Source organism: Zingiber officinale, chromosome 2B (genome assembly GCF_018446385.1).
Source record: "Zingiber officinale cultivar Zhangliang chromosome 2B, Zo_v1.1, whole genome shotgun sequence".
Lineage (NCBI taxonomy): Eukaryota > Viridiplantae > Streptophyta > Magnoliopsida > Zingiberales > Zingiberaceae > Zingiber > Zingiber officinale.
The window spans coordinates 50508998-50581086 of NC_055989.1; the positions used below are offsets into that span (position 1 = coordinate 50508998).

The 72089-nt window shown below is 40.9% G+C and overlaps 2 protein-coding genes and 1 long non-coding RNA gene across 3 annotated transcripts; 1 reads left to right on the forward strand and 2 right to left on the reverse strand.

The window, feature by feature from the left end:
• The first annotated feature begins 31523 nt into the window (after positions 1–31523).
• LOC122048274 (uncharacterized mitochondrial protein AtMg00810-like) lies at positions 31524–32225 on the forward strand. The gene has a single exon (XM_042609865.1). It carries the CDS (start codon positions 31524–31526, stop codon positions 32223–32225), a length of 702 nt encoding a protein of 233 aa, XP_042465799.1.
• Positions 32226–34673: 2448 nt separating this feature from the next.
• LOC122045642 (ACT domain-containing protein ACR9-like) lies at positions 34674–37566 on the reverse strand. The gene is made up of 6 exons (XM_042605955.1): positions 37211–37566; positions 36698–36913; positions 36516–36621; positions 35654–35990; positions 34978–35262; positions 34674–34907 (listed from the first exon to the last, which is right to left on the reverse strand). The coding sequence occupies exons 1-6, from the start codon at positions 37362–37364 to the stop codon at positions 34761–34763; spliced, it is 1245 nt and encodes a 414-aa protein (XP_042461889.1). The 5' UTR covers positions 37365–37566; the 3' UTR covers positions 34674–34760.
• Positions 37567–49077: 11511 nt separating this feature from the next.
• Positions 49078–49875, reverse strand: LOC122049110. Its single transcript, XR_006130831.1, has 3 exons — positions 49591–49875; positions 49408–49502; positions 49078–49315 (listed from the first exon to the last, which is right to left on the reverse strand). It is a non-coding gene; the product is annotated as an uncharacterized LOC122049110 (long non-coding RNA).
• Between the last annotated feature and the right edge of the window lie 22214 nt (positions 49876–72089).

Genomic DNA, 72089 nt, shown 5'->3' on the forward strand with positions numbered 1-72089 from the left:
TCTGTTGTTTTATCTTGGTATATAAAATTTCTGTATTTTGATTTGTGTTCTGGATTTGTTTCCGGGTGTTATGTTGTTGGTTGTGTAAGCCTAGCCGGCTAGCAGTTTTGTATTTGGTTTCTGTCAGTTTTTGTTGTGTTTTGGTTTTGGTACAGCCGAGTGGGCTGCTTTACTTTTAACTGCGTGGTTGTGTCAGCCAGAGGCTGAATTTGATATTAACTGCGTGGTGTTTGTTTTCTTTTATTGTTATGATTCCAGCCGCATGTGGCTGAGGTATATTATGTCTGTAGAAATGCTTCAGATTATCACCGGTACAGGGGAGGTGCTGCCGAAATTTCTTCGGATAGGGACTCCTCTGGGGCGTGACAAGTGTAATGGAGTAGGGTGGATTTCGAGTCAGTGTAGTATTGTGATTACTATTATTAACTGCGTGGTTGTGACAGCCAGAGGCTGAATATCTATATAAACTGCGTGGTGATTGTTTTTATTTATTGTTATTATTGTAACACCCCTAGAAAGCCTAACACCCCTAGAAAGCCTAGATAAGAAAGTAAGGATAATGAGAGTACAATGTAGTGAAAAGAAGGTGTAGATATTCTAAATTAATATTAAAGATGGGAAGGATTTAGATGATTATGAAAGAAAATAAAGTTGAGAATATAAATCATCTATGCATGATTTATAATGTATGGAATTAATGTAGACAAAAGGAAGAAATATGAATACATGTATGAAATATTTATGCATAATGCATAATAGGGTAATATATGAATTATTATGTACAAAAGAAAATAAAACGTTAGAAGAGAGATTGAACCTTGGATCTCTTGTAAGGAACATGTATAGGATACCAAAGGGGATAGGAGAATTATTGATAAGGAGAGAGAGGACTAAGTAGTTAAGAATAAGAAAGGATTCTTTTTACTAAAAAGGAAAAGGGAGTAAAAAGAAGTAAAAATATACATAACCAAGTTTTGATCCTTGGTTCTCTTGTGGATACATGCATGTGTTAACCAAGTGGGATAGGAGAGGATATTGTAAGAGGAGAGATAGGAATTTTAATTAAAGGAAAGAAAAGAGAGAAATTAAGGGAGAACTCAAGAAGCATCTTCTCTAGAATATTCTTAACATTAAGAGGAGAAGTAAATAAGGAGGATGAATCAAGACAAGTTTCCTCCCCTCATTTTAGTATAAATAGGCATGGAGGGGTGACTTCAACTTCATCCTCACTCACTTTCCTCCTCTCCTCCCTTGGGTGCCGAAAACCCTCTCCCTTCCTCCTTTCTTCTTCTTGTTGCCGAGCAACACAAGAGGAAGAAACCTCTTCTTCCTCCTCACTCCCTCCCTCTTTTCTTTCTTGTTGTTGTCGAGCAACACAAGAGGAAGAGGTCTCTTCTTCCTCCTCCTCTCCACCAAAAGACCTAGCCACTCTTCTCCTCCATTGGTGCCGAGCAAGCAAGCAAGGAAGAAAGGTCCCCAAGCAAGTTCTCAAACCTAGGAAACTTAAGCGAAGAAGGTAAGCTTCCCCTCACCTGTGGTACAAGGCTTTTATGTGATTTTCGGATTTATAAGGATTAGAAAACCTAGGAAAGAATTTAAGAAAATTCGGCTAAAGAAAAGGTTTTCAAATCTAGGATGATTTAAACAAGACCTCATTTCATGATAAGATTTTCTATGCTATGTAGAAGGATTCCTTTCCATGATTTTATATTGATATGATGTATGATCAGAGGAGTATCTAACCTTAGGATTTCAACCAAAAATATTTTAAAGAGGTGAGTAAGATTATTGTCTAACCGAACTAGTGCAAGGTTCCTTCTATGAAATGCTAAGAAAATGAAATTATGTTATGTAATACGCCATGATATGTGATAGCATAGGAAATGCTAAACATAATGAGGAGAAAATGAAATTATGTTATATGCCATGATATGTGATAGCATAGGAAATGCTATACATAATGTTATGTAATATGCCATGATATGTGATAGCATAAGGAAATGCTATACAAAATGAAGAAATGAAATTATGTTATGTAATATGCCATGATATGTGATAGCATAGGAAATGCTAAACATAATGAGGAGAAAATGAAATTATGTTATATGCCATGATATGTGATAGCATAGGAAATGCTAAACATAATGAGGAGAAAATGAAATTATGTTATATGCCATGATATGTGATAGCATAGGAAATGCTATACATAATGTTATGTAATATGCCATGATATGTGATAGCATAGGAAATGCTAAACATAATGAGGAGAAAATGAAATTATGTTATATGTCATGATATGTGATAGCATAGGAAATGCTATACATAATGTTATGTAATATGCCATGATATGTGATAGCATAGGAAATGCTAAACATAATGAAAGGAAATGAAGTTATGTTATGATATGTGATAGCATAGAAAATGTTATACATAATGAAAAGAAATGAAGTTATGTTATGATATGTGATAGCATAGAAAATGCTATACATAATGAAAAGAAATGGAAAGAATAAATGCATGAAAGATTGTTAAGGACATGATATGATAGTTATGCATGATAAATTATTTTTATGGTTTGTACCAAGGGTGGGCTCCGTAAACGCCCCGGGGTCGATGGAGTAAGACTCGGGCCTCGTCAGTAATGGGCCTCTGAATGCCCTAGGTCGATGGAGTAAGACTCGGGCCTAGTATGTATGCATGATAGGGTTCAAGACTTGCTACCTTGGACCTACCTATGAAGCGCGCGCATTATGTATGTGGTACAAACCGGGATCCCCTTAATGATGATATTAATTTCAAGTACTTATTAGTATAAGTTTTCAAATTCATGATGCATTGCCTACATATGTACTTGAATTATCTGATGATTAGATATAATGTCATGTGATAATATGATATGAATATGATACCCTTGTATGTTGTATGCTTATGATATTACGCATGATATTGATATACGATGATTTTCGGTTTCAGTGAGTAGGAAAGGAACTTACTGAGCCATGAGTGATCATAGCTTACTTTCCTTGTACCGCAGATATGGGGGACGGATATTCGGAACGACGGAGCAGCAGGAGGAGCAGATAGTGATGTGTGTGGTGGTGGCTCGGCAAAGAACGATTCGGACAAATTAATATGATTAGTTATAGAATCAATATATGCACAATTAATCTGTGATATCATGCTTATTTAAATAAAATGAATGGTTTAAAAGTTTTTCTTCTGCCGCTATAGTATAACCAAAGCATGTACGTAAGTAGTATAAAGAACGTAGCGCCGCCCTTGGGTAAGAAGGGTGGGCGTTACAATTATTCCAGCCGCCTGTGGCTGAGGTATATGGGTTATGTAGAAGTTTCAGATTGTCCGCCGTACACTCCTTGCCCACTCCTTTTGTCTCTTTCCTCTCATCTTCTTTCCTCTCATTTTTCTTTTCCTCTACTTCTTTTTTCTCAATTTTTTTTCTCTCTTCTTTTCATTTGCTTTTTGTAATCTCAACTGGTCCTCCATAACTTGTCTTGGAGTTAATGGTACAAGAATAATAGGTTGTCCCTTCATAGTAAAAGTATACCTATTTGTGAGGCCATCATGTGTTACCTTTCGATCGAATTTCCAAGGTCTCCCCAACAATAGATGGCATGCATGCATGGGAACCACGTCACACAACAGCTCATCTTCATATTTGCCGATGGAAATTGCTACCAAGACTTATTTTATTACCTTCATTTCTCCACAATCGTTTAGCCACTGGAGGCGATAAGGTCGCGGATGTTTCCGAGTTGGTAGTGACAATTTCTCCACCAAATCAGTACTTGCCACATTGGTGCAACTCCCCCCATCAATAATAACACAACAAACCTTGTTATTGACAAAGCAACGGGTATGAAACAAGTTTTCCCTTTGATTACCTTCCTCCTCCTTAGCTTGTAAATTGAGAACTCGTTGGGCCACCAATAAGTCTCCGATAACAGCATGTTGTTCATCATCACTGTCCTCTTTTTGTGACACTTCTGCAACTATTTCATCCTCATCTTCCGACTCAAGTTCACCTTGGGCGTTTATTACCATCACCCTTTTGTTCACACATTGACTAGCTATATGACCATGCCCTTGACATTTAAAACACTTGATATTACGAGTTTTGGAGGAAATGGGCTCGCGATTACCTTGAGCAGTAGATGGTGTAGGTTTGGGCTTCTTGAAGGGTTCAAACTTTGGCTTATTTTGAGGTTGTTCCTCCTTTCTTGGAGCTGTCCGTCATGTGGTGTGAGTAGTTATTGGTTGTCCCTTCCTAGCCAATCCTATCCTCTTGAGTTGTTCTTCCACTTTTTGAGCTTGGTGGACCATGTCCGACAGCTCAACATAATGCAGCAATTCAACAATATCAGCAATTTCTGGGTTTGAACCATGTAAAAACCTGGCCATAGTGGCTTCCCGATCTTCATTGACATTAGCTCGGATCATGGACAACTCCATGTCCTTGAAATATTCATCCACACTTTTGGAGCATTGAGATAACCTTTGAAGCCGCTGATATAAGCTTCTTTAATAATGGCTGGGTACAAACCTCCTTCTCATGAGTACTTTCATCTCCTCCCAAGTGGATACAGATTGCTCTCTATTCCTTCTCCGAGTCATCACCACTTGATCCCACCAAAGAATAGCGTAATCAGTGAATTCAATAGCAGCTAACTTTGTAACGCCCCCCCCTGCTTAGTGGAGGGGCACCTTCTATTATACATAACGTACGTACATAATAGTTTTTTATGATTTTTAAATCAGCGGAAGTAATTGTGCATTTAAATCACAACTAATCATACCAATATGCTCAGCATAGTTATAAACTTAAAAAGTCATAATTATCCATTCCTAACATAAGCGTAAGTAAAAGTGATCATGCAAGTCATCAACATAAAATAAGCAGGTCTTTCTTTCTTGCCAAGCCACCACCACACACATCTACTGCCCCTCCTGCTGCTCCTTTAGTTTATCCATCCTTTTCCTTTATCTGTGGTACAAGGAAAGTAAGCTATGAGCACACAAGGCTCAGTAAGATCCTTTCCTACTCACAAAAACCGTACACCTCATATAAGAGTAATCATATTACATATCATAGTATGAATGAAACTCATATCATAGCATAAATGAAAATCTTATCATGGCATAAAATAAGCATCATATCATGGCATAAATGACAATCAGATCATAGCATAAAATGGCATCATATCATGGCATAAATGTATCATATCATAGCATGAAGTAATCATCATATAATGGCATAAACTTATCATGGCATAAATGACAATCATATCATAACGTAACGTAAACATCATAACCTATCATAACATGAATATAAGCATCATGACATATCATATTATAGCATAAAGAACATCCTATCATAACATGTGAGTGAGTATCATCTCCTGTCATTCCATATCATAAACATATATGCAAAATGTCCTTTAAAATCATGTGTAATGTCATGTGCAAGATGCTTTTCAAAACATGCTTCATATCATGTGCTAATGTCTTGAAAACAATATCATATAGTACTTAAAAATAATCTCAACATGAGGGGGCCCGGCTTAGTATCACATACATAAATGCGCGCATCCTAAGTAGACCCAAGGTAGCTAGTCTTGAACCTACTAGGAAACTAGGTCCGTAGCTCGACCTAGGGGCACATAAGGAGCCCACCCTTTACTAGGCCAGTTTCTTAGTCCATCGACCTAGGGGCGCATAAGGAGCCCACCCTTTTGGTACAAGCCATACAAAGTAAAATACATGTCAAGTACATAACTTATCATAGCATATCATGTTCATATCATTCATAGCATATCATGTTCATGTCATTCATAGTATATCATGTTCATGTCATTCATAGCATATCATGTTCATGTCATTCATAGCATATCATGTTCATGTCATTTATAGCATATCATGTTCATGTCATTCATATCATATCATGTTCATGTCATTCATAACTTATCATAGCATGAAGAGTGCTCTTGGTCCCACTTGATAGGGAAGCAACTCTTAGGCCTTTCACTTAGCATATCATAAAGAGTGCTCTTAGTCCCCACAAATAGGGAAGCATCTCTTAGGCCTTTACTTGTCCTTTCATAAAGCATACATACTTGAGCATATAGCATATCATAGGAGACATTATCAGAAAATATTCATAAGCATACATAAACGAGCATATAACATTTATCATGGGAAACATAATCATGTATGGAATATAAGTTAACATCTCCTAATTAATATCATGACAAAGTGAAGCACATAATGAGTTGTAATTGGGTCTCAATCATCAACTACTATGGGTGGCCGAAATATGCAAGGGGTCACCTAGGTTGCAAGCAATCATAAAACATGTGAACCATAGATCCATTTCATAACATTTATCATAAGGAACCTCATAAGCATGTTTAATTTAGGTTCTAAGCTTCCTAGGCCTAAAATTCATGATGTGGCCGAAACATGCAAGTTCTAGATCTAGGTTTAAATAGCATATAAACATGTGAACCCTAAACAATTGTCATAACATCTATTATAAGGAACAACATGAGCATATAGAGTTTAGGTTCTAGGCTTCCTCGGTCTAAAACCCATGATGTGGCCGAAAGTCATGAAGTGTGGGACTAAACTCTAACCAAACACAACACATAATTATATCATGATAACTTCATCTCATATCATAGGGAAGAACATTAGCAAGTTAGGGTTGAGTTTAAGCTTGCCTAAGCCTCTAATCCTATCTTGGCCGAATGTTCAAAACATGAAAGCCTAGTTTTAAACAACATGATAAGTACTTCAAGTTATCTTCATATCATATCATAAGAAAGATCCTAAGCAAGTTGGATTTGAGTTTAAGCTTCCATAGATTTTCAATCTTCTCATAGCCGAAACACTAAGGTGAGGTTCACCTAATTCCAAGCAACATACTTAGCATGTAACAACATGAAAATATTCATATCATGTCATGGGAAAGATCATAAGCATGTTAGTTTTGAGTTTGAGCTTTCCTAGGGTTTTAAATCTCTTCATGGCCGAAACCCTAAGTAAGATTCACCTAATTCCAAGCAACATACAAACATGGAAACACCAAGGAATATTCATATCACATCCTAAGAAAGATCATAAGCATGTTGATTTGAATTTAAGCTTTCCCTATGCCTTAAAACTTGTCATGGCCAAAAGTTTCAAGAGTATGAAATCAAGCTATAAACAACATACAAGCATAAAAACATCATAAGGGAAATTATGAACATGTTAGGGTTGTGTTCAAGCTTTCCTAGGCCTTGTAACTCATCATGGCCTAAAGTTTCAAGGGAAAACCCTAGGTTTTTAAGCCATCTAAACTTAAAGGAAAATCACATAACCACTTGTACCACAGGTGAGGGGATGCTTACCTCCTCTTGCTTGGTCTTTTCTTAAGATAAAGATACCCTTGTGAAGAAGAAGAAGAGAGCTCCTCCTTCTAGTATTTCCTTTGATTCTCTTGCTTGTAGGAAGTAGATATTAAGGACTTCTTCTTGAGGTTTAGTTTTCCTTAGGAAGAAAACTTAGTTGGATTTCGGAAGTTTGGGAGAGGGATACATTAGGTTCGGCAATGGTGAGGAAAGGAAGAAGGAAAATGAAATCCTATTCCCTTTTTCTCTCTTATGCTAAGTGTGAGGAAGAAGCAAAGATAAGTTTTGCTTTCCCTTCCTTATTAACTCATTTCTTTTTTTTTTCTTAATGGAGAATATCTCCATTCATCCCCCTTAGCTCCCCTAATCCCTCTCCTTCTTTATTCCCATGAAAATGGAAGGAAGAAAAGAGAAGAAGACAATTTGTCTTTTTCTTGTTATTCTCTTAATCAAGAGAAGGAGGAAGAAAGCTACTTGATGTTTTCTTGCTTCCTTCTCTTAATCATACTTTTACCTTTATCTACAAATTTCCATTCTCTAGTCAACAATACTTATGATGGTGTAACCAATTAGAAAACACAGCCGCAGCTATATAAAGCATTTCCAGAAAGATCTAAACAGGATATTCCAGCAGTACAGAAGAGCACCAATTCTAATAATCCAAAACCAAACTTTTTAGCACTGTCTAAACAATTCCTTGCCATACGATGAAAACAATTTCAGCCGAATGTAAGCTAGCAGTAGCAAATAAAACAATTCCAGAAATTCTAGACATCTTTTCCACAATACCGTGCAAACAATTCAAGCAAGCAAATCCAGCATTCCAAAATAGTGTATGAAATCTATAAACCTCACTAGCAGATTAAAGAAATCAATCTATCTAACTTTCCTTTAAACACTTAAAGGAAGGATTTAAATAACTTCTTAGCAAACTTTTGATCTCCCCATAGTCCAGCCATCTCACACCTTCATCACCACCACCTTATCGCCTTCCTTTCATATTTTAGCTTTTCCTTTATCTGCAGTAGGAGGAAAAATAGATCTATAAGCGAAAACGCTTAGTAAGTACTAATCTATCTCACAAAAACTCGAAGTACATAAAAATAATGCAACAATACTAAAACTGAAATGCTAGAAGAAAAGCTACATGTACTCATCTAATAGCAAAGTTCTCATGGTATACAGGAATAAAACTGGATACTGGAAATAATACTAAACATGCTCACTAAACTGATAAGAAAGTAATGAAACAAATGATGTATGCTTAGAAATAAAGAAACTAAACTTCTGTTGTTTCTAACATAGGTGATACTTGTTTCATTTTCTTATAGCTTTATACTAGAAATTAATCTTTTAATTTCACTTTTACTTTCTTCTTCTTTTTCTTTTACTCTTTCTTTCTTCTTTTTTCTTTGGGCCCAGGCTTAGTACCATCTTTTATGCGCGCTCTCTAATAGTGACTGAGGTAGCGAGCCTCTAGTCCTATGAGGTAAAGACCTTGGTCTTACCAGGGCCAAGACCTTGGAATTGGTCATCTGGATTTGTTTAACGACAACCTTGGAAGTCGGGTACTAGCCTCTTACTTTAAATTACTTGTTATCTTTTCTAACTAGACCTTGGTCTTTTCTTTACTTCTAACTTCTAATCAATTCCTAAAAGGATTTGATAGAATACATAAACTTCTGCACTAAAATTCTGCTCATGATAATCTAATAGCAAAGAGGTCTAGTCATGCTCAACTAATAAATAAAAGCTGTACATGCTCATTTAATAACAATGAATGCTACTAGTGCTCAACTAATCGCAATAAAAGCTGTACATGTCCAACTAATAGCAAATAAAAGCTACTGTTAAGGAACTACATACTGGAATTCTGCATTCAATGGAAAAACTAAAAACTGTACTTAAAAAGAATGCATTGTTCTAAGCTCCAATGGAACTGTTTGTTGTTCCCATAAAAATCTGCATTTACTAAGGTAAAAACACATCTAATTCTGCACCCATTTCATGGCACAAACCCAAATCCGAACAGCAAGCTTAAGGATTTGTTTATGCCCATATTTCCTAACATCTAAATGGTTGGCACAGCAAGATTACAAACCCAGATTACTCCACAATGAGGTGATCTCTTATTCAACCTAGAATATTCGGAATTTATAGTCATGGCAGCAACTAACACCATACAACCCGAAATCTCAAATCATGCTTCATTAGATTGGCAAGAAAACAATCAAAACCTTGGATCTATTCTAGAATCCCTATCAGAATTCACTACAGGTACAATTCCGAAAACACAACTGAAGCAAATTCTTCCCGGAATGGTGGCACGGCAGAAAAACTTGAACACATCCTTGTTCCTTCTTTGAAGGTCACGGCAGATTCAAAACAAGGAGAAACAAAACCGAAAACAAATCCTACCACAGGTGAGTAGTACTTACCCTTGCTTTTAGGACTTACAACCGGAAGGAGGCAGCTAGGGCTTCGCGGAGATGAGGACTTCGGATTCTCCTTCGTGCTCACGCGTTCTCTTCGACGAGAGGAGCTCGGATCCGCAAGGTTCGCCGGAAGAAGACCTTCGTCGGCCGCCAGAGACGAAGCTAGGGCTTCGTATTTCTTCGCTCGGTAGAAACGGCGCCGTCGCATGCGAGAAGCAGAGGAGAAGAAAGGGTTTCGAGAGAAAAAATCCCCTAATCCCTCTTAACTTATCCTTTTATAACTAGGTCTAACTTTGTCCTTTACTATAACTTATATATATCTCGCTTCATAGTTATTAACAAAACCACGCGTAGCCCAGTTGGTTGGCTGTGTCCGGTTGGGTCAGGTTCGGCCGGAGGTCTTGGGTTCGAGTCTCACTGTCAACAATTTTTGGTCAAAACTTCTTTCTTTTTGTAACCATACTAAACGACCTCCAAAATTTGCATAAAAATACTCTAAAAATTTTTAAAAATCTCTAGAATATTTTAAAAGTGTTTCCAAATATTTTTATGGACTTTTAGAACTTGAAATAGGGAAAATTGGGTCGTTACAATCCCCCATACCTTATAAAAAGTTCGTCCTCGAACTTAGAATAACTCTGGATACTCTGTCTCATACTGTCCTCCCGCTCCCAAGTGACTTTCTCATGCTTCTGGTTCTGCCAGATGACCTTCACTAGTGGTACTTCTTTATTTCTTAGTCTCTTGACTGCTCTGTCCACTATCTGTGTAGGTCTGCTCTCATAACTAAGATCCTCTTGGATCTGCACTGACTGAGGCTGAATCACTTGGCTCGGGTCGTGGAGACACTTCTTTAGCATGGAGACATGAAATCCTTTGTGTATTGCTGACATGTCTTGCGGTGAATCCAGCTTGTAAGCTACCTTCCCAATCCTCTCTATGATCAGGTAAGGTCCTACGTAGCGAGGACTTAACTTGCCTTTCTTGTCAAATCTCATCACTCCCTTCATAGGAGCGACTTTTAGAAAAACTGAATCCCCTATTTGGAATTCCAATGGCCTACGGTGTGTGTCAGCATAACTCTTTTGTCTGCTCTGGGTAGTCTCAATTCTCTGTCTGATTTTCTGGATCGCCTGAGTAGTCTCATCTATCAACTCTGTCTGAATGCCCAGCTCTACTTCCATTTATTTTGTGATCTGCACTTCCTGCCATACAATGCCTCATAAGGTGCCATCTTGATAGTGGCCTGATAGCTATTGTTGTAGGTAAATTCAGCTAAGCACAGATATTTGCACCAACTTCCCTTGAAATCTAGTGCACAAGCTCTGAGCATATCTTCTAATATCTGATTTACTCGCTCTGTCTGTCCATCAGTCTGAGGATGGAAAGCTATGCTGAACTTGAGTTTGGTGCCTAGTGCATTCTGAACACACTCCCAAAAGTGAGGTGAAACGTCCATCTCTATCAGAAACGATAGATTTAGGAACTCCGTGAAGTCTGATTACCTCCTTAACTTATAGCTGTGCCAACTACTCTATAGAGTGGGGCACCTTGATGGCTAGAAAATGAGCAGACTTGGTTAATCGGTCTACTATTACCCATATCAGATCATATCCATTTGTAGTTCTTGGGAGACCTGTTATAAAGTCCATGGATATGTCTTCCCACTTCCACTCTGGTATTGGAAGAGACTGTAGAACCCCTCCTGGTCTCTGGTGTTCTGTTTTGACCCTCTGACATGTCAGGAAATGCCACCCTGTGGGAGAACGCCACGTGTCACCGGCGCAGGCACCACACGTCCGAGGTGACATTTAGCTATTTGAATTCAATGACCGGATGTACGCTCCGAGTCTCATGGCCTAGATTGGAGGGTCACGGTCGGTCGCGCCCATCTTTATAAAGCCTTAGCGTCGCTGTTTCTTCCTCTGCGTTCTCTTTCTGCTCTTCGACAGTTTGCTCCGACGATTTTGCTTGCTTCCAACGTTCTGACGACTCTCGGCTTCCTCCTTGAGCGGCCTTTCTCTTTGTAAGCCTTTCGACCTTTCGCAATCTCTCCATTTGTGTGTAGTTTTCATAGCTTTCCTATTTCCCGTGTCCGCCTGGTTTTTCTCGATCATCTTCTCCGTCGAACCTTCTGCCTTTTCATTTCTCAGCAATGGAGAGCTCCTCGCAGCCGTCCAACCCCCGCTCTCGGTCTCTGGTACACTACCATGGAGACTCGGTTTGACTCGGGTGACTCTGCGAGTCTCATAAATGTCTACGACATCCCGTTCGACCATGAAATAATTTTAGCCTCCTTGTCCGACCGGCCCAACGACCCACCGGTCGGCACAGTTTGTTTTTACTGAGACCAATTAGTGGTCGGCCTTCAGTTTCCCATCCAGCCCTTCATAATTGAGGTTTGGTTTGCAACTACTTTCGTGTCCCGCTCGCCTAGCTCGTCCCCAATTCCTTCCGCCTACTGTGCGGCGTGGTGGTGTTGTTCCGAGTGCACAATATCCCACTGACCCCTCGGGTCCTTCACTATTTTTACTACCCCAAACAGTCCGAGCTAGGCACGTACCTTTTCCAATCTCGGATCGGTCTAGTCTTCTTAGACAAAATGCCCACCTCTAACAAGCAATAGAAGTAGTACTTCTTCTATTTGAGACTCCCCGAGCGGCCAAGCTTCTGGACTAAATGGCCGGTCGGGTTCCCTACTCAACTTGATCTGAAGAAGTACAAGACTCAACCCAATTGCCTCCATGCTGCTAACATGTTGGCCGGGCTGAAGTTCGACATTCATAAGTTATTGCTAGAGGTTGTGATGTACATGTTTGGGCTGAGTTCGATCTGAGTGAAACTCCCGAGCAACCTAGGTATGATATTTCTCAACTTTCTTCCTTTGAATCTAACTAATTCTGTTCTTCTTTTGCAGCCGACATCAAGATGCGCGCTCGAGCAGCCGGCATTATGAAGGCCAAGCAAGCTGAAATTGAAGCAGCTGTGGCCAAGGAAATGGAGCGGCTCGGCCAGACCCCTGTTGGCTCACAAGAGGGCACAGCTGGGGAAACTACAACTGCGGGCGACGGGACCGCCGAGCGGACGCCTAGCGCAGGAGGGGCGACTGACCCAGGATCAGTTCGAGACGCGCCACCCATCATCCCTGCTGAGGGTTAGGGGTCCTCAGGCGATGAAGTACCGCTCTCCCACAAGAGACGCCAAACGGACGCGCCTTCCCGTTCTGCTACCTCGTCGTCCAAGCCTCTGCAAGAGGCACCCAGTCTCTAGCCGCTCCCACAATGGTGGAGGCCACTTTCTCCGAGCGAACTCAGTCCATGGCTGAGCTGTAAGAGCCGCTCCTCGTTTAGCCGATCACCTCCCTTCCTCCGGCTAGGCAGAGGATAAACCGATCCGCCATTCTTCCAATCCCCCCTGCTCTAGCCTTCGGCCCATCTGCCTCCGCTCAATCGGCGTCGGGCGGGAAACGATCCATCACTACCACCCTTTGCATGCCGACTGAGGATCTTCTCGTGCTAAGGACCAACCCAGCTCTCCTCAACATCAAGTCTACATCTGAGGTCGGCTCACCCGCATCTGGGAGGACGCGAGGGTGCTAACATCCATGAACCCCCGGGCGCGCTGGCAGACATCCATCTGGAGATGTCCATTGGGGTTAGTATTTGCAAATATCAGTTCATAAGTTACCTCTGCTCGGCACTAAGTTTTGCTTGCAGTATTGGGTGGAGAACATCGCCATGTGCCAGCAGATGGCCCAAGTGGAGGATGAGCTGAAGAGGCTGAAAATTTTTGGAGAAGCTTCCTCCTCCCAAGGACCGCCAGTGCCCGTCTGAAGGCTGAGCTAGAGAAGGCTCAACAACTCCTCGCCAATGAGCAACAGAAGTCAGCCGAACAGGCCAGTAGGATGGGCTAGATCAAGGCATAATTGAAGACATATTATCATAAACTCGAGCTGGCTTCTAAAAGAAAACAACGGGCCATCGTCGACCTGGAATAGAAAACCAGGATGCTCGACAGTTGGCCGAGAAGCTGAAGAACACGGAGGGCCTACTGACTGCCAAGCGAAAGAGTCGCTCAGCTAAAGAGGCTGACCTCAAAGACCAAGTCAAGCTCCTCGAGGATGAGATAGCAGCCTCCCGTGCTGCTCTGACTGCCTATCAGGAGGCCGAGCCGGGTCGCTTCACGAACCTGAAGCAACAATACCTATGCTGAGACCAATTTCTGGAGAAGGCGACCAACCGGATTGTCCACTTGTTTGAGCTAGCAATCGATGCTACGCTCCTCCAGCTTAGGAAGAACAGCCATATTTCTGAAGCTTTGTCCGACAAGGATGTCGACCGAGTCCAGCTTCTTGAGTCCATCCCCGATGAGGCCTTCAACTATATTGAGTGAGAGAGGGGTCGGTAGAGAGTATTTTTGTAAGCCTTGACTGTACTCCTGCCGTTCTGCAACATTTATTAATGAAATCTTTTTTTGCCTTCTTCATATGCCATCTGTTTGCTAAGTATTTGGCTATATAGTTCCGATCGGCTGTTACGACCGTACTTTCGTTATTGAAATATTCGCTAGAAGTTTACCCGGGGGTTTATAGTCACCGCTCGACTCTAGGTTTTAATGTCTCCGCTAGACGATCTTCTAAGGCAGGAGTTTAAGGTCGCTGCTCGATCATTGATGGAGACATGGGTTTAATGTCGTCGCTCGACAATTTGGTGAAGACCGGGGTTTAAGGTCGCCGCTTGACCGTTGGTGGAGATATGGGTTTAACGTCGCCGCTCGACGATTTGGTGAAGACCGGGGTTTAAGGTCGCTGCTTGACCGCTGGTGGAGACATGGGTTTAACGTCGCCGCTCGACGATTTGGTGAAGACCGGGGTTTAAGGTTGCCGCTCAATCGTCGGTTGAGACATGGGTTTAACATTGCCGCTCGATGATTTGGTGAAGACCGGGGTTTAAGGTCGTCGCTCGACCGTCGGTGGAGACATGGGTTTAACGTCGCCGCTCGACGATTTCATGAAGACCGGGGTTTAAGGTCGCCGCTCGACCGCCGGTGGAGAGATGGGTTTAACATCGCTGCTCGACGAGTTACATGGGTAACCTTTCATTTTTCATTTCAATCCTACAATCATAGGGCACAGGAAAAACGAAAGGTACACTTTAATTACATTGGCGCACCTTTCATCCACCTCGGTACGGCTGGAAGTGGTTCGCACTCCAAGGATGTTCTAGTTGTCGTCCGTCCTCATCTTCTAGGTAGTAGGCGCCCGAGCGAAGCTTCTCCATGACTTTGAATGGTCCGGCCCACGGAGCTTCTAGTTTAGTGACATCACCCACCGGCTTCACTTTTTTCCGCACGAGGTCGCCAACCTGGAATCACCTCGGGATCACTCATCGATTGTAGCTTTGGCTCATCCTTTGCCTATAGGCCATCAGCCGAACGACTACTTTATTGCGCGTCTCATCCACCAAGTCCAGCTCCAGAAGCCTCCGCTCGTCGTTGTCTTCACCGTAGTGCTGTATTCGATTGGACTCGACTCCGACCTCGACCGGGATGACCGCTTCACTGCCGTACACCAGGTGGAACGGGGTTACACCCGTGCCTTCCTTAGGTGTCGTGCGGATTGCCCGTCCAAATATGCCAGGGAGCTCATCCACCCAGCTCCCTCAAATATGGCCGAGCCGAACTCGCAGAACTCGCAAGATCTCCCGATTAGTGACCTCAGCCTGTCCGTTGCCTTGAAGGTATGCTACGGACGTGAAGGCATGTTGGATGCCATATCCCTCGCACCATTCTTTGATTTTTTGTCCAACGAATTGTCTGCCATTGTCGAAGATGAGCTGATGCGGAATGCCAAACCGACAGATGATATGCTCCCAAATGAACTTTTGGACCATCTGCTCGGTTATTTTGGCCAGCGGCTATCGCCATAGGGAAGGGTCCCACAATATCCATGCCCTACTTAAAACATGTCACATGATTTTTATTTTTATAAATTGAAATTGTTATACCTTCTTTATGTTAGTTAGAGCTCTAGAGTCAATCATATGATGATTGTTGTATGGACTCGATGTATCATATTCCTATATACTAATAAAGGTATTTCTTTATGGTTATTATACTTACTTGTATTGGTGTCAAATAACTAAGTATAATAACGTCCTTGAGTAGAAGGTTCTTATCTATATCAATCGATTGGATGAATCGACAATGAGATGATATAGAGAACACTATTCTTAATCATTCCTAGTTAAGTATTAACATTCAGGGACAATGTTAATACGATGAGACTAGCATGTAGGTCAACTTGATGACTTAGTCTCACAAGTCATGCATATAGAGATATCAAGTTGACACATGGGTATGCATTGGAGAATGTATACTGAATGACCCGCCATGAGAAAGTATCATGGATCGTTATATGAGTGTCATATACTTTCTCATGTGACTATTAGTATGACTATGAGTCCTTGGACCTGAAGTCACCATGGTTCCCTACATAAGGAGTTGCATACTTTGGCTTCGTCAAACGTCACCCGTAAGTGGGTGGACTATAAAGGCGAATCCTGGGTATGTAACAAATTATGCGGAGGGATGTGAGTGATGTAGATGGGATCTATCCCTCCTATATGACGGGAGTGACATCATGATTCTTGATAGAGTGAGACCACTAAGTGCATGGTCATGCCCAAATGAGTCAATATGAGATATTGAGCTCATTTGATTATAGTGAGTCAACTTGGAGTTCAAGATATAGATTGATTAGAGGATGACACGGTCTATGCCTTAATTGATCAATCTAGATGTCTATGATAAAAGGACATTGTCACATATTGTGAGAGTCACAATTAGTAGTCACAAAGGTGATGTTGGATCTCAACATTCTTGTAACTTGGGTAGTAATGATGTGTTGCTAGATACCGCTCATTACTTATGTTTCTAAATGGGTTTAGGAGCATTGCCAACGTTACAAGAACTTATAGGGTCACACACAAAGGGCAATTAGATGGAAATTGGGTCCATATGATGGACCAAGAGGATTAGGTTCATATGATGAACCAAATTGGATTAAGAGTAATCCAAATTAGACTAATTGAGTTGGACTCAATTTGATTCATGTGTCTAATGAGTCTAATTTAGATTATGATTCATTGAGTCAATTTAAATTAATGAATAGAGATTTATTGAATTAAGTTGACTTGAATCAAAGGTTGGATTTGATCAACCATGGGAGATAAGAGGTCAAGTTTGACTTGACTTGAGAGGGAAGATGAAGGGTCAAGTTTGACTTGACCAAATGCCACATCATTTGTGACTTGGCATGGGGCCGGCCAATGATGATGGTCCACATCATCAAGGCTACATCAAGTGTGTGCCACCTTATGAGGGAGACCAAGAGTCATGACTCTTGGTCTTACATGGAGGTTTAAAACCTCTCAAGAGTGGTCGACCACACATTGATTGGAATTCAAGTTGGAATTCAAGTCTTCTTCTTCCTCCTCTCTTCTTCCCTCTTCCTCATCCTCTATTGCCGAAACCCCTTGAGAGTGCTAGCACACTCTAAGTGATTTTTCTCCATCTCTTGTCCATGTTGATACGTATAGAGGAGTGTTCACTTGACACTCTACGAGATCCGGCAACTTTTGGACGAGCGGGATAAGCGAAGGGCTTCGCTACAAAGGTATAATCTGATACAAGCCCTACCAATAAATGTGATGGAACCCGAAAAAAAGGTGGATAGAACCCCAAGAACTAAACGACAAGAGTGTGAGCCTTGACCCGTAACCAAGAATGGCACGAACCAAGCCTACGAAGGAAAGAAACACCACACCTAGGGGTGATAAGTTTCAATGGGTTAAACGCCACGAGAGTAGACTCGATAAGTTCAGCAAGTTCTTTCAAGAACTAAGAGAGCATACAATCTCACCAAAAACTAAGTTGCTTCATACTAAGATGTCCCTCCCTTATATAATGGGAGTGAACAAGGAAAAATACAAGATAAGTACATGCACAATTAGAGTCCCAATGTTGCATGCCTCATGCAAGCTATCTAGAAACTCAAAACAAAATAAATGCATGCACAATTAGAGTCCCAAGTCGCATGCTTCATTAATGCTTCTAAAATACTTAAGTCTTCATGCATAAACGAGTTCCCATGCTTCACATGCTTATTAGCGTTCTTCCGTTAAGCGCGGCCAGTCATGGATGGTTATGCCCGATTACGTGAATTAGGCCACGACTAGCAGTTGCGATTATCTTGGTTTCTCCTTGCTCATAGTCGTCCCAATGTTTTTTGATTAGCCCATTTAGTGCTTCCTTGAAACGCTTTGCCCGTAGTCTTGTAATTGGGCCTTCCGGAAGTGTTAACTGATCTCTCCTATCTTCAGCCCTTGGGCATACATCATTCTCCCCTTCTTGAAAAGGATTTGTCCTCAAATCATCACCTGCATCAAACAGGGATAAGTCAGCAACATTAAAAGTGGAATGTACGCCATACTCACCTGGTAGTTCAAGTTTGTAGGCATTATCATTGATGCGCTCTAATACTTGAAATGGGTCGTCCCCTCGAGGTAGAAGTTTAGAACGACATTTTTTTGGAAATCGCTCCTTTCGGAAGTGCAACCAAACCCATTCTCCTGGTTCAAACACAATTTTCTTGCGCCCCTTGTTAGCTTGTTGCATGTATTGATGAGTTCTTTTCTCAATAATCAGTCGTGCTTGTTCATGAATCTTCTTTACGAATTCGGCCTTCTACTTACCATCTAAGTTTATATGCTCATTTATTGCTAAAGGAATCAAATCTAATGGTGACAAGGGATTGAAACCATAAACAATTTCAAATGAAGAAAATTTAGTCGCAGAATGTATGCTCCTATTGTAAGCAAATTCAACATGAGGTAGACAATCTTCCCATATTCTCAAATTCTTGTTAATTATCGCACGAATTAAAAAGGACAAGGTTCGATTGACCACTTCAGTTTGCCCATCAGTTTGGGGGTGACAAGTAGTAGAGAACAACAATTTAGTTCCTAATTTTCCCCACAAAGTCTTCCAAAAATAACTCAAAAATTTTGCATCCCTATCAGAGACAATGGTCCTAGGCATGCCATGCAACCTAATAACCTCTTTAAAGAATAATTCAGCTATATGCCATGCATCATCGGTTTTTTGACATGGAATGAAATGCGCCATTTTAGAGAATCTGTCTACCACAACAAAAATCGAATCTCTCCCCCTCTTAGTCCGGGGTAATCCCAAAACAAAGTCCATTGAAATATCAGTCCAAGGTTCACTAAGTATAGGCAAGGGAGTATACAAGCCATGGGGTTTCAATTAAGATTTAGCTTGTTTGCAATTGATGCACTTCTCACAAATTCTTTCCATGTCACGTTTCATATGAGGCCAAAAGAAATGATCCTGTAAAACCCCTAAAGTTTTAGTAACGCCAAAATGATCCATCAATCCACCACCATGGGCTTCCCTAGTGAATAACTTAACAAAATATTTTTCAAAAGCTTTTCAAAATTTAGCTAAGACTTTCAAAGTATTTTCACTTACCTGAAGTATGCTTCAATATGTTTTTCAAATTTTCCAACATATTTTTCCTAGAGTTCAACTAAGTTTCATAAATTGGCTAACATTATTTTTCAAAGTCAACGTTTTATTAGCCTTTTTAAACTCAGTTGAACGAAAAATATCTCTTATTGACTTACATTATCTTTAAACCCTTATTTCACTTAGCTAAGATTCTACAATTAATTTCAAAAAGCTAAGTGTTATCAAAGTATCTTTCTCCCTCCTTAAAGTCTAATGTTTATTTAATTCTCTATTTTTTTAACTATAAAATCTGTTTGAAAAGTTAGAATTATTCAAACTTGTTTATTTTTGATAAATGGCAAAGGGGGAGAGTAGGGAAATTCAAATTCAAAAGTTTATATAGAGAGCCTTTATTAAGGGGGAGCCTTACAAAGTTTAAGATAATTTTAGCTTAACTATGCTTGCATTTAAATATTTATGCACCTATTTTACTTAACTTTGAATTTCAGTTGCCATAATAAAAAAGGGGGAGATTGTTGGTGCAGGAGCATCCAACGATCGAACCCAAGTTTTGATAATGGCAAAGGGATTCAAAGTTAGGATTCCTTGTTATCTAACGTGCTTAAATGAGGTTTCAGGAAAGTCCTAACCGCGGTTAGGCAGGTGAAGATCCTAAGGGGTGGTAACCTTAGGTCCTAGGGGGATGTAACCCTAGGGGAAGGAAAAATCCTAAGGGGGGGGGGGGGGGGGAACCTTAGGTCCTAGGGGTGGTAACCCTAGGTAGAGAAAAACCCTAAGGGGCGGCAACCTTAGGTCCTAGGGGGTGGTAACCCTAGGTGGAGGAAAATCCTAAGGGGGGGAGGGGGGGGGGGTAACCTTAGGTCTTAGGGGGTGGTAACCCTAGGTGGAGAATAACCCTAGGGGGCGGTAACCCTAGGTCCTATGGGGTGGTAACCCTAGGCGGAAAGTCCAGTCAGTCTGGAGGACCGGACTAGCACAAGGTAATCTCTCCTGAGGCTAGTAGGTGAGGACGTGTTCCCCGGAAGAGGGAACAGTAGGCGTCGGTTCGACCTAGGGTTTCCGGTAGGAAATCCGAAGTCAGAACCGAACAGTCCGGAGACTGTCAAAATATTCTCTTCATATTATTGTTTTGTGCTAACTTTGTTTTGCAAGGTATTTTTGGGATTAACATACTTTGCAGGTACAAAAGCACCTTAAGCCTCGGATGAACAGTGTCCGACACGCCTCCATAGAGCTTGGAGGCGCCTCGGGTGCAGAATGTGAGCTGGCCGCGAAGCAGTGTTGGAGGCGCCTTGGATGGAGCTGAAGGCGCCTTGGACCAAGGCTTGGAGGTGTAACGCCCTGCCCCTCCTGCTAAGGCGACGGGGGTTACTTGCGACACATACATACTTAACACAGCGGAAGTCTTGCTTAGAGAATATAAAAGAAAACCTTTTCTTACTTAAAAATCACCATAGACATAAAACAACCACATAGCATACCTATCATAATTTTTTTTTGAGTCTTAATACCCAACACATACTTAAGGTCATGGAGTCATAAAGTAAAAACATCAACACAACAAATTTCTTATTAAACAAAAGCAGGTCTTTTCTTTTAGCCAGTCCACTACCGCACACATCCTTCTAGCCCCTCCTGCTGCTCCCCTAGTACATCCATTCCTTGCCTTTATCTGTGGTACAAGAAAGTAAGCTGTGAGCACTCATGGCTCAGTAAGTTCCTTTCCTACTCACAAAAACCGTAAAGCATATTAAAATCACAAGTCATAAGGCATAAAGACAAATGTATCATGTCAAGAGCATATCATGGCATATCGTAACATAACATAAAGTATCATGGCATATCATAACATGATCATCAAACGTATCTTGTCATTGCATAACATCATCATAACTATCATGGCATAATCATAAAGTATAAGCATGGTAAACTCCTAACATATCTCATGCAACATATGCAACATGTCTTTTGAAAACTTATACAATACATACTTAAACATAATCTCAACATGATTAGGGCCCCGGCTTGTACCACATGCATAAATGTGCGCGTCCTATGTAGGTCCAAGGTAGCAAGTCTTGAACCCTACAAGGCATACATACTAGGCCCATTTCTTAGTCCATCGACCTAGGGGCACTTAGGAGCCCATCCCTAACGAGGTCCGTTTCTTAGTCCATTGACCCCGGGGCACTTATGGAGCCCACCCTTGGTACAAGCCATACATAAAGTAAAGTAGCATGTTATACATATCATAGTTCTTATTCTTTCATGCATATCATGTTTCTTGACATATCATAAAACATGCATTTTTTTGGGCACACAGCACATGCATGAATCATAGCATACAACATGAACATATCACTTATCATATCATAAAGCATGCATATTTGGGCACACAGCACATGCATGAATCATAAGCTTGCATAATGAACATATCATTTTATCATATCCTAAAGCATGCATGATTGAACACATAGCACATACATGGATCATAAGCATACATAAAAGAGCATATCACTTATCATAAAAAAGACATAACCATTCATGGAATCATTTAAATAACATCTCTTGATTCATTCATAGCATGTGAGGTACATCTAGGTCACTAAACCCATATGGCCGAAAGTCATGAGTAGAGGCATGATCTCTAGACAACATACACATAAAAATCTCATGCTATCTTCACATACTAGCATAAGAAAGGTCATAAGCATGTTAACCTAAATTTTTAAGCCCTCCTAGGTTTCCAATTCTTTCATGGCCAAAACCTTTCATGAAGAGAAATCAAGTTCTAAGCAACATGCAAACATGTAAACCCTAAACCCATATCATATCATATTTCATAAGAAACTACTTAAGCATATTTAGTTTGGGTTCTAAGTTCCTTAAGCTCCTAATCTTATCATGGCCGAACCCTAGCATGTCTCATTCTAGGTTACAAGTAGCATGGAAGTGTTGAACCTTAAGCCAATATCTTATACATTTTCATGAGGAACAACATAAGTACATTTGTTTTAAATTTCAAACTTCCTAGACCCATTAACTTGTAGTGGCCGAACCATATCTATCATGGAACTAGGTTTTTAGTGGCATAAGAGCATGGAAAACACAACTACATTTCATAGCATACATCACAAGACATCATAAGCATATATAAGTTGGGTTCTAAATTTTCTCTAGGCCTTTAAACTTTTAGTGGCCGAAACACATCAAGCATGGGACTAAGTTTCTAGTGGCATAAGAGCATGGAAACCACAACTACATTTCATAGTACTTATCACAAGAAACATCATGAACATATGTAAGTTGGTTTCAAAATTTCTCTAGGCCTTTACACTAGTATTGGCCGAAACCTATCAAGCATGAAACTAAGTTTCTAGTGGCATAAGAGCATGGAAACCACAACTACATTTCATAGTACTTATCACAAGAAACATCATGAACATATATAAGTTGGGTTCTAAGTTTTCCTAGGCCTTTATTCCAAAGGTGGCCGAAACATGTGAGCTTGGTTTTGTTTTTCATATGGCCTAAAAACATGGAAACCCTACACAATTTTCATGGCATCATAACAAGGAACAACATGAGTAAACTTAGTTAAAAATCTACACATCCTAGCTTTAAAACTTAGTGTGGCCGAAAGTTACATGTAACCAAAATTCTGTGTAACAAGCAACCATAAAAACATCAACTAGTTTCATATCATTTATCAAGAAGGTCATGAGCCTCCTAGCCTTGGTTTAAACTTTCCTAGACTTCAAATCTCATCATAACCGAATCTTCATAAGCATGAAATACGATTCATAACTAACATACAATCATGACATAACATTTTAGCTTCATGTCTTGTCTTAGGAGAAATCTTAGCATGCTTAGTTTTAGGTTTAAAACTCTCCTAGGCCTTTACTTCTTCCATGGCCGAATATTCATGAGCATGGAAATGGAGTTTCAAACAACATACAAGTAAGAGAAAAAGTTAACAACCTCATTATCATAGGGTACATAACACAAGAATAAGGAAACATGCTTAGTTTGAGTCTTAAACTTACCTAGTCTTCTTGTTCATGCTTGGCCGAAAGTCTAAGGCTTATGGATCTAAGTTTTCATTATTTATTCTAGCGTGGAAACCTTAGATTAACCTCTTACATAAAAATACATGTCACAAGAGAAATAATGAGCATATCTAGTTACAAATTTCTTAGGCTCTTCTTCTTGTTTTGGCCGAATCTTTCCTAAAGCAAGTCCTAGGTTTTTAAGCGATCTATCTTCATGGAAAACCATATAAACTATTGTACCACAGGTGAGGGGAAGCTTACCTAGTGTTCACTTGTTAATCTTTAAAGAATTGGTACCCTTGGTGAAGAGGAAGAAGGGAGCTTCTTCTTCTAGCACTCCTTTTGATTTCTCTTGCTTAGAAGGGTACACCTTGAAGGCTCCTTCTTGTAGTTTAGTTTTCTCTTAGGGAGAAACCAAAACTTGGCTTGTGGAAATGAGGGAGGAGGCTTCTAGTTTTGGCAAGGGTGAGGGAGAAGGAAAAAAAATGAAATCCTTTAGTTCCTTTCCTTTTTATGCTAAGTGGGTGGAAGTTATAAAGATGAACTTTGCTTCCTTTCCTCCTTAATTCATGCATGTATTTTTCTAATGAGAATATGTCCTCATTCCTTCCCCTTAACTCTTCTCTTCATTGTTCTCTTAAACTCCACGAAAATAGAGAAGAAAAAAGGAAGAAAGACAACTTGTCTTTTGCCACTCCTTTTCTTAACCAAGAGGTAAACAAGAGGAAGGAAGCTACTTGATTTTCTCTTGTTCCCTCACTTAATTATATCTTTACTTTTAACTACAATTCCCATCATTTCCTATTCACATGTTATTCATTATCCTAGTGGTTATCATACATAATTTTATTTCCATCCTTTGTGAGAGGTTCAAGGTTCAAACCTTCACCTCTTCTTTTATTTCTCTTATTTCTTTTTCTTTTTGATTCTTCTAACCTTTATGCTCTAAAGCAACTAACACTCATATACTTATCTCATAATTTTGTGGGTGTTACAGTACCCCATACCTCATAGAAAGTTCGTCCTCGAACTTAAAATAGCTTCGTCAGGTAGTGCCGGACTTCCTGCTGAGTGCATTGGCTACCTTGTTTGCTTTACCAGGGTGATAAAAGATCTCGCAATCATAGTCCTTGACTAGCTCGAGCCATCTGCGTTGTCTCATACTTAGGTCTTTCTGCGTGAAGAAATAATTTAGACTCTGGTGGTCTGTATAAATCCTGCACTGAGCCCCATATAAGTAGTGCCTCCATGTCTTTAGAGCGAAGACCACCGTTGCTAGCTCTAAATCATGAACGGGGTAATTCCTTTCATGTTCTTTGAGTTGTCTAGAGGCATAGGCAATGACTTTGCCATCTTGCATGAGTACAGCTCCGAGTCCTAAGAAGGAAGCATCGCTATACATATCAAAGTCCTTGTTGCTTTCCGGAAGAGTAAGAATCGGAGCACTGGTCAGTCTCCGTTTCAGTTCCGTAAAACTTTTCTCACAGTCGTTCATCCATTCATACTTTTTATTCTTCTTGGTGAGAACGGTCATCGGGGCTGCTATCTTGGAGAAGTCCTCTACAAACTTCTGACTTCACTGGCATTCTTTCATTGGCGTTTTTTGGCCTATTCCAGTTGCTTACAGCTTCAATCTTATTCGGATCCACCATTACTCCGTCCTTGGAGATAATATGACCCAAGAATGATATTCGATCAAGCCAGGACTCACATTTGAAGAATTTTGCATATAGTCATTTTTTCGAAGGATCTGTAATACCGTATTCAAGTGTTCGGCATGCTCTTCTTGGGTTCTCGAGTAGATGAGAATATCGTCAATGAAGACAATCACAAATTTATCGAGATACGTCGCAAAGACCCGATTCATCAAATCCATGAACACAGTCGGAGCATTTGTCACTCTGAAGGGCATAACTACAAACTCATAATGCCCATATCTTGTTCGAAAGACTATCTTCGGTATATCCTCTTGTTTCACCTTCACTTGATGATAGCCGGACCTTAAGTCAATCTTTGAAAAGACAGTTGCTCCCTTCAATTGGTCAAACAGATCATCAATCCGCGGAAGGGGGGTATCTGTTCTTGATTGTCGCGTTGTTCAGTGCTCGGTAATCTATACACATTCGCATAGACCCATCCTTCTTTTTCACAAACAGTACCGGAGCTCCCCATGGAGAGTGACTAGGACGAATAAATCCTTTGTCGAGTAACTCTCGTAGCTGTTCTTGAAGTTCTTTCAACTCAGTCGGTGTCATTCGGTAAGGTGCTTTGGAAATTGGTTTAGTACCCGGAACTAACTCAATTGTAAATTCTATTTCTCTGTTGGGTGGTAATCCTGGTAGTTCATCAGGAAATACTTCCGGATAGTTGCATACCACTCTGACCTCTTCTAGTTTCTGACTTCCAGTTTGTCTTGTGTCAACCACTTGAGCTAGAAATCCATTACCACCTTCGTCTACCATACTTCGTGCCTTTACCGCTGATAAGAATCTTTCAGTCTCTTTCCCAGATTCCCCAATAAATTCAAACATCGGTTCAGCTTCAGGTCGGAAGATTACCTTCTTATTACGACACTCGATTGAGGCACCGTACTTGCTCAAGAAGTCCATGCCCAGTATAATGTCAAAATCCCGCATGTCAAGTATTATCATATTGCAGTAGAGTTCTCTGTCTGCGATTCGGATAGGTACGACCCGCAACATTTGATCCGATGGCATAACTTCCCCGGATGGTAGGGTTGTTAAGAATGTACCATTTAGGGTTTGAGGTGGTATGTCTAATTTCTTTGTAAATGGTGTTGAGACGAACAAGTGTATCGCCCCAGTATCAAATAATACTAAAGCATGCTGATTAAAAATAGGCAACTGACCTGTAACGACGGTAGAGGCGTTCGCTGCATCTTCACTAGTAATCGCAAAAACCCTAGCATTCGTCGTCGCTGGCAGGGCTTCCAATCTCCCTTGGCTGATCGAAGTCCCTTCTATAGCGGTTTGCATCTGGTGTAGCTGTGAAGGGGCACCCCTGTTCTGGTTGTTCTGCTGGAATGGTGCCTACTGATGGATCGAAAGCGCTAGAGGGGGGGGGGGGTGAATAGCGCTCGTGGCTATTTTAACGATTTTAAACACAGAATAGAAACGCAGCGGAAAGTAAAATCAAACACACAGAGATGCAGGTGTTTTACTTCGTTCGGAGCCTATGGCGACTCCTACTCGAAGGCCCGCGGTCCTTGACCGCTTTCGGTGGGCAACAACTATATATCGGAAAGATTACAATTAGAATTACAATTAATGCAATAAGTAAACTAATACCGACAACAAAAGATCGAAGAGTCTGAGCTTCGGGTTGTCGACGTCGAGTAGTAGCACTTCAAGGTCATCTCGTTGGCAGCACTTCACAAAAGAAAGCTTGGAATTCGTTGTTGTACTTTGGCTGCACCCTCGACCCTCTTTTTATATGACATTCCGGGCGCCTGGAGTGTGACGTGGCCAACCAACCAGGATGCTCCACGTGGCGAAGTCGTGGCAGGGATAAAGTTTGGTCCCGGGCGCCCGGACCACCTTTTTCCAGCAGGTTCCTCAACTGCAAAACAAGGTTAGTCCGAGCAAAATCCCCTGCAAGACAGTGTTAGAATATGATAAAACACAGTAAGGAATAACTGACAGTCTTCGAACTGTCCGAGTCTGACTTCGGATTCCCAACCGGAAACCCTAGGTTGACCCGACGCCTACTGTTCCCTCTACGGGGAACGCGTCCTCACCTACTCCCCTCAGGAGAGATTACCTGATGCCCGGTCCTCCAGACCGACTGGACTTTTCCGCCTAGGGTTACCACCCCCTAGGACCTAGGGTTACCGCCCCCTAGGGTTTTTCCTCCACCTAGGGTTACCGCCACCTAGGACCTAAGGTTACCTCCCCTTAGGGTTTTCCTCCTGCCTAACCGCAGCTAGGACTTTCCTGAAACACTCATTCAAACATGTTAGATCACCCACTAACTTAACTTTGAATCATTTGCCATTATCAAAACTAAGGTTCGATCGTCGGATGCTTCCCGCACCAACAATCTCCCCCTTTTTGATAATGGCAACCGAAATTCAATGTTAAGTAAAAGAAATATGCTGTTATGTATAAGCACAAGACACAAGATAAGCGTGATAGCAAGATAAGCATAAACATAGCTCCCCCTTAATACAAGCTCCCTTTAAAATATTTTCTTTGAATTTGAATTTCTATTTTATTTCTTTCTTTGAATTTCTCTACTCTCCCCCTTTGCCATATATAAAAAATGAGCTAGTTTTGAAAAACTTAATTTTTCAAGACAGAATTTAGCAGAAAACATTTTAACTTAGGCAAAGAGCAAGGTAACATTTTAGAATAGCAATATTTTTCAAAATTTTGTCAATTGATTTTGTTTGAAGTGATTTGCAAAGAGGAACTCTTAGTGTGTTTTAGGAGTGTCCAAAATTTTCACAGAAAAATTTTCAAACAAAAGTTTAACTTCAGAAATTTTTAAACAAAATTTTCAATCTTCAGAATTTTTCAAACAAAAAATGTCAACCTCAAAAATTTTCACACAAAATTTTCAGCTTCAGAAATTTTCTGGAAGAAAATATTCAGGTTTTTAAAGAAAATTTCCAGGGAAGATTTTCAACTTTTAAAAAAAAAATTTCAAAGCTTTAAATAATTTTCTAAAAAAATTTTTTAACTTGATGAATTTTTGAAAAGGTTTCAGCTTAAATAACTTTCTAACAAGAAAAAAAAAATTTCAGAATAGAGGACACTTGAAAATTTGGAGAAAGTTTTGAAAAGGTTGCTTTGAAATGTGTTTCAAAAATACTTAAGGCAAAGGAGAAGCGATAACCTTATTTGTTAATAGCTTGTCATTTTGTTTTAGTAAGGTATCAGAGCCCTAAAGTCCAAGCATAAGTAAAGATTTGTTTTGATCAGGTATCAGATCCCTTAAGTACAGACATGCTTAAACTTATTATTTCCTTCACCAACTGTCTAACCGTTTAGCTACTTGCTGATTGCCTAGAGGGCAACAGTGTTCACTTGGTTAGTCAAGTCAAGCCAATTGATCCAGTTAGATTTGACTAAGGCTGGAAGACTTGATTTGATTACTGTTAATCACGTATTTAACGCCCAAACTCATATTGATGCACAGAAGTAAGCATTCTCGAGTCCAGGCTGTACCCTATGCATCTCACACCGTTCTATGTTTACAAACACAATCAAGGTAAACCTAGGTGTTTGTGAGATGCTCTGGCTGAGTCCTGGGGGAACATGATTTCTAGGGGGAAATCCTAGGCTAAATCCAACTTTTGAAAGTCTAGTAAAGTGGGGATTTTGAAAAATCAGTTTTGCCTAGAAGTTATAAAAATGAAGCAAAACATTAAAAAGGACTGAGTTGAAAGTATCTATTCTACCCAGCACATTCCTATTTGTCTTCTAAGTGTACTGAACTCAAGTTCAGGTAAGGGTTTTGTAAAGATGTCAGCTAAGTTTGATTTTGACTCAACATAGTTGAGTACAATGTCACCCTTAGCTACATGATCCCTTACAAAGTGGTGTTTTACTTCTATATGTTTGGTCCTTGAGTGATGAATTGGGTTTTTTGTTAGATTTATTGTACTTATGTTATCGATTGAGATTTTTGTTTTTTGATATTCAAGTTGATAGTCTTTAAGGGTATGCATCATCCATAGTAATTGAGATGTGCATTCACCTAGTGCTACATATTCAGCTTCAGTGGTAGATAAGGCAACACAGTGTTGCTTTCTACTTGACCAACTTACTAGGCAGTGCCCTAAAAATTGACAACTGCCACTTGTGCTTTTTCTATCTAGCTTGCACCCGGCATAGTCAGAGTCAGAGTAGCCGGTTAGATCAAGGGTGCAAGATCTAGGGTACCAAAGTCCTACGTTTAGGGTTCCCTTAACATACCTGAGGATTCTTTTTACTAGGGTTAAGTGAGACTCTTTTGCACAAGATTGGTATCTTGCGCACATACCTACTGCAAAGATGATGTCTGGTCGACTTACAGTTAGGTACAGTAGACTTCCTATTGCACTTCGATAGTATTTCAAGTCTACTGGTTTACCTTCTAAGTCTGAGTCAATTTTAACATTAGTAGCCATTGGTGTATTAATGATTTTTGAGTTTTCCATTCCAAATTTACTAATTAATTCCTTAGCATATTTGGTTTGATAAATATAAATTCCATCTTTGGTTTGCTTAATTTGTAACCCTAAAAAGAAATTAAGTTCACCCACTAGACTCATTTCAAATTCATTTTCCATTAGTTTGGTAAATTCTTTTAGAAATTTTGAGTTGGTTGATCCAAAAATAATATCGTCAACGTAAATTTGGGCTATAAAGATATCGTTTTCAAAGGTTTTTACAAAAAGGGTTGGATCTATTTGACCTTGATTGAACCCTTTTGATATTAGATAGTTGGATAGTCGTTCATACCAAGCTCTAGGTGCTTGTTTTAGTCCGTACAGGGCCTTTTTTAATCTGAAGACATAATTTGGATGTTCTATGTCCTCAAATCCTGGGGGTTGGCCTACGTATACTTCTTCTTTTATGAATCCGTTTAAGAATGCGGATTTTACATCCATTTGAAATAGCTTGAATCCTTGTGTGCTGATGGATTCAAGTCTTGCTACAGGAGCATAGGTCTCATCATAGTCTAGCCCTTCTATTTGATTGAACCTTTTGGCTACTAACCTGGCTTTATTTCTTACTATTTCACCTTGATTATTTAATTTGTTTCTAAAAACCCATTTTGTGTCAATTATGGTTTTGTTAATGGGTTTAGGCACTAATTCCCATACCTGATTTCTTTCAAATTGGGCCAGTTCTTCTTGCATTGCTATAGTCCAATCTGGGTCTGGTAGGGCCTCTTCTATGGTTTTGGGTTCAATTTTTGAAATTAGGGCTATTTGACTTGGTTTCTATAGGATGACCTAGTTCTTACTCCTACAGTTGGATCACTCAAGATTTGGTTAGATGGGTGATTTGTGCTTGTTCTGGTTGGTCGTATGTCATTTGAATTAGTGATTTGTTCTTCAGATTCAATGGGTTCAGGTTGAGTTTCGTCATCTTCTCTGTTTATTAGATTAGCATTTTCTGTATCTTCAGTTTCATCTATAGTGTCTTCATCAAATTTTATATTTGTTGTTTCTTCTACTTTTAGGGTATTCTTGTTATACACTCTATATGCTCTACTAGTGGTGGAGTACCCTAAAAATATTCCTGGGGTTGTTTTTGATGTAAATTTTCCTAAGTAGTCTTTAGTGTTTAAAATAAAGACTTTACACCCAAATACTTTTAAATAGTTTAAGTTAGGAATTTTATTATAATAAATTTCATAGGGGGTTTTATTTTGAAATTTGTTAATTAAGATCCTATTTTGAATGTAGCATGATGTACTAACTGCTTCAGCCCAGAATTGATTAGATAGATTATATTCGTTTAGCATGGTTCTAACAGCTTCTTGTAAGGTTCTGTTTTTACGTTCTACTAAATCATTTTGTTGGGGGGTTCTGGGGCAGGAGTATTCATGTTTGTACCCATTTATCTCACAAAATTCAGTGAAGTTGTGATTATCAAATTCTCCTCCATGATCACTCCTTATCCTTTTAATTTTAGTATCTTTTTCATTTTCTGTTAATTTGCAAAAATTACTAAATATTTCAAAGGTTTCATCTTTTGTTTTTAGAAATTTTACCCAGGTGAACCTGGAGTAGTCATCAATTATAACTAAGCAATATTGGTTCTTGCTTAGTGACTTGGCTCCATGTGAATCAAATAGATCTAGGTGAAGGAGCTCAAGTAGATGGGTAGTTCTAACCGTATTGGTTGACTTGTGGGTGGACTTGGTTTGTTTTTCTTGTTGACATGCGTTACAGATTGAGTTTACAATAACTTTTAATTTGGGCAACCCTCTAACTAGTCCATGCTCTCTATGCAAGGAATGATAAAAATGGTGATATGTTACTTGTTTGCTTGTATGTGGATGACTTAATTTTTACAAGGAATAATCCAAAGATATTTGAAGATTTCAAGAGAGCTATGACAAAGGAGTTTGAGATGACGGATATTGGCATAATGTCCTACTATTTTAGGATTGAAGTGAAGCAACGAAATGATGACATATTTATTTCTCAAGAAGGATATGCTAAAGAAATTCTCAAGAAGTTTGATATGAAAAATTGCAAGCCGGTCGGGACACCTGTGGAGTGCAAAATCAAGCCACACATGAATCAAGATGGTGAAAAAGTTGATCCAACTTTATTCAAGAGTCTTGTTGGAAGCTTGAGGTATCTAACCTGTACTAGACCGGATATTCTTTTTGGCGTTGGACTTGTGAGTCGTTACATGGAAGCTCCTACTACTTCACATTTGAAAATTGCCAAAAGAATTCTTCGCTACATCAAAGGTACAATTAATTATGACATCTTGTATGTTTTCTCGGACGACTTTATGCTTGTTGGCTATTGTGATAGTGATTGGGCCGGTGATATTGATGGTCGAAAAAGTACTACTGGGTTTCTTTTCTTTATGGGAAATTCAACTTTTACTTGGAATTCTAAGAAGCAACCTATTGTGATTCTTTCTATTTGTGAGGCGGAGTATATAGCTGCTACTTCTTGTGTTTGCCATGAAGATCCGACGAAGATTTATGTTGATAATAAATTTGCAATTGCATTGGCCAATAATCCAATGTTTCATGAAAAAAGCAAGCATATTAATACAAGATATCATTTTATTTGAGATTATATATCAAAGGAAGAAGTGAAGCTTGAATATGTGAAGTCACAAGATCAAGTTGCCGATATCTTCACGAAACCATTAAATTGAAACCATTGAAATTTAATGTTTTCAAGAAACTTCATTTTTTACTTAGAGTAATGAATCTGGTTTAAGTGGGGATGTTGAAAATATAAACCAGAATTAAAGTTATGTGCATGAATATTGGAAGATTCATGAATGACTCTTTGGATAATGCATGTATATCATTTAATATTAATTCATGTATTTATGTAGATACATCTTGGGTACTCCCTATAAATACCCTATGTATTTAATAATTTAGATATAAAAAAAAAAGAAATAGTTTCCTCCCATATTGAGTGTTATAATTTTTTTTTTTTTTCAATGCACTTCATTTGCTAACAAAAAACTACGTAACACAGAAGACAACTTATATAAAGTGGATTACCGCTGCATTTATCACTGTAATCTGACAACAAAAAAAATCATTGCACTCACAAGTGACATTATTCACTTGGGTTGCAGAAGAAACTTATGTTTCTAAGGAAGGAAGTGAAATTACACTTTTACAACAAAATCCAGTTTTCAGAAAAGTACTTCACTTCTCTTCAAGTGATTTAAGCAGAAGGAATTTGATGTATTTTGTTATCTGAGTAAGATGGATTGATCTCCTTTAAAGTTGTCTAACTATGCTTGCAGGGACCTCTATGCTACATACATCGTCGAAAGCCTGCGGAGGTAAAGACTCATTCCTGAAGAATAGTTGATATATAGCTGTTGCTTCTACTTAGTGATCATATATTATATATAAGCATACAGTTTGTTTAGATGTTATATGGCCATCTTAACACTAAGCAGGCAGCCTTCACCAAATGGATGTTGAATTGCTAATCAGACAGTCGTATTGTATACTAGATTTCAAGCATATCAAATTGTTCTTAGACTCAGTTAAGTTTGAATATTTGTCACATAATTCCATAACTTATTTTGACTATTTTTTATGATTAAAAAGCACCTCTGGTGTGCTTCCAATGTTTCAAAGCAAACCTGAAGCTCTCATTTTAGATATTTATAATCAACACATGGATGTCTTTATGATTGAATGCTCAAAATTCTCTGCAATTATCTTGATTCTTACAAATAAGTCCAATGATAGATTGATTAAATCAAACGCTGCATGAGTTCCTTTCGACCACTTGATTCAAACAAATTTTATCCAAGCCCCATCGACTCGCTAGATTCAAGCTGCTAGTATCTCATGAGTGATCCATCTACATCCAAATCTTGTCAGGCCACATTGTGCCACTCAATTTTGATTGAAAATCCTCATAAAACCGCATTGAGTCAATCAATTTTGGGTTGCCCAATAAAACCCCTAAATGGATTTCATTCAAGTAACATTCTTAAGTATCTTTGAAATTCTTTAGTCCCATGAGTTTGATTAGATCCAGTGATCCCGTGCTTCGCGTTATGATGTCATTATATTTTGTGAGAATAGATTAATTTGTTAATTGACAAACTTAAACATTCCTAAATGATTGTATATATTTTTCTCTCTGACATTAAACAAGTTGAGTTGGTCCTTTTCTATTTGGTGTTTGAAAAATTCCAACAATCACATCAATGTTTCCCATAGAGTAGTAGTTAGATATTGAACTTGATAGCATCTTTGTGGCCTTGGTGGCGATATCATCTGCTCAGGCCAAACTTGTGGTCATTTCTGTTTAATCAATTGAATCGATCAGTACCGTCTAAGTTTTAAGACGGTAAAGATTGTGTCTAGAGTTTGGTAAATTAATAGATGATTTTTTTAATAGATGATTGATTTAAAAATTTAGGTTATTCATTATGATTACTTTTAGACTTACTGAGACGTCTTCGGACGTAGCACAAATAATGAATGTATGATATTTTAGTGTAATAATGAGGAGTCGATTTTAAAAATTGATGACTTAATATTTATATCATGATGTATTTAATATCTGTATATTTATATTTATCTTTTTTTATACCTGAGAAATCGATACTAGAGATGTAATAGATTTATTTATTTTAATTGTTGATGAATAATTGTTGTAAGACCATATTAGTCATCCTAAAAATTAGTTGACCTAGATATCTAGTTAAAAAAATAAAACATTGCATCTCATCCCTTCCGGCAGACTGTGATTCGACAGCTCCACTTAATAATTCAACCTTCTTGCCAGGCCAACGACAGACATGATTTTTTTTTTTTTCAAAAAAAGTAAAAATCAAGTAATTTGATTGCCGAATAAATTAAATGATTTTATATCAATTTGATTTATTTAATTTTAATAGTAAAATTATCTATTCAGTTCTAACAAACGCTGAATAATTTGATTTAATTCGTAACAGAATGCTGATCCCTACTTATATGCAACCTGCTCGATATCCACCATGACCAAACCCAGGAAATGGAAATCCATATAAACAACGAAAGCATAATTATAACCGGTCCATCATACTGTACATTTTCAAACTAACCACGCTACATTTAATGCAATGCAAACTACTTCACCATCCCATCAGTGTTCGCCTCACCCTATCCACAATTTCACTTCGAGCGTGGCTGTTTGCTAGCTGCAACTCCCTGCTATCATCCAACAGGAATCTGTACACCTCCCATTGCCTTTCGAAAGCCGTGTGCCTGCCAATCTCAGCCTGCACATAACATTGGACAGCCATTTAATTTGTAGCAAAGTAGGAGGAGATGGAACTGCAGAATGCTTACCGAGAAGATGCAGATTCCGAGCACTTTGAGAGCGAGTGTGATGTCGTAGAAGACACGAGGCCTCCCCCTCCCGCATAACTCGACTGGATTAGCGACAAGGAGTTCAGTATCGGGTCCACGGGTGGTGATTGTCACTCTCAAGGGGTGGAGCATTTCCATCTTCAGTCGAGAACAGAGGACACCCTGCTTCTCATGATCGGCGACTTTGTTTCCATCGCTTTGCTGAATGAGAAGGTCCACCTCTCGTGAGCCTCTCAGATCAGACAAGAATCTCCCATAAGAAACCTGTGAAAGCAACAACCTCGTGCAAATTGTTGTGACAAATTACAGAGGGTAAAAATCATATCTAGGAGGAAACTAAATACTGTTATTCAATCAAGAAGCATAGCCATGAACATTCATCAAAAACAGAGAATTTATTAACATTCAGAACAAAAGCATTGATGACAATAGTTCCTAGAACACATTTTAAAACAGCAGCTACATTAAATATTCTATTCTATTTCGTATCAATAAAAAGATTAAAAGCTCAGACGGTAACATATAATTACCGTAGATTTTAATTAACAGTTTATATTATTATAATAATTTATTATATTAACATCGTTTTACTTAAAGCAAAAATTGTTTTAAAAGAATACTAAAGAAATTCAGTTGAAGATGACATGTCCAATACCTGAATGTTACAGTCTTTCAATGTCCTCATAATGTCGTAAAGCAGGCCTTTCTGATCGACACAATGAACTTGAAGTAGAGTGTGGGAAGGGCTTAATGAATTGTCAATCTTTACGTCAGCCTTATTCAGCAACTTCATCTCTGGGCTCAGTCTCTGTGAATCAATACCTGACAACTCCAACTTGAATAATTCTTCAGAAACTGCTTCCGGAAGAGAAGAAAATCCAAACTGAAAATCTTCAACAAGTTCAATCTCACAAAGATTCACAGATTCCTGTAAAACTGCATCCAACTTTTCACACAAATCATTTTGTCTTGCTTTTGTGTCCAACAACTCCCTAAATAAGTAAAGAATTCTTAAGCTGACAAAGTGTTACACAAGAAAATTCATAAAAAATGGATAGAATCAAACAATAATTAAACTGCAAGAAACTTTAAAGCTCTGGATGTTATTTCATTCTTAAAATATCACAATAATAAATCAGGAAGATCAGTATTCAATAGAACTCCCAAGTGAAGCTACAAACTTAGAGAAAATAGAAGGATAATTGAATTTGATTGATGAAGAGTTTCAGACCCAAGGACAAATTAGTAAGGAAGTATACCTGAATTTACAGTACACTAAATCTGCAAGTGTTTCACAGACAGAATACAATTACCCAGGTAATTAGCACAATTAGTCAACACCTATTAGTCTAGGAATACAACTTTCATTTTAATTCAAGTTTTTAGCTTATTATACTACCATATGAGAGCATGTGATGAATTAGGAGATTGTAACACCCAAGAACAAATAATTGAAGTTAGGCTGACAAGCAATCAATAAGCCATATGCCTATATCTTACAGATAAATTATCCTTACATGGCATCTGTGATAAAGAAAAGGTCCACTACTCTACCATCTGGAGTTGTTGATACTTTAACTCGTTCAATTGTAAACTCAAGCTCACAGAGAACTTTAGTTACATCTGCATCAGATTAAGAATACATTAGAAAGTTTCACCTATAAACGAAGAGTTGCATTAATATGCCCTAATAAGTTACCATGCAACAATCCTTTCCGGTCGACAGAAAACAACTTTAGAAGGTAGATCTGGGAAGTCGTTGGCCTACTCACAACATCATAATAGAATGGAATCGAGGAAGATGGACAAAGTGAAAATAGTCTGTTCTTCAAGCTTAGCCAATGAATGTTACTTGAGGCCGATCGCGGAATGACCCAGAACACAAAGTAGCACCACTTCCCATCAGTGGACACATCTTTTATCAAAATCAAAGTATTAGATACAAAATAGACATGTCTAGAACAAGAATGGCATAGATGTTCGATTTAAAGTGAGCCTTGCAGTTTAAACACAGTTTTTATGAGCAACGTCTCAAGTAATGAACACTAATACCTAAACCCTAATCGATGAGATGCACCAACAAGCCAATTCAAGATATAAAAAGCATAGAAATTCCTGTTCATAGAAGAAGAAAAAATAAAAACAAAAAAATAAGATCGAATAAACCCTAAACATTAGAGAAATGAAGAATCTAACGTGTAGATCGAAGTACCTCCACGGGCGATGCAGAGGCCGAAGTCGAGGATAGCGCGGCAGAAGTCGCACCCGAGTCCAGTCTGGTCAGGACAGCTGACGGTGACGATGGTGGGCTCTCCGGCGCGCTTGGCAGACTGGATGACCACCGCGCCCTCACTCGCCGCCACCATGGCAGCTGCGGCTCCGCCAGACCCCGATCCGACAGCCGTCGTCAACCCCTCAACTGCATCAAACTCCCACGCCGTCCGACTTGCTGCCGGCGAACGGTATCCTCTTTCCGGATTCCTCCCTCTCCTCTTCCCCTCGCGGCCTCGCCCTCTCCCTGTCCTCGACTTCGCCTGCTCGACCCGGCGCCCCGGTGTTTTATTAATCGTGTCGGCTGCCGCCACCTGCTTTGCCACGTCTCTGCGATAGCGATAATAGTTTATCCCATGTGGCTCTTCCAAAATGCCGGCTATTGGGCCTGAGGATGACGTGTGTTTCCTTCGCAAAAAAATCCTGAATTTTTCGAGAGTAAAAGTGAGAGAGGATGAATTATATTTATTGATAAATTTAAATAGACACATTTATTAAATAAAAAAGGTACATTCAAATTAAGTAATTAATCTCTATGATCTATCTTTTTGGTCCGTAAAATATGAATTAAGAATTCGTCTGAAATTTTCCAACTTAATAAATAATAATAAGAATAAATCCTAATTTTTTTATTGCGTTTAGAATGTTATATTTTATTCTACATAATTAAATAAAAAGAAAAAATTATAAGGGATAAAGTTCTTTTTTAACATTTATTATTCGACTATGTAAATATTTCTTTTAAAATTTTTTCTTATTTTCTTATGAATATTATTATTATTATTAAAGCAATTATAAAATTATAATTATTACATAATTATAATACTTATAGTATTGCAACAATTACGTAAAACATAAAAAAAAATTAAATAAAAATGAAATATATTAATTTAGAATAAAATGTACTTTGGATAATAAATAAAAAAGGAATATTCTCTTATAATTATTTTTTATTTTATTTTTTTAATTAATAAGATATCCAATTTACACATATTATCAAAATAAATCAAGAATACGGAGTAATTGACAATAGTACAAAAAAACACGTGCTTTGGATTTTTGGCATCGAGTCGGGCCCACATCAATTTCTCCGTTTAGTCCATTCTTTAGAAATTTTGTTGACTTAGATTTATATTTGACGTAATTTACCATATTAAAATGCAAATCTAATTTTTATTTTTATTAATAAAATGCATTTGGTTATCAAAATATATTTCTTCCACCTATTGCAATAATTTTTCTCAAAACACACATTTGATATTTATTTTAAATCTAAAGCATTTAATTGAACAAAAAAATCACAGATATTGGAAAAACAACAGACGAGTGGACATGGTTAAACCATAAATGGGGTTAGCCAAATACAATAAAGGATCAACAATGAAACGGCATAAAATCAAAGCCAAATTTAGCCGTCAAATTACAAGCAAGCTATCTCGAGTGCATAGTGAATTAGAAAAATGATCTTATTTGGAATATAAGTTAGAGGAAGGTCGATTGAGATGATACAATATTGATAGAAAGACGACTTAGATATACTTAGTATATGTGCATCAAAAAGACGGATTCCCACGTGGAACTCAAGGATGATGGTGACGAGATCGGCAGTACTTAGACTTTGCGCACACTCAGACAAGCACACGGAACGTTAGAGACCAGGAACCAGGGAAAAAGTCCTCGGCACAGGTCCTTCGACGCTCAAGTCAGGTACTTTTTTCCCAAAAAATATAATGTACGAAGGGAAAAAGAACTGTAGAAGACGAGTGTGAATGTGCGTTGATCCTGTCTGGAAGCTGAGAAGACGAACCTGCCGGTATGACGTGTCTGGAGGGTTGACCGCATCCTCTTGACCCGGTGGTGATCTGTCCGCTGCGTTGACCAGATCGTCAGGAGTCCTCCTCCGGTCAACTGTACCTGTATCCAGCGACCGGGTCGCCCCGACCTCTGGTACCTCGGTGCTCGAGGCGAATCCCACAGATATATGAGCAATCGAATACTAATGACAAAATAGTTAACTAAATGCAGAAAAGGTACGAGAACGTACCCTGGCCCAGGGGGCGCCCTCGGATGGATGGATGAGCTAGCTGCGATGCTGGTAGAGCTGTCGCGGCCCGAGAAGGCAGATGAATGCGGGTCAGTCGGGGAGCCGGATATGCGGGCGATGACTCCGAATGTAGTGTGACGTGGATCCCAGACATGGCCTGTAGGTCAGAACACTGCAACGGCCCACAGCTCGAACAATATCAATAACTCAACGGCACGATGGCCGGCACACAACACGCAAAGCACAACACGAATCATGAAAGCCATAAGTTGGCCAACGGTGAGGGCGGCGTCCGAGGGTGGCAGTAGCCACTGGACGCGGCGGCGAGGCTGCGAGAGCCGCTGGACGGAGTGGCGATATGTGTGAGGAGAAGAGGACAAAGGCAGCGGCGCTGGTGGTGAAGCCCGCTGGCCGCAGCGCGTGGGGGTGGAGGCAAAGCGTGGAGACGGCTATGGCAGTTGCCCAGAGGCGATAGCTGCAGGAGTCGTCGGCGGTGACCACTGGAGGCGACGGCGACGATATACTTCCGACAACGGCTGCGATAGCATGAAGAATCCATGACACTCGAGTGAGGAGAAGGAGAAGTCTGGCAGCGGAGTCATGAGGAGGGGAGAAAGGTCGGTAGCCGACGGCCGACGCCATCGCCGGCGAGGAGGGAGGAAGAAGAGGTGAGGCGGTGGCGAACCCCGCGAACCTAGCTAACCCAACGAACCCCCTCTTCTTTCCTCCCCTGGCGGCGCCCCTTTGACCTCCTGTGCTCCAGCGCTTAAAAGCACTCAAAAGCCCTAAAGCTTTACCCTCGCAAATGACCAAAATGTCCTCTGACCTCACTTTAATTCCTCTTATGCCCCATTCATATCCGGATCACAAGCCTCCCCTTCAAGTCTAGTCGAAGGAGGCGTGAGTCCGACTAACTGGACAGTCTATCGCAAAGGATTGAACCGCTTTCGATACCAAAGTCACATCGCTGAACACAATGTACGCTGTCCTGCGAGCGGTCGCTATAATAACGGGTCGAATGAGATAGCAACGATGCCGAGCGGATCAAGTCGATAATTGATCTAACGCTGAGCGACGCAACGTCAGGTGAGATGCCGAGCAAGCTGAGCGACCGAGTGATGTCAAGCGCGTGCCCTAGTTCAAGCGTACGGTCGAATGGACGACCAAGCGGTACCAATCAGATGGCTACGAGAGTGCCGACCGAGCGGTGAAAAATGGTGCCAACCGGATGTCAAGAAATCGATCAAGCGCCGAGCAAGACTGAGTGATATCGAGTAGACGCTCGGGCGACGTGGAGCAAAGCGATTGGCGCGATCGAGCAAACGACCAAGTGATACTGATCAGATGATTCCGAAGATGCTGAACGGACGATCGGAATGATGTCGATCGGACGGATAGATGCCGGGCTGACGATGCCGCGCGTGCGAGCGGAATGACGTCGATCGGTCGGATAGATGCCTGGCGAACGATGCCACGCGTGCGAGCGGAATGATGTCGATCGATCGGATAAATGCCGGGCGGACGATGCCGCGTGTGCGACCGGAATGACGTCGATCGATCGGATAAATGCCGGGCGGACGATGCCGCGCGATACCGGTCGGACGGCTATGAAAGTGCTGACTGCGTAGCCCCAAAAATAGTCAACGGGCGATCGTAAGGTGCCACCCAGCAATCGAGTGAACTAAATGGAATGATGCCGAGTGACCGCATCACTCGTGAGTCGATCGGAAGTGTAGCCCGTGAATCGAAGGCTCGTGGAGGCGAAAGTCACGAGCCGAACGGGCGCATAACCTATCTTCTGGTTTGAAACCAGTGGAGATACTCCTTGTTCGCGACCATCGGAGATAGCTCGACCCCGATCGGGGGAGATAAGAAATACGATATGCTGATAAGCTGGCTCGAGGCCAGTGATAATCGTTCGACCCCGAACGGGGGAGATAGAATATCTGAAGCTGGTCCGAGACCAGTGCCGACCGCTCGACCCCGAACGGGGAGATAGAATATTTGATAAACTAGTCCATGTAGCGGTCTTCAAGCCGGGGTTTTATAGTCGTCGGTTCGACTCTACAGTTTAACATCTAGGCTAGACGGTCTTCAAGCCGGGGTTTTTATAGTCGCCGGTTCGACTCTACGGTTTAACGTCTGGGCTAGACGGTATTCAAGCCGGGGTTTTTATAGTCGCCGGTTCGACTCTACGGTTTAATGTCTGGGCTAGAAGGTCTTCAAGCCGGGGTTTTTATAGTCGCCAGTTCGACTCTCGATATTTAACGTCGGAGCTCGACGGCCCTGAGGGCTAATTCAAACCCGGCCGATCGGCTCGGGGGTCTTCGCCATCGAGCCCGTGGCAGCCACGGGCTCGTATATAATCCTCCCGGACGATCGGCTCGGGGGTCTTCACCAGCGAGCCTGTGGCAGCCACGGGCTCGTATATAATCCTCCCGGACGATCGGCTCGGGGGTCTTCACCAGCGAGCCTGTGGCTCGTATATAATCCGCCCAGCCGATCGGCTCGGGGGTCTTCGCCATCGAGCCCGTGGCAGCCATGGGCTCGTATATAATCCTCCCGGCCGATCGGCTCGGGGGTCTTCGCCATCGAGCGTGTGGCTCGTATATAATCCGCCCGGCCGATCGGCTCGGGGGTCTTCTACATCGAGCCTGTGGCACGTATATAATCCGCCCGGCCGATCGGCTCGGGGGTCTTCTACATCGAGCGTGTGGCTCGTATATAATCCGCCCGGCCGATCGGCTCGGGGGTCTTCTACATCGAGCCTGTGGCTCGTATATAATCCGCCCGGCCGATCGGCTCGGGGGTCTTCTACATCGAGCCTGTGGCTCGTATATAATCCGCCCGGCCGATCGGCTCGGGGGTCTTCTACATCGAGCCTGTGGCTCGTATATAATCCGGGAGGTCTTCACCATCGAGCCCCTGGCTCGTATATAATCCTCCCGGCCGAACGGCTCGGGGGTCTTCACCATCGAGCGTGTGGCTCGTATATAATCCGCCCGGCCGATCGGCTCGGGGGTCTTCTACATCGAGCCTGTGGCTCGTATATAATCCGCCCGGCCGATCGGCTCGGGGGTTTTCTACATCGAGCGTGTGGCTCGTATATAATCCACCCGACCGATCGGCTCGGGGGTCTTCGTCATCGAGCCCCTGGCTCGTATATAATCCTCTCGGCCGATCGGCACGGAGGCCTTGGCTCGAAGAACTAATACAGATCATATAACTAACCGAGAACAGATAACGGAAAAACTGACCTAGGTCATGAGGATAGCAGGACTCTCCGGCGTCGTCCCTCTTCACGTTCCAGATCAGGCGCGTTCCCACAGACGGCGCCAATTTGATCCTGTCTGGAAGCTGAGAAGACGAACCTGCCGGTATGACGTGTCTGGAGGGTTGACCGCATCCTCTTGACCCGGTGGTGATCTGTCCGCTGCGTTGACCAGATCGTCAGGAGTCCTCCTCCGGTCAACTGTACCTGTATCCAGCGACCGGGTCGCCCCGGTCTCTGGTACCTCGGTGCTCGAGGCGAATCCCACAGATATATGAGCAATCGAATACTAATGACAAAATAGTTAACTAAATGCAGAAAAGGTACGAGAACGTACCCTGGCCCAGGGGGGCGCCCTCGGATGGATGGATGAGCTGGCTGCGATGCTGGTAGAGCTGTCGCGGCCCGAGAAGGCAGATGAATGCGGGTCAGTCGGGGAGCCGGATATGCGAGCGATGACTCCGAATGTAGTGTGGCGTGGATCCCAGACATGGCCTGTAGGTCAGAACACTGCAACGGCCCACAGCCCGAACAATATCAATAACTCAACGGCGCGATGGCCAGCACACAACACGCAAAGCACAACACGAATCATGAAAGCCATAAGTTAGCCAACGGTGAGGGCGGCGTCCGAGGGTGGCAGTAGCCACTGGACGCGGCGGCGAGGCTGCGAGAGCCGCTGGACGGAGTGGCGATATGTGTGAGGAGAAGAGGACAAAGGCAGCGGTGCTGGTGGTGAAGCCCGCTGGCCGCAGCGCGTGGGGGTGGAGGCAAAGCGTGGAGACGGCTATGGCAGTTGCCCGGAGGCGGTAGCCGCAGGAGTCACCGGCGGTGACCACTGGAGGCGACGGCGACGATATGCTTCTGGCAACGGCTGCGATAGCATGAAGAATCCATGGCACTCGAGTGAGGAGAAGGAGAAGTCTGGCAGCGGAGTCATGAGGAGGGGAGAAAGGTCGGCAGCCGACGGCCAGCGCCGTCGCCGGCGAGAAGGGAGGAAGAAGAGGTGAGGCGGTGGCGAACCCCGCGAACCCACCTAACCCAGCGAACCCCCTCTTCTTTCCTCCCCTGGCGGCACCCCTTTGACCTCCTGTGCTCTAGCGCTTAAAAGCACTCAAAAGCCCTAAAGCTTTACCCTCCCAAATGACCAAAATGTCCTCTGACCTCACTTTAATTCCTCTTATGCCCCATTCATATCCGGATCACGAAGCCTCCCCTTGAGAGTCTATTCGATATGATGCGTGAGTCTGACCGACCAATGTCAGAGAATGTCAGATGTTAGGACATGTCGGGTGATGGAAGACACGTGGTGCCCTCTCATTAGTTGAAAAAAATGTTCTATTCGCAGATAATAGCAGACCATTGGAATATTCCCTGACATATGACAGCTATTCCCTGACAGGAGGTTACGATTCCTTGACATTGTTGTCGCCTAGTGCTTTCTATCCCACCCGGGTTTAGCTACAGACAATTCAGGATGATTGTTTGGGTGTGACACCTTGCTCGAGTCTTGGTGAGGGAGACAAGCTATGGTGGGGGTCTCATCTTTCACGTCTGGATCACTGAAGGGTCGATTGAGAGTTGTCTTACTAAAAGTACTAGGCTTGGATATGCAGACCGGACTGAGGAAACCCGACCAATCGGGGCAGGTCAAGCATTACTCCAGGCTACATCTTATGTCTCAGATCTGGGATCCTGACCTGTCTATACCCGACCGGGAATTATGCGGCTGATGATGTTAGGCGGTCTAACTTCTTCTTTCCCCTCCTAACTGTTGATTGCACGTCCCTTTGACTTCTGACAGCCACGTCCCCTTGACTTCAGACTGCCTGGCTTTATCAGACCCTACCTTTATGTACTATATCACAAGCCTCCCTTCCAAGTCTAGTCGAAGGAGGCTCAAGTCCGACTGACTAGACCCCAACTCGAGTTTCATTTACTTCACCATTATGACTATAAATGTTACTTCTTTTCCCAAACCATTGGTATTGTAACCTGTTACTTCTTTTCCCAAACCTAGGGGAAGGGTCACTTTAATCTCTATAGAAGTTGACTCCCCCCTCTTCCTCTTTAAAAGGAGTTGACCTCCACACACAGTGACATACTTTCCTTTAATTGACGTCCCTCAATCATGAATTTGAACTCCGAGTTGGATGAATTACAACACCTTCACCAGCAACTGACTCATATGACCCAATTGCTTACCCAGAAGGATATGGCCTTAGCCGAGATGACGCAAGAGAGGGATCTTCAGTCTTCCCTTGGTAGGGAAATTGAAGAACTCTAGCCAACTGCTAAATCTCGGGCTTGTGCTGAGGTAGCGGGGCTTGTGCTGAGGTAGCGCTGAAACAGAAAGCTTATTTAGACTTGGAGAGCCAAGCTTAATTCATGATGTGAAAATTAGCAATAGACTTCGGATATTATCCGAAGTAATAAGTAGATAATTACCGAAGTAGACGCACGTGAAGTAAACGAGTTAATTTTTTACTTCACCACACGATTACCAAAGTCTATCACCGGTCCAAAACCGGTTCAAAATCGAACCATTTTCAACGTAAAAAAGCTCTATTACTTCATTGCGACAGGTAAAAATATCGAAGTAGTTGATTAATGAAGTAAAATATATATACGACTTCACAATTTTTGAATTTTGGTACAGTAAATGTTTAATTTTACTTCTGTATCATTTAATTTAATCGAAGTATTTATTATTATCTTACTCCATCGTAGTATAAAAGTAATAGAGTATACTTTACTACAACAAAAAATTCAATGCAGCGAAGTAATTTATACAAACTACTTCACAAATTTGATTAGTAGTGAAGTAAATAATTTATTTAACTACACCACTTTTTAAATTTATTAAAGTATTTTGTGTTGTATTACTCCAGCATTTATTCATAGTATCGAAGTAATTGACCATATTTTACTACAATATAATTTTAATTGATAAAAGTGTATATTATAATATTTTACTACAACACAATATTTTTCACCACCAAAATTGAACAAATATATCACAAATATGTATCAAATACAATCCAAAAGTGTGTTCATAAAAGACATGTTTAACCATAACCCAAAATTTTTTGTATCCATAAATCTCTAAATACAATCCAAAATTTATATCACAGCGTACACTTAAGCACATATATAGAAGTTGACAAATTCGCTCCATTCACTTCTGACTTCATCATACTGAGATTGATTGTAATGCTGTTTGTTTTTTGATATTACAAACTGAAACATTAATAAAAGTTTGAGGGTCAATGCAAAATGACTCAATATTTCATAAAAAAGTAATTCATCTTCATCTCCAATTGTGGATATTTATCCAAGACTATCTCTTTCATATACCGCATTACACAATATCCACATTCAACATCATCATTTTATTTTATATTATCCTAATGAAATTGAAAATGTAACGCAATTAGTCACAAAATAAATAATAAGAATTATTAATTGATACCTAAATGCATAGTCATAATACATACCGTCAATAATGCACAATGACATATGCATTTGCTAGAAGAAGCAGAAAGGGAAGGAACCATTATGAACAAATGGAGATTTTTTTTAGTAGGATTAGCCATAACAAAACTATAAAAAATTATGAATGAATGGAATAATTTGTTCCAAAGAAATGAGATGAACTAAAATAAGAAAATAACAAAATTGTTTCATGCAGATTTTATGGATGTTTGCATACAAGCAAGACTAGTTACTAGTTTGAGGCTTCAAAGGCACAAAACCAAAGAACATTTATCAGATGTACGACTGTAAGCTTGAATAACCCAAATAGATTGCATATAAGATTAAAAAGATGAACATTTCTAGTGTTAATAACAAATGAGAAACGTAGATATTTAAAGAGTAACTATCGAGGCCTGACAAATTGCATCATAAAAAAAAATCCTATTTAAATTCAAAATGTAGGAAACTAATGAATTACTAAGATTAAAGAAATATCTGCTGCCATTTGGAAGAAGTTCTACCTTTAAAATCTTCCTTATCTTGACTTCCTCACTAATAATAAAGACACTGAATGAGTTACAGTTGGAGTAGTCTTATAGATTCTCATGAATTATGATGTTAAGCTAGGATATCGTTACCTAGCCTCAGAAATATCAAGAAACTAATTAGTGAATATGAAGATACACTAACTAATAAATATTATTTGATCAAATAAAGCTGTGCATTAGAGAAAATCATATATAAATTGACACATAAAAATGATGTTAAAAAACTAAAAAAACATTTTAGAACGGTTATTGTTGGGTTCTTCGGGCCGTGAAAATCGCTTTTTCGCGTCGCGGAAACCCCGAAAGACCCAAAGCCGTAGATCCGTGCAAAGATTCGTATACAAAATTCGAAAAACTATTTCTTGTACGAGTTCAAAAACCGATCTACTACTTAGATCTACGAGAAAAAGTGTTTACCCTTGATGCGCGCCCTACGCGAATCCCGCTCTTCCAAGGTTTTGCCGGATCTCAAGACCGTCAAGCGCCGGTCCTCTAGAAGTATCCACACGGACAACTTAGATGGAGAAAACCTCACACAAAGGTGTGCTAGCACCTTGGTAAGGTTCGGCCAAGTAAGGAGGAGAGGGAGAGGGAGAGCTTGAGAGGAAGAAGGAGGAAGATGCACACTTGAATGGGAAAAAATGAATTCACACACAAAAACCAAGTGGCCGGCCACTTTCAAAAACTCACAAATTAATTGTATTAATTGCAATTAATATGAAACCATTAAGAGAGTGACTTTGTAACTTCCATGAGGTGGCACCCATGATGATGTGGAACATCATTATTGGTCCACCTAATGCCAACTCACCAATGAGGTGGCAAAAGATCAAGTCAAAATTGACCTTTGGTCTTCCTTCTCTAGTCAAGTCAAACTTGACTCAATCTCTACCATGGTTGATCTAATCCAACCAATTGATTCGAGCCAACTTAATATAATAAATCTAATTCATTAAATTAAATTGATTTAATAAGTCATAATCTAAATTAGACTCATTAAATACATGAATCAACTTGAGTCGAACTCAAGTTAGCCCAATTAGGATTACTCCTAATCCAATTTGATTCATCAAATGAATCTAATCCTCTTGGTTCATCATATAAACCTAATCTCCATCTAATTGTCCTAAGTGTGTCACCCTATAGGTTCTTGTAACGTTGGCAATGCCCTAAACCCATTTAGGAGCATAAGTAATGAGCGGTATCTAGCAACACATCATTACTACCCAAGTTACAAGAATGTCGAGATCCGACATCACCTTGTGACTACCAATTGTGACTACTCACAAAATAATGACAAGTGTCCTTCTATCCTAGACATCTAGATTGATCAATATGAGGCGTAGTCATCCTCTAATCAATCTAAATCTTGAACTCAAGTAGACTCACTCGATCAAATGAGCTCAACATCTAATGTTGTCTCATTTGGGCATGGCCATACTTAGTGGTCTCACTCTATCAAGAATAGCGATGTCCCGTCGTATGGGAGGATAGATCCCATCTACATCACTCACATCCCTCTGCATAATTCATTACATACCCAGAATCGCCTTTATAGTCCACAGTTACGGGTGACGTTTGACTAAACTAAAGTACATAACTCCTTATGTAGGGATCCATGGTGACTTCAGGTCTAAGGACTAATAGTCATACTAATAGCCACATGAGAAAGTATATGACACTCATATAACGATCCATGATACTTTCTCATGGCGGGTCATTCAGATCTCTAATGCATACCCATGTGTCAGCTTGATATCTCTATATCCATGACTTGTGAGATCAAGTCATCGAGCTGACCTACATGCTAGTCTTATTGTATTAACATTGTCCCTGAATGCTAATACTCGACTAGGAATGATTTAGAGTAGTGTTCCCTATATCATCTCACTATCGATTCAACTAATCGATTGATATAGGTATGAACCTTCTACTCAAGGACGCTATTATACTTAGTCTATTTAGCACTAATATAAATAAGTATAATAACCAAACAAATGCCTTTATTAATATACAAGAATATGATATACATGAGTCCATACAATCATCAAATGATTGGCTCTAGGGCTCTAACTAACAGTTATCACATCCCTATTCAAGAACCAAGATAAGCTACACAATGATTTGATGCATAGAACAAATTTCTAATCAAGGTCAAAATATTACTTTCTTCCCTTTAATGGATCATGAAAAAATTCACAAGAATCCTTTGCACTGAGACTTATCAGATGGCCAATTTCAAGTATGGAAAAAAGAAATGACCTGCATCAATAATGAAAAATAGAAAAAAAAAATTGACATATGTTTGTACAAAATACCACAAGAAAGAAAACAAAGATGCCAAAGAGAACATGGAACTTGCCAGTAGAAGGGACAAAAACATGTTCGAAATTAAGGACCCAATAAGTTATACGAACAAACTAATTGTAGGTTGACTAACTAATTATATGAACAAAGCATGCCAGCAATAATCATAATGGACCATCATTGACTATAATATTTGTAGCATACAGGCTTAATTTCATCATTAACTCGATAATGAAAGATCAATCTCCCAAAATCATTGAACTAAATTTCAACACGGGTTAATTGAGAATGATTTAAAAAGAAATCTGTGAAGTCCTACTGCAATGATATTGTCAAGTACCTACAATAGAGCAAATTGGAAGAGACTAATCCTTCCTTAGAGACTTTGTAAGCTCCAGACTGCAATAATATGATATAAAACCACCACGCTGACTACAAATATGTAAAAACCAAATTTTGATGAACTTTGAGTAAAAACTCAAAAAACTCACTTCAAGAGGGGCAAATTCAGGGCCTCGTTGATCCATTGTGAGTGTTGCCTTTGCTTTGTAAATGGAATAACAGATGAACACCCTCGAATTCAATGCTACAAAGAAAGCAAGACAAAACAAGAAAGATAAGAAATTTAAAACAATGACAAAGTTAACAACTAGAAGCGAGGAGAAAATGGACACCTCCAGGGGTTGGCGGCAGAAAGAGGCAGGTTCCTCAGGCCACGATGATACCAGTTAGGCGGCGGTGAAGTAGAGAGGAAAGGAAAGAAGGGGGTCGAGGGGAAGAAACCTCGAGTGCAGAGAGGAGAGGAAGTGAAGGCATCTCAACGCGAAGACTTTGCATCGAGGAAAAATGAGAAGACTAGCATCTGGGGGAAAATGTGAAGGAGAAGGCTGGCATGCAGGACGCGAAGGCCCATCGCCGTCGGGGAGAAAACGCAAAGGAGAGAAAAACCTTTCGGCGGAACTTAGGTTTTGGTAGAGATTGGTGTATAAAATAATAAACCAGTTCAAGCCATTGTAAAGGATTTTAACTCATTCAACATATTACTTTAGTACTTAAACATACAAATTTTATTTTATAACTTATTACTTCATCGAATATATATTATGAAGTAAAATATCAAATAAAATTATAAATGAGGGTCGTATTTTTAAAGGCATATTGAGGGGATGAGAATCAGATGTATGACAATATTTATGGAAACATAGTCTTTTAGTATAAGTGGGAGATTGTTGGAATGTATACTATAAGCCTAGTCTTTGTATGAACATCTATTTTGAAATATTTTGAAATGAGAATCACTTTGGTCAAATGTTTACATTTTATATTTATATACATATCAATGCAGTTGTCCATTTAATTTATATTATAGATAACATGGTGTGTGGTGTCACACAGAAGATCATGTTATCGGTATTTATAAATTATAAATAGTAGCTCACAACTAAGATAGATTGGGACAAACCATTGGAACGGTTGTAGTGTAATTTGGTATTAGTCTGTCTTGGCTATAAAATTACACTAGTACACTATGTGTGTATTGAGTAGGACCGTTTGAGGTTGTTCGATTTGTACTGACTACATAAAAGAACAGAACCTCTATTATTATAGATGTGTGTCCTCTTAATCCCTATATAATAACAAGCACGTATACTTAGTATTTATTTTTTAACTTATCATTGGGTGAGATTTATTCGTTAAATCAATAGGCCCGATGAGTTGGGAAATAATACTGTTTATATGGTGTGTTGTTGATTATAGAAGAAATCTGTGTCCTAATTATTTAAGTTGTTGATGTCCCCTTGAGGAGCTCATAAGGATTATCATGTAAACCCTGTAGTTGGACTTAGTCCGGCATGATAATAAAGTTGAGTGGTACTACTCTTAAAATCATATGTTAATTAATTGAGTTGTTAGTAACTCTTTTAATTAACGAACATATAATATCTTAAATACAGGGAGATTAATGCACTCATGATAAGTAGGAGCCCATATTATAATATGGGATTGGTGCGGTAGTTGAATAATAACCCTTTAGTGGTATGAGTTTTTATTGATGGACTTGGTTTAGGTGTTCGGGCCGAACACAGGAAGCCCAAGACATAATTTCATGGTGTTTGGGTGTTCCTCCAACACTTTCCCCAACTATGGTCAGGTGCAACTTCATGGTGCCCTGGACGATTCATGGAATAACACTGACGATTATATTTAAGAGTGCCCCCAACTGGATTTGGATAACTAATTCTCTCAACGACTAGTGTCGATAAGTTTTATCTGCTTCCTCTCTATGCCCTTAAGACATAGCTAATCCTTCATTCTGTGTAGGCCTGTGTCATGGGATTAAGCCTTTCCCATAATGTAATCGGTCTGTATCGGGAGAATGAATCCTTAAGGGCTCGAATTCAAGAACTAGCATCTCCTGCATCCCTGAGTCGCTCCTTTAGCCTAACGAACCCTGAGAGCTTGATTCAGTCTCACCTGCAGACGGCGGAGGAGCAAGCTTGAACTACCCAGGACCTGGCTAATGCAGAGTCGGAGAAGGTGCAGTCCTTGAAGACTGCCCTGAAGACCAGTGAGTCCAAGCTTAAGTCTGAGGGTATGAGGCGAGTTCAAATCCTGGCTGACTTGGAGGCAAGGGACGTAGAGGTTACCGACCTCTCCTCACAGCTATAGGAGCTCCAAGAGGCACATGTCTCCCTGAGGACAGACTTGGTAGCTAAAATGGCAGACATGTCTGCCAGCACCGATCGGGAGGCCACCCTTCAAAAGCAAGTGGATGCGGCTTAGGCTACCCTCAAGATTGTGCAGGCAAAGCTCTCAGCGGCCAAGGCAGAGACAGTGGCTGCTCGCCAAGAGTTGGCTAAGGAACGGGATGACACAGAACAGGCCAGGGAAGAGCTGAAGGATTACCAGGCGGGAGAGGACTCTCATCTAGCAGCTCATAAGACCTCCTTCCTAGTTTCCAAAGATTTTGTAGCTAAGATAGGTCACCTCATTGACCAGATGCTTTATTATGGTGGTGCAGGGGCTTTGTTACAACTGCAAGAGAAAGACTTGCTCCCGTCGACTCCTCTTGAAAACTTCTTAGACTGGACCCATCTCCTCAACGAGCTCCCTGACAAAGCCTTCCCTACTTTCGAATAGTTTGTGTCCCCTTGTACCTATCTTCCTCCATTTTGAATGATGATATCAGGTTTCATGTCTCTCTGTGACTTTGGACTTAAAATTTCTTTAAGATGTGGTGTAAGTGTTGTGTAAATGAACATGTTATCAGTGTGCAATGTGGTGTTTAAATGTCTATTGGGCCCATCTAGGACCCTTAGACATTTCACCTTATATGCTTAAGTGACTTGTTAAGTGTTTGACCCCTTTGTGGATGCCTGGTCGGCTTATCACTCGGGCAGACATCAGCAAGGGTCATTTCACTCGATCGGGCGTTAATCCTTGCTGGCCACTCCATCTCCCTGAACGGGTTACGTAGTCTAACTACTCGATCGGTCACGAGTCACAGTGATTCTAGGGTCCCCTCACTTGCCCAAGTAGGGATTACTATAGCATTGTCTACCTCCGATGTCATAAAGGCTTCCAACTTCTTTTTACCATATGTCCTTTGACCCAGCTTTTTCTGACAAGACTCTTTTGCATGATTTTCTAAGGTGATCCAATGACCAATATCACTTAAACGCCTATCCCTAACACCAAATACATTATTTACGGATCGCATGATTGGCACTGATAGCGAAGCGTTTCTTCTGGCATCCCTCCTAACAACTATAAATAATCTACTCTACATCTCCTTTGGACTCCTTACTACTAGCTTGAACCCTCCTCCCTTCTCTTCTTCCTTCCGCATTCTTGTCTTCTTGCCTTCCTTTTACTCTCCATAGATCCTTCAACACCTAGGCCTGCTCCTGGCGTGTCGACCTTTAGCGACGTAGATCTGGGTGATCTTTGCTTCAACTACGAAGTGTCCATAGCCATGCACATCATCATACCCTCTGAGGTCCTTCAACTTTCCCAGCCTCCTCAGGGTTATGTGACTTTCTTCAAGAAACAGATTGTAGCTGGTCTTCGTTTTCCTGTCACCCTTTCTTCTCCAAAATGAGTCACTATTTCCACATTCCCCTTTGTCAGCCTACCCCTAATTCCATCTGGATTTTGTATGGGCTCGTTCTTGTTTGTGAATTATGTAACCTCCGTTGGACCCCTCGTCTGTTCCACTACTTCTTTTCCCCTTGACGCCTTGCCGAGGGCTTTTTTCGCCTCCAAGCCCACCTCAGGACCACTCTTTTCGCTCGCTTACCCTCTTTAGGGCAGCGGAAAGCAAAGTACTTCTTCCTTCACTTTTCCTCTGTCGTAGATTATCCCACCAAGCGAAAGTTCTCACTTCCTTCAGCGCCTTTCCTGGGCAATTATCATGCAGACCTTATGTTTATGGAAGCAGAGACACAACTGGTGGGCTGGCGCTTCAACCTACGCGTGCTACTGACGGAGGATGTGCTATACCTGTTTAGGCCTAGCGTCGTTTCTTCGGAGCTTCCACATTCCCTTGGTAAGTATTACTTTTATCCTTATTTGCTTTTGTTTTCTTATCCTGACCCTTACTTTACTACAGTGGACACTCTTGCCAGAGCATCTTTGATCAGGCCCCTTCCACTAAGTGCTCTGGAGATAAATCATCAAGGGAGAACAATCCTGAGCAGGCGACACCCCTCATCTTCTAATCCGAGAGCTCCTGGGATGGCCGCGGATAGTACTTCATCTCATCCTGCTGCCCCTCTCGTGACACATCCTGGTAGCTCTATCCTTGAACCCGCTCAGTAAACTTCTTGTATTCCTCCCGCTCGTCGCCCTCTTCCTTCGAAAGAGGGATCAGACTCAGATGATCAGTCGCTTTCGCATCGACCGAGGTGCATGCCTGCTGAGTTGGTCCTGTGGCTAGGGCCTCCATTGTGACCCAGGTACCCCGGTTAGCGGCAACCTCTGTTCCACAACCACAATCCCAGGGCGGCCCTTCCATTCCTTCAGATGCTCGATCGGGGCTTGATCGACGGAAAACCCCTGTTGTTAAGGAAGAGATTGATCCAGAGGGGGGATCCATACCAACTGCATCAGCCGAGCTTCCTCTCCTCGACCATCCACCTCCACTCGTCTTACCCCCAGTATGACTGCTCCCGGATCCTTCAGGTCCTGGGTGTTCTACTTTCACGCCAATATACCTTCTGAGCGGGGGATACGTCATGATCCTTCTTCTTATGTTGGTGCCGTCTTGCTATGGGGGAAACTGGCAATGACCTAGAAAGACTCTATGGATTAGACAGATTCTGTCCCACTTCATGGCTTGGCAGACATGTTCGCGGAAGATGCTATTGCGGTAAGTCCTTGACTTGTTTTATTGCTCCTCCCTTCCAATTTAACTATCCTTTTTTTATGGCCAGCTCTATGTCACAGTGTTGTGCTTGAGTCAGACAGTTGTGGACATGTATCAGCAGAACAAGATCTTGAAGGAGTGCATTGAAGACCTAGAGTCTTCTCCTTCTGACCCCCCCCCCCCCCCCCCTCCAAAGCTACGTCAACTAAGGGCAAAGGTGGCATCCTTAAAATAGTTGAATGCTTCCTAGGAACAACTCCTCAGTGAGGCCTTACTAGAGGCCCGACAGTTAAGGGATGACAAGAAGAAGCTTGAGGCCCTCCATCAATCAGCTTGATATGGGTTAGATTTCATGGGTCCCCGGTAAGGAAGGAAAAGGAGATAGCCGAGTGGAGAAGATAAATCAATATCAGCCGGGATATACCTCAAAGTAGGTAGGCTAATATCGGCCGGGATATACCTCAAAGGAGGTAGGCCAATATCGACCGAGATATATCTTAAAGGAGATAAGCCAATATCGGTCGGGACATATCTCCAGGGAGGAAGGCCAAAATCGAGCGAGATATACCTTCAGAGAGGAAGGCCAATATCGGCCGGGATATGCCTCCAGGGAGGCAGACCCATATCGATCAAGATATACCTCCAAGGAGGTTGGCTAAGATCAGTTGGGATATGCCTCAATGGAGGAAGGTCAATATCGGCCAGGATATACTTCTGAGTGAGCGGACCAATATTGATCGAGATATACCTTCAGGGAGGAAGGCCAATATCGGCCGGGATACGCCTCCAGGGAGGCAGACCCATATCGATCAAGATATACCTCCAAGGAGGTTGGTTGAGATCAGCCGGGATATACCTCAATGGAGGAAGGACAATATCGGCCGGGATATACTTCCAAGTGAGCAGGACAATATCGATCAAGATATATCTTCAGGGAGGAAGACCAATATCAGCCGGTCTGAATAATACCTTGAAAAGATATACCAATATTGATCAAAATTACATACTTGACAAAATATAGCCGAGTGCTAGCTTGGATAACAGACTCAGAAGGGTACGGACAGACATTACCCAAGGAGCCTCATGAGAGGTAATGATAATTGAACAAACCTAGTTAAGTTCATCCTCGACCGATACAAGGAACAATGTTATATTAAGCTATCTATGATATAGCAAAAATAGGAGGGGCAAGTAGGAACGATAGAAACACTTTGAAAGGAATTATGAAAAAGAATAGAAGTAAATATTTCAAATAAAGTAGTCCGTGAAGATATTTGCAGTATGTGATTGTATAACAGGTGTTATATATTTGGCGGGAAATATGTTTTTAGACTATTTTGCAGGTACTAGACGACAAAGAAGGTACATCTGGGGTACAAAAAAGATTCCTTAAAAGTCATTTACCACAAGTACGCAGCTTACGTCATCTCATAACAAACTCTAATAAACCGGGGTCCACTTCATGACTACGGAGGTTATATGTTGTGGTATAAAAAGGGGAATCCTCTCAGTTGGCTAGGTAAGTTCACATCACGGTTCACATTCATAACCCTAATTTTGAACTACTGTTCTTCTGCTTCTTCTTCTTCCTTCTTCCACATCGAGAGAATCACTAACTTGAGCGTTGGAGGGCCTAGCCAAGGATTCCCACCCCGATCTTAGGTCACTGACGATAGTGTTGGTTGGTCTCTTGTGCGCAGGAAGCCTTGGAAGCTCCGGATCTGGTTTCTCTTCAGTAGGATTTCTTTATCGCCATTGGGACTTTGCGTCATAAGGACATTCAGGGGTTTCATCTTCTTGGATCCTCTTTGGGTTTCTCGGATCAGCGTTCAATAGGTATTATTCTTCACCAGCAATAAGTTTTTTCTCCCAGCTCTCTGTTTTGTCAAGCTTCTCAAATAGGATCAAATTTGGCGCCGTCTATGGGAATTTCACCTGAATCTAAGACTACAAGATGGAAGAGACTGAAAAATCAAATCTACTCACCATTAGCAGTGAGGATCTGAATTTCTCATTAATTCTCATGTACAAAATGCTTTGCAACAACAACAATAACAACAACTTCAAGCTCATACTGGAGCTACTCTGCCAGTAGCTCATAATCCGGCAATCTCAACTACTGAGCACCGGAAGGGAAAAGAACTGGAAGAGGAAGAACATGCATATTTTCCTCCCGTCACAGTTTCTCCGACAAGGCGTCCGCGAGCCTTTCTTCGTACTCCCATGGAGCAGGGGGGTCGAAGGCCTGTATTTCAAGAATCTTCTGACCAGATAGAGAAAAGCATAAGATTAAAATGATAGATAGTGATAGCTCACCAGAAAAAGTCATCTCTCCCTTCTCTCAAAGTGTACTGGATGATCCGCTTCCCAAGCGGTATCAAAATCTCCAGATCGGTGAGTACACTGGGACTACAGATCCAGAGGATCATTTATTGAAATTTGAGAATGTAGCATTATTACAACAATTCTCTGATGGGGTGAAATGTCGGATGTTTCTTACTACACTTGGAGGAGCCGCACAACGCTGGTTCAAGAGATTGTCAGAAAAATCTATTCGAAAATTTAAGGACTTCAAGAAAGTTTTTCTACACCACTTTTCCAGTAACAAGAGGTATCATAAGACTCCTTGGAGTTTATTCTCAATTAAGCAAGCATCCAAAGAGTCCATCCAAGCCTACATCAAAAGATTCAATCGGGTAGCTATCGATGTACCCAATGCTACTACTGAAATCTTAGTAAGCACTTTCACTCAAGGTTTAAATGATAATGATTTCTTTAAAGATCTGGTGAGAAATCCTCCTACCAATTTTGATTCTTTAATTGAACGTGCCACTGAATTTATTAATGTGGAAGAAGCTCAAGCTGCCCGCAGAAAAGAGGGCATTACTTCTTCTCCTACTCCAGTTAAGGAAAAAGCTCCTGCTCCTGTTCCTCCACCAAGGGAGCCTCGAGGGATTCATCCACCTCATTGTCATCCAAAATATCGTCCGCAGGCAGTACAACACGTGGAGATATAGCCAGAGGCACCGAGAAGATGGTGCACTTATCATAAAACTAGCAGTCATCATACTGAAGACTATTTCGTTTTGAGAAATAAAAGAGCAAACAGGGAGCGATATCAAAGGCAAAACTATTATCGGTAGCAATACCCTAGGCAGCAAAGTCCGCTCAAATTGAAATATCGCCCGGTCGAGCCTCGGCAAGATGCATTGCCTACCCCGGCCAGTACAAGCCATATGTCGGAAAAGGCACCTTCTGAAGCCATGATAGCTTGACAAGAAGAAAACAGGAGTAATGCCGCCCGGGGCAATATCAGTATGATTGCGGGCGGGCCCACTGATGGGGATTCTAATAGGGCCAGGAAAGCACATGCCCGAAGACTGGAGATTCATGCTGTGGGGTGCAACATGGAACGAGCAGCTGGTCCTGAGATAAGTTTTGGACCTAGAGAACTTGAGGGGGTAGAAATACCCCCTGATGATGCATTAATAATCAAAGCTGTGATAGCCAACTATGCTATTTCTCGTACCTTTATAGACACTGGTAGTTCTTTCAACACTATCTTTAAGAAGGCTTTTGATCAATTGCAGATCGACCCGAGCGAACTTCAACAGATGGTAACTCCTCTATATGGGTTTTGTAACACCCACAAAATTATAAAATAGGTATATGAATATTATTTTCCTTAGATCATAAAGAAATGATAAGAATAAGAGAAAAAGGAAAATAAAAACAAAAGAAAATATATAATAAGAAGAGGTGAGGTCAAGGATTGAACCTTGAACCTCCCACAATTTATGGAGATAAATTGATGAATGTTAACCATTAGGATAAGGAGAAATAATTAGATAGAAAGGAATGAAAAATTTAGTTAAAGGAGAAAAGAAAACTAAGAAAAAAGAACAAGAGAAAACCAAGTTGCTTACCTTCTTTTCCCTCTTGGTTAAGAAAAGGAGCAAGCAAAAGAGGGATTTACTACTTCCCTCCCTCTCTCTATTTTCGTGGGAATTAATGGAGTGGGGGAAAAGAGGAGTTGAGGGAGTGAATGAAGACATGTTTCATGGGCAAGGGAATAAATAGATTGGGAGAAGAAAAATAAGGGATTAATTCATTTCTTCCTTCTTCCTCTTTCTTCTTCATTCCTCACCGAACCAAGAACTCCCTCCCTCTCCTTTGTCCGAGAGCTAAGCTAAGCTTCTCTTCAAGAAAAACTAAGTTTAGAGAGGAGACCTTCAAGATCTATCCCTTCCAAGCAAGAGAAACAAAAGGAGGTACAAGAAGAAGAAGCTCTCTCCTTCCTTGGCACCTAGGATACTTTTCTTCTTAAGAAAAACCACAAGCGAAAGGAGGTAAGCTTCCCCTCACCTGTGGTACAATAGTTCATATGGTTTTCATGAAGATAGATTGCTTAAAAACCTAGGGTTGCTTCATGGAAATTTCGGCCAAGATAAAAAGAAGAATCTAAGGAACTTTAAAATTTAACTAGAGGTGCTCAGTATATTTCTTATGATATGTATTTTATGGTAGGAGGTTAACCTAATGTTTTTATGCTAGAATGTTTAGTTAGAATTTAGATTTATGATATTAGATTCTCGGCCAAGCATGAACAAAAGAACTAAGTAAGCATAGGACTCAAACTAAGCATGCTCCCTTGTTCTTATGATATGTGCCCTATGATAATAGTGTTGTTAACATTTTCTTCCACTTGTATGTTGATTTGAACTTCATTTTCAAGCTCATGAACATTCGGCCATGGTAAAACTAAGGGCCTAGAAGAGCTTTAAACCTAAAACTAAGCATGCCATGATTTTCCCTAAGATAAAATATGAAGCTAATATGATATGCCCATGAGTTTATGTTGATTTGAACTCTATTTCATGTTTGTGAAGATTCGGCTATGTTGAGATATGAGGTCTAGGGAAAGTTTAAAATAAGTTTAAGATGCTCATGACCTTCTTGATGAAAAGATATGAAACTAACTTGATGTCCTTATGCTTGTTTGTTGCATAGAAATTTAGTTACATGCTCTACAACTTTCGGCCACACAAGGTTTTAAGACCTAGGATGTTTAGAACTTAAACTAAGTTACTCATGTTATTCCTTGTAATAAATGCCATGAAATTTATGTAGGGTTTACATGCTTTATGGCACATGAAAACTAGTCTATGCCTTACATGTTTCGGCCACCATTAGGTTAAAGGCCTAAGGAAACTTAGAACCCAACTTAGATATGCTCATGATGTTCTTCTTGTTGGATCGTGAGAGTTCGATAGAGGGGGGGGGGGGTGAATATCGATTCGAAAAACAGCGTTAAAAAGAGTTAAGCGCAGCGGAATTTAAAAACAATAGACACAGTAATTTTTACTTCGTTCGGAGCCTGTGATGACTCCTACTCGAAGGCCCGTACTCTGTGAGTACTTTCGTTGGGCAATTCACTAGCAATTCGAAATAATGATTACAAAGACAGTACAAGAGATGCTAATGAAAATTAAAACAAAGCTATACCGACAGAAAGAAAACCAAAGAAGAAGGAGCACTTTGTCGGAGCTTTGTTGGCGTCGCAGGAGCGTAGAGCAGCAGAGCAAGCAGTCGAAGAGTTCTCAGTTATCCTTGAAGCTCCACCCCTGGGGCTTCTTTTATATGCTGCTCCAGGCACCTGGATCCCTTCCGGGCGCCCTGGTGCGACGTGGCAGGTCTAATCAGCGAACTCCACGTGGCGACGACTCGGCCTGGATAAAATTCACCTCCGGGCGCCCGGATCCCTTCCGGGCGCCCGGACCTCCTGTTTCCAGAAACTTCCTTTCCTGCAAAATAGAGTTAGTCCGAGGCAAATATATATTCTGCAAAACAGATTGTTAGCATAACTAAAGTAATATGATTTAACAAGAAAAGAGTATGACTTAGATTCCGTCTTTCCGAGACCGGAATCTAGTCACGATCTCGACTTAGATATCCGAAATGGATCTAAGCCGGATCGACGCCTAATGTTCCCTTCCTGGGAACGCATCCTCGCAGTCACTCCCCTCTAGTGACTTACCTCACTTACCTGCCAGACGTCCGGTCAGCCCGTCGACCCGTCTGGACTTCGTGCCAGCTATCCGGTCAGCCCGTCGATCTAGCTGGGCTTCGTGCCTAAGCGTCCGGTCAGCCCGTCGACCCGCTTGGACTTCGTGCAAGCTATCCGGTCAGCCCGTCGACCTAGCTAGGCTTCGTGCCAGACATCCGGTCAGCCCGTCGACCTGTCTGGACTTATCCTGCACACTCGATCAGAGTGTTAGATCAACAATTAACCTAACTTAATCTATTTGTCATTCATCAAAACTTGGGTTAAATCGTTAGTGCTACCCGCACCAACGTTGGATCAGGGATCGTCCTCCAGTAAATTTATACATTTGGATGCTATACATTTGGATTCTCATCGTCGTGCCCTAGATTGCCGATCGCCTCTCCTCAACGTTGGATCTTGGACTAGGAGGGGTTCAGCAGCGGCTCGTCTCCCTTCACCGGAGCATTGCCTACCTGTCTTGAAGCTATGCCCTAGTTTCATTTCATCGCTGGAACACCCCAGGAGTTCTTCCTCTTTGGATGTCAACCCCAATTGTCTTTGATTGGTCTCGATCAAGTTAATGTCGGAGGGTTTTCAAGCATCCAACAGCGGCATTGTTCCTTCGTCAATGTGAGCAGAACGGTGACAATTCCACCAGGGAGGTTCATCACCTTCTCTTTATCAGGATGGCAGTACCGTTTTCATCTCCGGACAGATTCGGTTACTTTCTGTGGTAGCTACCTTGTCTTCTTGGAGGTAAGAAGTTAGGTCTAGCGGTGGATTTTGGGTGTTTGATTTGTGTAGTGTTGATTAGGAAGTGGCAATTTGTGTGCATGACAGGTGTTTGATGAATTGCCTTAAGCTTCTTGTTTCCTCTGTTTGTGCCGGACCAGCTGTGTTTGGTGGATAATCTCCATTTTCCTCCATAGTAGGCAATAAACCTCTATCGATGGTTGTGTATCCCGATCAGCCACTTCCGGATTTGGGGTAAGATTGGTTCATTCATTTTCTTATTGTGTTTAGTAGCTGTTAGGGATATGGTGGATTGATTCTCTGGTGGACAAGGAAAGGTTCCAACATATCATTGATGAGGTATATACTTCTGATCATTACTCCGTTGTTGGTTAAGATTTTTGATTTGGATTGGGGACTTTGATTCAAGATAAGCTATGTGTGGAGTTTTGGTTGTATTCCTATAATAGTTAGTGGTTAAAGAATTGTATCGGATTGTGTTGGAGATGTTGTAATATGTAGTTATTTGGCTAATTGTGGATAGGTTAGTTTTGAAGATTTATTTCTTATCTACATTTGTTTGGATTAGTATAGATGGATTGTAGGGATTGATTTAAGGTGCATTGGATCGAAGTGAAGCAATAAGGTTTTACCTCTAGTTGTAAGTTGTTGCGTGTTGGGTTGATGTGGATTTATGATGGAGATTTGAGCTTATGATAGGTTTTGTGGTTGATATCATTATGTGATGGGTTGGTAATTAAGAGAATAGATTTATTGTTGGATTTAAGATGTGTTGATTAGTGAGTTTTGGATGGATTATTGGATTATGGATTATGTTTGGATCTAGCAGGAGCTGGATTAAGGAATTAGGTAAACTATTTCGATTAGGGTTTACCTAATTTTGGTTAGAGAGTTTATTTAGCTATTTGTTACCTATGTAATTAGCTAAATATATTATGTGATCGCAGGACTTGGATTCGGGACGAGCGTCTCGACATGGGATGGTTTGACTTGATCTACAGATAAAGGCGGGTATTTCTTCCTTTACCTCTATGTAGATTTTCTTGTACTTAGTGCATGGTTGTTATCCGATGGATTAGACTGCTTTACCTTATATCATATCTGTTTGTTGACTTCCTGCTAGAGACTTATGCTTGATCTTTGAGGTGTTCCATTTAATTCATATACAGTCTCAACTCTTGATATCTACTCTATGGTGATTACACGTGTAGAGTATGTCCTGTAGGGATTGTCGGGTGGCTAGTATTATCATGCTGATTGGGTATATGATGTGGACTGTATATAGGTGGGTATGTGTAGAGGAGTCATCTGGTTGACCGTGCATTTACATGTGGTGTGTATATCCGTATTTGTTATGTACTTTTGAAGGAGTGTGTTGATTGCACGTCTGTGGTTTATACACGTGTCCGATGTGTTTTTATTGGAGGATACATGTTGATTGTATATGTGGGGTTGTCCATGTATGTCTGATATGTTCATTGGGGATTATTGGTTGATTATACATGTGTAGTTGTATACATATGTTTGGTGGGATATGTGGAGGTATCATGATGATTATACTCATGTTGGAGGTATTTATGAGGTTTGGGGTTGTTGCATGGATGATGATTATATATATATATATCATGTTCATCATTCATTGCATCTGATGACCATTGTCTCCCTTGTGGTGAGAGAGTCATCAGTTGGTTTGGTTTAGCACCGCCCACTCGGCCACTCATGGGTAGTGGTAGTTGGAGCAGTTGCTGCTAGTCCTGTCGTGCCACCCGGTCACGAGGTTTAGTGAGATCCGGCGTTGTGAGCAGTCAGGGACCCTGATGCTATGTAGTTAGATAGCTACTAGCGGACTGTCCGCCTCGACCACTATATAGTGGGCTGGAGGGTAGTACAGTCACAGACCCAAGCCTCTCGGCCATACAGGGGTCGTGGTCTCTGGAGAGGTGGCGTGGGTGACCATGGAGCATGCATGCGCAGTTATTATTCTTGCATTTGATGCGCGGTGCATCTGCATTTGCATACATGCCTAGTAGATACTAGTTGCATGTGATTGTCGTTGTTGCACTTGATTGAGATATGGTTGTTGCATTTGGTTGCCATGCTGCATACATGTCATTTATTTTACATGTATATGCAGTCGTACTTATATTGCACAGGTGTCACGGGTATATCTGTTGCAGATCCAGTGAGTTTACCGATCTTTGTACCTTGCGTCGATTTCCGATTGGGTATGTATTTACCATTATGTCAGCAGCGGTTTGTGCAGTTTGTAGGTTAGTTATGATTATGTCTGGTTATTACGTCAGGTAGGTTCAGATGCATTGATTATGATAGTATGATCATGTTCTTTATTCCCTACTGAGACTGTATACTTGTGATCTCCATGTTTTATGTATAGACCATGCACTATCTTTTCTATTACCCGCTGAGTTACCTATACTCACCACCGCATGTATATCCTTATGTTTTCAGGTAGATGGTTGGAGTGTCGCTCGGAGTATCCTGTCTGCCGGGTCCTACGTCACATCCGAAGACCGTGCTTATTTTCTTTTGTGTATTCTTTTCTTATTTTTGGCATTGTATTTGTGTATAGCCATGTGGCTATCCTATGGTTTTGGTGTTGTATTTGTGTTTAAGCCGTGCCGGCATGCATTGTATTTATTTGTGTTGTGTGGGCTTTCCTTCGTATTTCCGCTGTGTTTTGGTACAGCCGTGTGGGCTGTTTTATATATAACTGCGTGGTTGTGATTGTTTCATTCCAGCCGTGTGGGCTGTTATTATAACTGCGTGGTTGTGTATAAAAATATTCCAGCCGCATGTGGCTGATGTATTTTGCTTGTAGTGATGCTTCAGATTGTCACCGGTACAGGGGAGATGCTGTCGGATTTTTGTCTGGCAGAGACTCCTTTGGGGGCGTGACAATTAAGTGGTATCAGAGCGGGTACGATGCCTGCTTTGTTTTGTTTTGGATTTTCGAGATTTATCTGATACCAATTTTTGGTATCAGAGTAGGTACGATGCCTATTATTCGTGTTTTGGATTTCGTGATTCGGTTTTCTTGATGTGACTTTTTGGGTTTTTGGACCAGGCAGCAGCAGGACATCTCCAGGCCATAGGAGGTATGTTTGCATATTGTTATCATGCATTTCTGTTGGTGTATGTATTGTTGCTCATATAGTTATGACATGTGTTAGTACTTTTGTTAGTACTTGCCTATTTGTTTGTACCATACATTTCATGTGTAGGGTCAATCACTGATCACGGTTGACCTACTGGAGATCAAGGATTTACAGTCTCAGGGGATTTCCTCATATCATACTACTAGTTGGTTGAGAGTTAGAGTCTCATACTAGTCTTGGTTACTATTAGCTAGATGGTGGATGATATCTGTATACCCATGTTGACTCAGTTAGTAGAGTACCGGTTTACTCCTGTTGATGATTGATTTACTTGGTTGACTTGAGTAGTTATGGTTTGACTGATTTACCCTTGTTGACTTGGGTAGTGGTGTATCGATTTACCTTAGTTAGTTTCATCAGTGGATGATTAATTTACTCTTATTGGATCGGTTAGGAGATGATCGATTTATTTTGTTGGTCCGACCAGTAGGGGACTGACTTACTCTATTTTTAGAGATTCCTATCTGTGGGATGTTTCATACTCGGTTAGATATTTTGACTTGTACCGGGGTAGAAAGGACTGAATTGGCCGTATACCAATATCGGCTTAGTCAGTCTGTAGAGGATTGTCGTATCCGATTCCATGGGGACTTTGACTATGGACTGTCTGTACCTGGTAGGATGACTTAGAAGGTACATTCAGATAGGATACCGCACGGTGTGGAAAAGTGTAAAGCTACCTGCTTAACACTTATGAGATACATCCATTACTAGGGTGTATGAGTTGAGGAGTACCTTTGGATATATGATTTGTACTGGCGTAGGAGAGTTGAAGTTAGCTACTTAACCTTTACGTGACCCGGTACCACGTGAAGGAAGAAGCAGGGAATGCTTTTTGGAAATCAGGTCACCACTTAGTGATTTCCTTGAGGTGTTTGGAGAGAGAGTAGTTCTCTACTTCTTTCGTCAGCACGATGGATTTTAAGGTGATGACTAGTAAACTCATCTAACGTTGCTCCATGGGAGATCCTGACTCATAGAGCTGTCGGATGTAGTTAGATATCCTTGATGTACCTAGTGATTTACGACCTGTGATGATACAGAGGTAGGGGTATTAGTTGAGTAATACCTAGGAGTTCTGATCATAACTAGGTATAATTTCATATGATGATCTTTGAGGGGTAGAACGTTGATTGACGGATATTTTGATCAGCTAGTTAGTTATAGTGCTCATCTATTTTTGTGCTCATTGCTTGATACTGGAGGTTACTGAACCTCAGATGGAGCAATCACAGTATGATGGGGTACAAGACAATGGTTAGACGACTCAGCTAACATTGTCTATATCAGGTGGCTCAAGACCTTAACCATGTGACCATTTTACTAGATCTTGTAGTCTATATCTCATATTTGAGGGTGATGTTGATGCTCTTTGGATGAGTAGACTCTTAGTCAAGAGATTGTGTGACCCTTTGATTTTGGATTGACATTCCTTTACTATGGATATTTGATTATCAGAAAGGATGAGATGATGAGATTTGACAGACTTTTTAGGATACATTTGGTTTGTTGGCAGTAGGTATTGAGGGTTGGATGCTTTCCTTTTACTCTATCTTTGTTTAGGAGACTATCTGGTATGATTGATTGATGTTGAGGATGATTATGATTGGTAGATATTGGGAGATCAGATGTGGTGATAGGTTGTCCTTTGATGATCTATTGGTGAATATTTGATTTGATGATATACTATTTAGTGCTTGAGGTTGATAATGACATGGAGTGTGATATGTCTATGATATTTATGGATTTGATGATTTGTTGTTAGTGATCCGATCATAGGTTTGTTGTTGGAGATCTTACGGGTGAGTGTACTTGTACAGATATTATGAGTCCTTGGTGTTACCATTTTAGGCATACCGTTCCCTACATGTTTTATGGACTCGATGTATCTAGTATTCCTAGGGTGTTTAGATCAGTTTTCATTGTCTTCATTGACGATGTTGTGATATATTCCCGATCTAAGGTGGATTTATAGGAGATAGAGGTTGTTACTAGTTGAGAGTAGTCGTAGCCTATACAGGAGACTCGTAGCTTCCTGGGTCTGATTAGATATTACCAGAGATTGATTGAGGGTTTTCTCCAGCATTTATGCAGTTGACTGAATTGTCTAGGAAAAGTATGAAATTTTCCTGGATAGATGTCTGCAAGGTCAGTTTAGATAGCTGCACCTGTCTTAGCGATGCTTTCTAGTGTAGACGGATTTACACTCTACACAGATGTATCGTACCTGGGGTTTGGTCCAGTTTCGATATAACATGAGCAGAGTAGTCTCGTGCCAGTAGTTAGAATTCTCGTGTAATGAGAGTTAGATTCTTTATCTTGTGGGAGATTATGTGTGTTTCCGAGTCATTTCTTATCCGGGAGGAGTTACTGCATGAAACACATTGATCTGGATTTGCGATACATTGTTGGATGACGACTTTGCTTTCTAGCTATTGATTTGCAGGATGTATTTATTGGATGGAGTAGCAGGATTATACTCTAGAGGGATTTCCAGACTAGATGGTATATCTCTGAGTATTGTATTGGATGGAGATCCGCGATTTCACATCATGGTTCTGAGTGCGTTTTTAGCAGACTTTGGGTTCGGAGTTTTGCTTTAATATAGATTTTCATCCTCAGACTGATGGATAGTTTGAGTGCCCTATATAGATGTTGGAGGATCTGATGATAGTGGATTTTGGATTTTAGAGGTGTTTGATTTATCCATAGTAGGGTAGATTGCAGAGTGGGAGTAGCGGAAGTAGGGTGAGTTCATAGCTCACAGAGTTGTCACTAGTCACCTGGAGGAGGATTGTCATGTTTGGTGATTTGTTCACCATACTTGGATAGAGTGGTATATGAGTATGTTGCTTGGATGCTACACTTGGAGGACGATCCCTGAATTGACCAGTAAATTTATACATTTGGATGTTACACTTGGATGCTACACTTGGATAGAGTGGTTTATAACCTCTATAACGGAGGCACACGAACCTAGAAAGAATGATCTATTTATACATTTAGTCCTAATGGCCTTATAAATGGTTGACTCAAACTTAGTCCTTAGTTCATCTGTGGGAAACCTAGGGTCAGTGCTAGCATTGGAGGGTCCAACACCAGTATTTGTTCGTTTCCTACTGTATATAAAAAAATATTCTAAGAAAGAAAAACAATGAGAAGACAAATTCTAATAAATTTTCAGATAGGGGAAGAAGATTTACCGAGGAGCCATCGACAAATATAGATCTGACGACCTCGGTTGAATCGCAGCAGCGTCTTCACCGCAAGAAAATTTTGATTTAAAATACTCTTGCACTGAGGTTCGGAGTGAACCTTGGCAAAAGTGAAGATTTTGTGGGGCAAGGGTTGGGGGCGCCCGCTGCCCTTATTTATACGGGGTTCCGGGCTCCTGGAGCCATTCCGGGCGCCCGGAGTTGATTTTAGGCGGGGCGCCCGGATTCCCTCCCGGGCGCCCTGAAAATGAATACCAGGGGCGCCCGTTTTTTTTTTTTAAGTTTCATTTTTAAGTTTAAAATTAAAATTTTGAAATTAATTTTTAAGTTTTAAAATTAAAATTTTGAAAATATCATTTTTTAATGATAAATTCTCCTCCTCAAGTGTTAGATCTTGAGTTGGATTTGAATTTTTGATTTGTTCCTTAAGGTTTTGATTTTCCTCAAGAAGTGATTTATTTTCATTTTCTATTTTAATTAATTTACTATTTAAACAGGAAATAATTCTAAAAAAAATTTTGTTTAAATTAAAATATACCTCATTTGGGCCTTCGGAAACGAGTACGGACTCGTGGCTTGTTTCGGGTTCAGACCCGTCTTCATCTTCCGACTCGTCTTCTGTTTCAGCTTCGCCGGCCATCAGTGCGAGGTGGCTCTGATGTTTCTGCTCTTCTTCCTCTGATTCGTCTGAGGAGTCGTCCCACGTTGCTTTGAGGGCCTTCTTTTTGGTTGGCTTCGGTTTGTCAAACTTCAGTTTTGGACATTCGTTCTTGTAGTGTCCCTTTTTATTGTAGCCGAAGCAAGTCACGTTCTTTTGTTCTGAGGGAGAACTGATCTTTTGAAGGTCCTTTTTGCTGAAGCTCCTTTTTCTCCTGGTGAACATTTTTCTTACCAAGTTCACCAGGTGTTCTTCGTCTTCGGAGTCTTGGTCGGAATCTTCTTCATATTCAGGCTTGCTCTTCTTTTCTTTGGAGGAACCTGCAAATAAAGCTATACCTTTCTCGGCTCCAGCATTAGTTTGTTCATGTAATTCTAATTCACAGAAAAGCTCGTCTAATTTTAACTTAGAAAGATTTTTAGAAATTTTGTAGGCATCTACGATTGATGCCCACAAACTATTACGTGGAAAAGCATTTAATGCGTACCTTATTAAGTCTCTATTTTCCATCTGGTGGCCTATCGCATGAAGCCCGTTGAGGATGTCCTTGATCCTCACGTGGAGCTGATTCGCCGTTTCACCTTCCTGCATTTTTATATTAAGAATTTTATTTAAAAGCAGGTCTCATTTTGTTACCTTGGCGTCGCTCGCTCCCTCGTGCAGCTCGATCAATTTGTCCCACAGCTCTTTAGCATTTTTGTGTGGACCGACTCTGTTCAGTTCTTCTCTTGTTAATCCGCACTGTAGAGTGTTGATCGCTTTATTTTCTGTTGACGCCTTTTTCTTCAAATCTGCTGTCCAGTCTTCAGGATCCAGTATATTCCCGGAGTTGTCCGCTGGAATTTTATAGGGTCTCGTAACGCTCATCCACTGGTCGAAGTCTGTTTTGAGGTAAACCTCCATACGCTTCTTCCAGTACGAAAAATCGTCCTCGTTGAAGAGTGGAGGTCGTACTGTACTGAATCCTTCTGTCTGAGACATTTTAGTCCTGCGCACAGAAGAAAGAAAAGAAAAACAAAAATCTCAAGACTTGGTCTTGGATTAGTAGTGCGGAAGAAGAAAAATAATAGAAGTATCTAAATTAGTGTTGCACCAATTTAGATTTAATTGCAACGAAAAAAAAAAATTCAAAACAGGTAATAATACCAGTTTGAAATTAAACGTAAAACTGAAAACCAAAAAAAGAATTAATTTTTCACCCCCTGTCTGATTGGTGGTTGCACCAAATCAGAGCGGTACCAGCTCTAATACCACTTGTTGGATCGTGAGAGTTCGATAGAGGGGGGGGGGGGGGTGAATATCGATTCGAAAAAATAGCGTTAAAAAGAGTTAAGCGCAGCGGAATTTAAAAACAATAGACACATTAATTTTTACTTCGTTCGGAACCTGTGACGACTCCTACTCGAAGGCCCGTACTCCGTGAGTACTTTCGTTGGGCAATTCACTAGCAATTCGAAATAATGATTACAAAGACAGTATAAGAGATGCTAATGAAAATTAAAACAAAGCTATACCGACAGAAAGAAAACCAAAGAAGAAGGAGCACTTTGTCGGAGCTTTGTTGGCGTCGCAGGAGCGAAGAGCAGCAGAGCAAGCAGTCGAAGAGTTCTCAGTTATCCTTGAAGCTCCACCCCTGGGGCTTCTTTTATATGCTGCTCCGGGCGCCTGAATCCCTTCCGGGCGCCCTGGTGCGACGTGGCAGGTCTAATCAGCGAACTCCATGTGGCGACGACTCGGCCTAGATAAAATTCATCTCCGGGCGCCCGGATCCCTTCCGGGCGCCCGGACCTCCTGTTTCCAGAAACTTCCTTTCCTGCAAAATAGAGTTAGTCCGAGGCAAATATATATTCTGCAAAACAGATTGTTAGCATAACTAAAGTAATATGATTTAACAAGAAAAGAGTATGACTTAGATTCCGTCTTTCCGAGACCGGAATCTAGTCACGATCTCGACTTAGATATCCGAAATGGATCTAAGCCGGATCGACGCCTAATGTTCCCTTCCTGGGAACGCATCCTCGCAGTCACTCCCCTCCAGTGACTTACCTCACTTACCTGCCAGACGTCCGGTCAGCCCGTCGACCCATCTGGACTTCGTGCTAGCTATCTGGTCAGCCCATCGACCTAGCTGGGCTTCGTGCCTAAGCGTCCGGTCAGCCCATCGACCCGCTTGGACTTCGTGCCAGCTATCCGGTCAGCCCGTCGACCTAGCTGGGCTTCGTGCCAGACATCCGGTCAGCCCGTCGACCGTCTGGACTTATCCTGCACACTCGATCAGAGTGTTAGATCAACAATTAACCTAACTTAACCTATTTGTCATTCATCAAAACTTGGGTTAAATCGTTAGTGCTACCCGCACCAACACTTGTAATAAATGCTATGAAATTATTTATGGTTTTCATGCTCTTATGCCACTAAAAACCTAATTCCCATGCTTGATAAGTTTCGGCCACCTTGGATTAAAGGGCTTAGGAAGTTTGGAACTTGAACTAAATGTGCTTATGATGTTCCTCATGATATGTATTATGATATGGATTTAAGGTTCAACACTTTCATGCTACATGTAACCTAGAATCATACTTGCTAGGGTTCGGCCATGTTAAGGTTAAAAGCTTAGAGAACTTAGAACCCAACTAAACATGCTCAAGTTGTTTCTTATTATATATGATATGACATTAGTTAGGGTTTACATGTTTGTATGTTGCTTATAACCTAATTTGAGGCTTGATGGATTTCGGCCATGATATAAGTAAAGACCTAGGAAGCTTGGAACCCAAACCAAATATGCTTAAGGTGTTCCTTATGATATAAGATATGATAAAGGTTTAGGGTTCACATGCTCTTATGTTGCTTGCTAACCTAGGCTACAACTACATGTTTCGGCCACCACATGACGTTTGGGTTAGAGACCTACTTATGTTTTTTTTTCCATATGCTTCATATGCAATGCTTTATGATATGATAGGAATATGATATGCTGCTATACTTATGTATGCTTATGACCTATGTATGATGATGTGCTATGTGCCCAAGTTTATGATGTGCTATGTGCCTAAAGTTATGATATGCTATGTGCTTAAATTTATGATATGGTATGTGCCCAAATTTATGATATGCTATGTGCCCAAGTTCATGATGTGTTGTGTGCCCAATTATGCATGTGATCATGATGTGCTGTGTGCCCAAAAATTCATGATGAGCTGTGTGCCAATTATACATGCTTTATGTTATGCCTAAGAGTTGCTTCCCTATCAATTGGGACTAGGAGCACTCTTCATGATATGATTATGACATGAATGATAGGTTAAGAATTAAAGATATGTATGACATGCTACTTTACTTTTAAGGCTTGTACCAAGGGTGGGCTCCATTAGCGCCCCGGGGTCGATGGACTAAGAAACGGGCCTCGTTAGGGATGGACTCCTAAGTGCCCCTAGGTCGATGGACTAAGAAACGGGCCTAGTATGTATGCCTTGTAGGGTTCAAGACTTGCTACCTTGGACCTACATAGGACGCGCGCATTTATGTATGTGGTACAAGCCGGGGCCCCCCTTATGTTGGGATTATGTTTAAGTATGTATATTATAAGTTTTCAAAAGACATGTTGCATATGTTTTCATGATACATGTTTAGAAATTCACCTTGCATATACCTTATGATTATGCTATGATATTTACAATGATGTTATGATATGCCAGGGTGCATTTGATGATTATGTTATGTTATGTTATGCCATGATACCTTACGAATTATGTTACGATATGACATGATATGCTACATGCTATGATGAAATTGTCTCCATGTGTTATGTCTTGTGATTTTGATATGCTATACGATTTTTGTGAGTAGGAAAGGAACTTACTGAGCCATGAGTGCTCACAGCTTACTTTCTTGTACCACAGATAAAAGCAAGGAATGGATGAACTAGGGGAGTAGCAGGAGGGGCTAGAAGGATGT

Coding starts and splice junctions, on each gene's coding strand:
- LOC122048274 (XM_042609865.1), top strand. CDS start 31,524: ATGACAAAGGAGTTTGAGATGACGGATATTGGCATAATGTCCTACTAT.
- LOC122045642 (XM_042605955.1), bottom strand. CDS start 37,364: ATGGTGGCGGCGAGTGAGGGCGCGGTGGTCATCCAGTCTGCCAAGCGC. Junction 36,622..36,697: donor CCGGAAAGGATTGTTGCATG/GTAACTTATTAG, acceptor AATCTGATGCAG/ATGTAACTAAAGTTCTCTGT. Junction 34,908..34,977: donor TCGGAATCTGCATCTTCTCG/GTAAGCATTCTG, acceptor TGTTATGTGCAG/GCTGAGATTGGCAGGCACAC.